This window comes from Jaculus jaculus, chromosome 8, assembly GCF_020740685.1.
Source record: "Jaculus jaculus isolate mJacJac1 chromosome 8, mJacJac1.mat.Y.cur, whole genome shotgun sequence".
Lineage (NCBI taxonomy): Eukaryota > Metazoa > Chordata > Mammalia > Rodentia > Dipodidae > Jaculus > Jaculus jaculus.
The window spans coordinates 99,899,015-99,970,816 of NC_059109.1; the positions used below are offsets into that span (position 1 = coordinate 99,899,015).

At 46.0% G+C, this 71,802-nt stretch overlaps 1 protein-coding gene across 2 annotated transcripts; it reads right to left on the minus strand.

Annotated features, from left to right (window-relative positions):
- Nucleotides 1-2,488: 2,488 nt before the first annotated feature.
- On the minus strand, nucleotides 2,489-43,202 carry Ovol2 (ovo like zinc finger 2). 2 transcript variants are annotated; one of them, XM_004668731.2, is made up of 4 exons: nucleotides 43,103-43,202; nucleotides 42,244-42,467; nucleotides 20,578-20,767; nucleotides 2,489-3,102 (listed from the first exon to the last, which is right to left on the minus strand). In XM_004668731.2, exons 1-4 carry the CDS (start codon nucleotides 43,200-43,202, stop codon nucleotides 2,786-2,788), a joined length of 831 nt encoding a protein of 276 aa, XP_004668788.1. In that variant the 3' UTR covers nucleotides 2,489-2,785. The 2 variants fall into 2 exon arrangements, with proteins under 2 accessions (XP_004668788.1, XP_045013474.1); XM_045157539.1 differs by lacking the exons at nucleotides 42,244-42,467; nucleotides 43,103-43,202 and adding an exon at nucleotides 21,711-21,761.
- Nucleotides 43,203-71,802: the final 28,600 nt, after the last annotated feature.

Sequence of the window (71,802 nt, forward strand, 5' to 3'; positions counted from 1 at the left end):
CCCCTCCTTTTTCTCAAGGTAGGGTCTCGCTCTAGCCCAGGCTAACCTGGAATTCACTATGTAGTCTCAAACTCACAGCGATCTTCCTACCACTGCCTTCTGAGTGCTGGGTTGTAAGGCGTGCTCCACCACGCCTGGCTGAAACAACCTTCTTTATAGCTGGGCATCTTTGTGACATTATGTGACTAACCACAACTACACTTGCCCAGTGTCCACCTTGATTTATTTTAGCTGAGGAACCACTTTCTTAGGGGTGTAGCAGACCTCATCCAATTCAGGAGCAGATGTACCTTGTGGCTCAGGCCTGAGCCTAAAGGGTACCAAACATCCCAGGGCAGTGATGGTTCAAGGTGGGCCCCAGGGCCAAATCTGCCCAAGATCTGATGGCCACCCAGGATCCACTTGAGCCTAAGACATGTTACCATGGTGAAAAGGAGACTCAAAGACAGAGTGGGTCACAGTGGTGGTGCGTATCTGTACACCCAGCTGCTTCAGAGACTTGGGCAGAAGGATCACAAGTTCGAGGCCAGCATGGACTACACAACAACGCCCCATCTCAATTTGCAAAACCGCAGAAAAGATGGACAGCAAGATGAGAACACCGTTCCTTAAGTAGACCGGGCCATCCCTGGAACCTTAAGCTTTTAGTCCCAGATCCAACAACTATGGGACTTCCCAAGGGAGGTTCTGAGCTCTTCCTGCTGCCTGCCGGTCATGGAAGGACCATGAAACCACTGCGGAAGTCATTTTCAACCGAGTTTCTCCCACTTCAAATAAGTTCTGCTTAACAAAAATCTGGCTCTAATGAGAACATTACCCACATGAAACGGGGCCCTGCCAGCCTTGCTCCCTGTCAGCAAGGTTCATCTTCTTGTCATCATCTACATAATGTAACTGGAGAGAAAGCTGGTCATCTGCCTGTGAGCCTCTGTGGCAAGAGTTGGGAGACGACAGACACACCATCAGCAATTTGTCTAGGGTGGCAGGGTGCAGCCCTTGAGCTGGCTGTCCCAGAGGGCTGCATCCTGTGCCACTGGTGTCCCAAATTCAGCCCGATACTGGCGATGCCCTGATCATGGCTGTCACAGCCTTATCACACCCTCTTAGAGCATCAGGTGAGGCAAGACAGACTCCTGTCAGCTCTACAGATGGCTGATGGCCTGCCATCCCTGGGCAGCCAGAGGCTAGAATCTCACCAAAGCCACTGATTCTTCTACCTACCTTTCTGTGCATGGTCCCAGTCAAATGTGAAGCTTGTCTCCAGGGCTCCTCAAAAAAGGTTTACATCCTTTCTTCCCTCCAAAAGAAAAGCAGTGATATGGAAGAGAAATATGAAAAATAAGATGTATAGATCTTGGCATAATGCCTGGCTCAGAGTGTAGAAGAAAGAAGGTGGAAGTTGAGGAGAGAGAAAAGGAAGATGGCAGGGAGGAAATAAGAAAATGTCCACATCATCCCCGGGTTTCTCTAGTGCAAGGGAGGCTCAGGCAGAGACAGGGGACAGGGACAGGGACAGGCAGCCAAAGGACAAGATGTAAGTAGCACTTCCCACTCAGTTCACCGAGCAGCACATGGACTGAATCAAAGCCTTTCTAAGCAGCTTCCCATGGGAGAGTCTGGGCCCCCCCTTTCCTCACAGAAGTATGATGGAGACCGCCTCATCTTCCCATGGGCCAGGTGACACCTCTGTCGCTGTGTGAGCCCTCCACCCCGACCTCTGGAACAGGACTCTGAGGTAAGCAGAGGGAGGGGGGCCATCCCGGTGGCTGCACTCAGCCTTGCTGCCGCCATGCCTCCCGCCGGCAGGTGCACTTCATGCCCAAGCAGGCTGCTCATGCTTCAGGGTTCGTCACATGCTTCACCCATGGCTTGCCTCAGGGAGAAGCAGAGCCCTCACCCACAAGTCCGAGCTGTGACAGCCAGGAGCCCTGCGAGAACCCTGGGGCCATGCAGAGACTGCGGGGAGAACTGGGGTGCTGTTACCTGAGGCGTGTTTGCACACCAGCTTGCGCTTCACTGCCGCTTTTCCTGCCAAGCCTTTGTTCTGCCCTACAGGGAGGGGGTGCTTCTGCAAGGCCGTGCCATGGACAGAGGCACTACCAACTTCCCCTCCCCCCAGTCGCCGAGCACAGTGGCACACAAGCCCTCAGCAGAACAGCTATAGCTCATCGTGCTTTTGGTCTTACTCTAGTCCAGGCTGATGTGGAACTTACTCTGCATTCCCAGGCCAGCCTCAACGCACAGTGATCCTCCTACCTCTGCCTCCCACGTGCTGGGCCTAAACGTATGCGCCACCACCCCGGGCTCTATTGTTTTTATTTTAAACACAGATTTCACATGGGTATTTCATTTATTAAAATAATTTCTGTAAACTCTCTCAGAAGAATATTCATTTTCCTTCCTTGAATACCATTTCAAGGCACCATATAATGATGGTCTCTTTATGAACACCCTTCTGTTTACATGTGAACATCATAGTTTATAAACAACAACAGCATACATACACACAAATAAACCAAATCCATATGGTGATATGGTGATCTCAGCCACCACAGTATGGAAAACTGACTTTGGTGAGTGCCACTGAGTTCAATAGGACAAATGGTATAGGGCCTGATGTGGCAGAACATTTGACAACCTTGGGACACATCCTACTGCTGATCTCACAAGGACAGAGGTGAAATGAACGCTTGTCATAATAATAGAGCCAGTGGAGTGGGACAGAGATGATGCCTGAGAACCAGAAATCCATGTAATGTGGCACTGATCTCCCTTTCCTTTCTCTTCACTTCTTCTCTTCTTCCTCACTCAGATTGCTATTTTCCTGCAGTGTGGACGTGAGTTTGCTTTGCAAAAGGGCCGCCAGCTTTTTAGATGTCTTTTTGAGAAATGTGCTGCCCGGATGGGCACTGTTCACATGCAGGTACAGGTCCTCCTGGGTGGGGCCCGTGTAGCCACAATCCTCACAGACGTAGAGCTTGTCGCGGCGCTGCTTGTAGGCATACTGCTGCTGCACCCCGTGGATCTTCTTCAGGTGGGACTCCAAGGAGCAGCGCTGGGTGAAGGCTTTGTTGCACACCTCACATTTGTAGGGACGAATACCTGCAAGGATGAGGGACAGACAGGTCAGCGGTCGGTCATGGCCATGCCACAGCCATTAAAGTTCACCATGACCAAGATTCAAGACAGTGTGAGGAAAATTACTACAGCAGGGCACAAAACGTCAAGGGATCATGAAATACACAAGCAAATGCAACGAACATGGACACCGACAAACAGACCCGCCACATGTCTCTGGGAGGAAGATACTGATTCTTCCCATTCAACCACCTTAGTGGTTTCCCCTTACGATGAGCAAAGATAAACCTTCTATTTTGTTTACTGTGGTTTTCCTGGGAATAGATCAAGACAAAGATCCCAGGATAAGTTTATTTGAGAGGCTATCCCAGGAAGCATGGGTTAAAAAATGAAGCAAGACAGTAAGTTACCACACCAGCCTCTGTAGTGGGCATCAGTGTCCAGTTCTGCTGGACACCTCAGGAGACAGTATAGAACACACAGCTGTGGGAACAAAACAAAGTAAGAACTATTGGTAGTGGGGTGGGATGTGGCTCAGTGGCAGAGCATTTGTCCAGCACTGATAAAAAGATACAGGGGAAGAGACACAAGGAAAAATCTACAATCACAAAATCATAGAAAGGTCTAATATATAGTCTGAGAGAGGTAACTGCCACAGGTGTGTAGAGCAGGAATGAGCCACACCAGATGGGCTGCCACCTAAAGCAATCTCCAAAGCCCTATAGATCCCTGGGCCTGGCTCACACATCCCAGGCACCAGATTCAGGGTAAAAGCCTACCTTTTTTGGGGGCGGGTTTCAAGGTAGGGTCTCACTCTAGCCCTAGGCTGATCTGGAATTAGTTCAGGGTGGCCTTGAACTCCTGGTGATCCTCCTATCTCTGCCTCCCTAGTGCTGGGATTAAAGCCTACTTTTTAGATTACCAAAAAAAAAAAAAAAAAAAAAAAAGACTACAAATGATGGCACCCATCTGTAACCCCAATTCTAGGCTACACAGCAGTATCTTGCCAGAGAAAAAGAGAAACTGGTTTAAATGTATGTAAAGCTACAGGGCTGGGGAGATGGCTCAGCAGTTAAAAGTACTTGCTTGCAAAGCTCGATGGCTAGGGTTCAATTCTCCAGCACTCCATCTGGAGTTCGTTTGCAATGGCAAGAGGCCTGGTGTGCTCATTTTCTCTCTTTGTGTTTGCAAGTCAATAAAAACATTTTTTAAAAAATAAGGGCTAACTGGTGCAACAGTGGCACATCTGTTATGGGGGAAACCAACCACCCTCTAATTGGACTGGAGGCCTGCTCCATGGGAGGGAATACATCCCTCATAGTGAAAACCTACAACAGGGGTAGTCATGAGCCCTAGGGGTGTAACGTCTGCTGCTATCTGGTTAAATGTACATATTATGCTCACCAGACTGCCCAGTAAGCACTTCTCTTAATGTTTATATCCATATATTAATGCTACTCTCACTTTTGGTTAGAGAAGCTTCTGTTTTCAGATGGCAATGACCTTGGGATGACTCAGCAGGCACCATGGTGCTGAGAAGTGACAGAGGAGTGCTCTGCACTGAGATATCTCAATCACACCTTTCATGGTTAAGGGTCCATTGCAGAAGATGTGGTGGAAAGAATGTAAGAGCCAAAAGAAGGGTAGGACTCCTTACAACGTGCTTCTCCAGACACAAAATGGCCTGGATATCCATGACCTCACAGTGCCTGACACTACCTACACAAGACCATCATAACAGGAAGAAAAGATCATGACATGAAAATAAAAGAAAGGACTTCCCGTTAAGATGGTGATGTAAGAACCATGCCAAAGCAGCCTAGGGGAGAAAAAGCCAAAAAAAAAAAAAAAAAAAAAAAACCCACAACAAACAGCAAAATACACACTTTTACTAAAAAGTGAGGTGCATAAGAAATTTTGGTGGCAGCAGAGAAGTAGGAGGGATCCAGGGGATCCAGAGCCCACACAGGCAGGCAGAAGTAGCTCCAGCAGCGGCACCAGGTCCCTGGGGCCACAGCTGCCAGACTCGGCTTGAGCTGCAGGAAAAGCCAGGAGGGGATTTTCCACTCACACTGGAGCTCTTTGCAAACTCAAGAAACGTGGAGAACCGCAGTGAACAACAGAGGAGCAGATCACACGGTAGATGATCATGTGGACCAGCGAGAGAACTAGAGCCACCACTGACGACAGCCTCTCCTCCTCCACTGCCAGTGCAAGTGCCAGCAAGCACCAGAGACCAGGGGAAGGGAGATCACAGCACCCAGCACCAGCGACCAGAGCAGCGATCCAACGATCAAGCCAGCCTACTTGAACCCACTGTACATCAAAGAGAGACCCAAGCAGTAATGCAGCATAATTGAAACCCAAATCATCCCAAAAGGTAACTGGGATTACACCAGGTCAGTACCTGCCTAATAAACCTGGTTATATAGGCCTGAATCTGGAAGTGCTAATTGTACCTTCCATATCAGGATAAATTATATGTTAAATCTGATGGATGGTCAGATTTGCCATTCTTAAATAAGCTATATTTTGGGCTTGTTATTTGTTGCTTCTTTTTTTTTTTTTTTTTTTAAATTTTTATTTATTTATTTATTTGAGAGCGACAGACACAGAGAGAAAGACAGATAGAGGGGGAGAAAGAGAATGGGCGCGCCAGGGCTTCCAGCCTCTGCAAACGAACTCCAGACGCATGCGCCCCCTTGCGCATCTGGCTAACGTGGGACCTGGGGAACCGAGCCTCGAACCGGGGTCCTTAGGCTTCACAGGCAAGCGCTTAACCGCTAAGCCATCTCTCCAGCCCTATTTGTTGCTTCTTGATTTATAGTGGCTTTGTTTCCTCTTCTGTTAAACATTAGGGAAGGGTCTCACTTGGTCACAAGCTGACTTGGAACCCTCAACAGACCAGAAATCTTAACCTCCTTGTTGTCAGGATTAAGGGCGTGGGTGGGGCACCACACACCCTAAGGGACAGTTAGAGGATCTGGTTGCCATAATACCTACTCTTGTATAATTACTCTGCTATTTTCATTGTTTAGTTAAATTTTAGAATCTGCCTGTATTTTATTCCACTCAGCCTACTTGAATACTCTCATAGCAGGCAAACCCAACACCTAGAGTCACTTTTGTAGATACTCTGAGAGTCTTGAGAGCCACACCTAGCGCCTTAAGCTACTACCGTGAAGATATATAACATCGGATTGATTGATACACCTAATAATACTGCAGCTAACTAGAAAATCCAAGTATTAAATTAATCCAAGATTCAAATATATATACATTATAACACAAAAAACACCCAAAATCAAGACAATATAAATCCACCAAAAAGTATTAATACATCAGAAATTACCTCCAGTGAGAACGAGTTAGAGGAAATGCCTGAGAAAGATTTCAAAAGAATAATTGTAAATATGTTCAAGGAAGTCAAAGAAGAAATGAAAGAGGAAACCAAAGGAATAAAAGAAGACACAGGACACCAATTTAATGAAACAAAGAGGTCAATACAAGACATAAATAAGGAAATAGAAATAATAAAGGCAAACCAGTCAGAATTACTAGCAATGAATAACACAGTTAATAAAATAAAAAACTCTAGAAAATCTCACAAGTAGAATGGATGAAGGAGAGGACAGAATATCTAAGCTAGAAGACCAGCTGGCAGATATAATACAGTCCAACAAAGAGAAAGACAAACTAATAGGAAGGTATGAATGGGAATTTCAAGATATTTGGGACACTATGACAAGATCAAACATAAGAATTCAGGGCATAGTAGAAGGAGAAGAATTTCACTGCAAAGGCATAGTAGGCATCTTCAACAAAATCATAGAAGAAAACTTCCCCCAAATTGGGAAAGAGGTGCCAATGCTGATACAGGAATCCTTTAGAACCCCAGCCAGACAAAACCTGGAAAGAACCTCTCCTCGTCATATTATAATCAAACTACCAAACACAAAAAATAAAAGAGAGACTGAATGAGAGGGGGAGGGGATATGATGGAGAATGGAGTTTCAAAGGGGAAGGTTGGGGGAGAGAGGGAATTACCATGGGATATTTTTTACAATTATGGAAGTTGTCAATAAAAAATAAAGAAAAAAAAACGTCTGGGCATGGTGGCGCACGCCTTTAATCCCAGCACTCAGAAGGCAGAGGCAGGAGGATCGGAGTGAGTTTGAGGCCACCCTGAAACTACAGATTAATTCCAGTTAGTCTGGACCAGAGTGAGACCCTACCTTGGAAAATAATAGTAATAATAATAATAATAATAATAATAATAATGGCTAGAGAGAGAGCTCAGCAGTTAAAGGCACTTGCTTGCAAAGCCTGATCCTCAGGTTCTATTCCCCAGTACCTGTGTAAAGCCAGATGCACAAAGTGATGAATGTGTTAGATGTTTGTTTTCAGAAACAGAAAGCCCTGGCACACCCATATTCTCTCTCTCTCTCTCCAATAAATAAATAAAAACAAAAGAAAAGCCAGACACAATGGGGCACAATGCCTGCATTAAGGAGTTCAAGGCCAGCCTGGACCACATGAGACTTTGCCTCAAATAAAACAAAACGACTGGAGAGATGGCTTAGCGATTAAGGCACTTACCTGGGAAGCCTTTCTGACTCCCCAGGACTCATGTAAACCAGATGCATAAGGTGGCGTATGGTTCTGGAGTTCATTTGCAGGGGCTGAGGCCCTGGTGTGCCCATTCTTTCTCTCTGCCTGCCTCCTTCTCTTTCCTTCTCAAATAAATAAAATCTTTTTTAGCCTCCCTTCCCCCCCTCACCAGTTCTTCCCTTTGTTCTGTCAACAGTTCCTTGTAATTGTTTGTGTTTTCTACAAAATTGTGTGTGTGTGTATAATTTTTTTTTCCTGAGGTAGGGTCTCGCTCTAGCCCAGGCTGACCTAGAATTCACTATGGATTCTCAGGGTGACCTTGAACTCACATCTATCCTCCTACCTCTGTCTCCCGAGTGCTGGGATTAAAAATATGCACCACCACGCCTGGCTGGGATTTTTTTGTTGTTTGTTTGTTTTTAAGATAAAAGATGTTTAATTGCTCTGGGAGTTGCAGGAGAGCTTTTAAAAGGAAAGCTGGCCCTGATGGCTCATACCTTTACTTCCAGCACTGCAGAGGCTGAGGTAGAACTGTCCTGAGTTATCTGAGTTCCAGGCCAGCCAGGGCTATAAAAAGTGAGATTCTTGGGCTGGAGAGATGGCTTAGCGGTTAAGCGCTTGCCTGTGAAGCCTAAGGACCCTGGTTCGAGGCTCGGTCCCCCAGGTCCCATGTTAGCCAGATGGACAAGGGGGCACACGTGTCTGGAGTTCATTTGCAGTGGCTGGAAGCCCTGGCACGCCCATTCTCTCTCTCTCCCTCTATCTGTCTTTCTCTCTGTGTCTGTCGCTCTCAAATAAATAAATAAAAAATGAACAAAAAAATATTAAAAAAAAAAAAAGTGAGATCCTGGCTCAAAAGCCAAAACATTCCAGTCCTAGAATTCCTGATTTGGGGTGGAACTGATAAATTCATACTTCTGTATTTTTTTGTTTGTTTGTTTTTCTGAAGTAGGATCTCACTATAGCCCAGCTGCCCTGGAATTCACTATGTAGTCTCAAGCTGGCCTAGAACTCTTGGCAATCCTCCTACCTCTGCTTCCCCAGTGCTGGGATTAAAGGCGGGCACCACTAAACCTGGTTTTGTTTGCTTTTTTGAGTTTCATGTAGCCCAAGCTAGCTTCAAACTCACTATGTAGCCAAGGATGATCATGAAATAAAAAATAACTTTCCCCTGCCCCATTCCACCACCTCAACAAATCACAGTCCACACCCAGAAACACAATTTCCTGTAACAGTCACATAAAAACACTGGCCTGAGGCACTAGCCTGGTGAGAGGTCACCCCAAAATTATCAAATAGTACACATGCCTAAATTAGCCTACACATTTTAGAGAAACTGACAAGGTTATGAAACTCCCAGATCATCCTCAATGAGAGGCACATAATTGGTACTAAGCATAAATAGATTTTGTTTTGTCTGTTTTGAGTCTCGCTATGTAACCCAGGCTGGCCTCAAACTCTCCATGCTCCTGAGGGCTAGGAGGATCACAGGTCGAAGCCATCACACCTGGTTTAGTGGTGAACCCCACTGGTCCTCAGGAAAGTAAGTCACATATGTGGTACAAGTATGTCTCTCTCAGGTAGATGTCTCTCTCAGGTAGATGCCTGCCTACGTTAGCCACCATATCTGTGTTGCACTGCAAACTGCTTTCCCAGGCTTCAAACCTACAGCTCACTAAAACAAATTCAGCGAGGCTAGTTGCCCCATCAGGAGTTACTAAAGCAGCCTGCTCTGCTCTAAGGCATCCAGACTGAAAAAACAGGATCTAGCACACGGACATCAGCTTGGATCAACAAACTCCTGCATTTACAGAAATGGTGTTTCTTTCCTTTAAATTTTATTTTTCCTTTTTTGGTTTTTTGAGGTAGGGTCTCACTCTAGCCCAGGCTGACCTGGAATTCACTATGTAGTCTCAGGGTGGCCTCGAGCTCACGGTGATCCTCCTACCTCTGCCTCCCAAGTGCTGGGATTAAAGGCGTGCGCCACCACGCCCAGCTTTTTATTTTTCAAATTAGCATATGTACAGATATTTTTCCTGCATCTGTCTTTCAAGTGCTGAGACTAATGCATGTAACACCAATGTCTGGCTTTTCAATAGTATCTACTAATTGTACAAAATAATGTTTCATTATTGATCACACCCACACACAGTAGCCTGTTTTTCTCCCCAGCTCCTTCCCTTTTTTGCTTAACATGATGATCGCTAGTTCCATTATTCTGCCAATGACAAGATTTCATTCTTTATGTCTAAACGATACTCCACTGTGTACACACCACAAGAAATGGATGTTTCTGGTCCTAGTCATAGAGTTTTCAACTCCCAGGGTAATCTTATTCTGCCCCTAGGAAACATTATCTCTGGGCTTCTGTCTTCTATGGGCAGAGCACCCAAGGCAGCAAGGAGGGGACAGGAACAGGAGAGTTAGACCCCGTGTCACTTGGACATGGAGAATGGAGCTGACTGTGAGGCTTTTTGCCCCTAGTTAAGTCTGGTTCTGAGGCTGAATGACTCACGACATTGACATGGTAAGAGACAGGCCTCTGAAAGGCCTTGGTATGCATTTCTAACTTATACACTGGCTCCCTTCCCCACTCTGCAAACTGGTGGTGTCACTTTGTCATGCCCAAGGCTCCTTGGTGTCCTGTCTCTTCCTGGAATGGGAATAAGCCCCTCTCCCTCCATTTTCCATACTTAATGGGACAAACGTGGACTTGGGCAGGAGGGACTTTTGCCAAGGCCCCCCAACATACCTCACCCATCTAAGTACTCATGAGCAAAAGTCAATCTTGTTCTGATCTAGAGCAAAGCCTGGGAACTAAAAAGCATCTGTGTGCCAGACCTCATTAACCTCCTGAGCAAAGTCCAAAGCCTCTGCGAGCCAGGCATCGCACATCTGCCACTCATTAACTCACTCAAGCCCGTGGTCAGATAGTTAACCTCTCCACAGCTCAGTTTTCTTGTCCATAAATTGAAGAGTATATGTCCTCAAATGGCTGCTGTGAGGATGAACTGAGGTATCTCACACACAGGACTGACAAATACTAAGTCCCCAGTGGGACATAATCTTAATGGTTACAATCCAGCACAACACAAGGGAAACATGCCATTCATAAATTGGCCAATGCAATTACCTTCACACTCTACGCTTTCTGTATTCGCGTGCACTTCTGTACACACACACACACACACACACACACAGAGAGAGAGAGAGAGAGAGAGAGAGAGAGGGAGGGAGGGAAAGATTTTTAAAATGTGGTCTTTGGCTGGCAGAGCTTTCTCTGTTTTGTTTTGTTCTGAGGTAGGGTCTCACTGTAGCCCCAGGCTGACCTGGAATTCACTATGCAGTCTCAGGGTGGTCTTGAACTCATGGCAATCCTCCTACCTCTGCTCCCGAGTGCACTACTACACCCGGCCTGTCTATCTTTTTGACTACTGTACTCTAGGCCTGTATTACCTACTTGAAAACATGTGTTTTCAACAAAGGATTTCAAGCTTGCTTGTTTTTAAAAATTCTCAATATCAATTCAAAGTTTGTACCACACATCTCCAAGAAAATTTATTGACAGGACTTTCTGCTTGCTTTCCTAGCTCTGGCCCAAGTGCACCTTCCTTGAAGTTCAGCAGGAAGCTTTCACAGCACTACCTGTGAGGTAGACACTGATGGCAGCCTCCTGGGTACAGAAGACCACAAAAAAAACCATAGCATTGGCCAGGTGTGGAGGCACACGCCTTTAACACCAGTACTTGAGAGGCCGAGATAGGAGGATCACTGCGTTTTGGCCAACCTGGGACTACATAGCAAAGTCCATATCAGCCTGGGCTAGAGCAAGACCCTACAGGGCAGGAGAGAGGAGAGCATTCCTACCCTCTGGCCCAGCAAGCCCATTTGTAGGACGTTCCACTACAGAAAGGCTGACACAGGTAAGCAAACAATATACAAAAGAACTCATGGCAGCATTGTCTGGGGGAGAAAAAGGCTAAAAATGGAAATAAGTATTACCTAGTGGTAGGGGAATTGGAAAAGGCTTGTACCCCCACATGGTGGAAATGTCATGGTTTCATATCAAGAAAGAAGCTGACAAACTCCTAGGAGAAGTGTGTCTACCAAGCAGACATGAAGTAAACACCAGCATACTTAGCCGTGTTCATACAATGTGCATCACAGACTTCTGGGAGAAAGAAATGGTGACGTGCTTTCAGGAGTTGGACTGGGGCTCAGCAAGTAGATCAGGCTTGCTTATGAAAATTATATTTTCAATTCTCTCCATATGTACATATTATCTTTTGGGCTAAAAAATAAGTTAAAATAAAAATAAAAGTGAAGACAGGCCATTTCCCAAGGAGGCAATTTCACCAAGCTGAGGAGGGGGCGCTATTCTTACTAAGCTGCTCCCCTTTTCCCCAATGCAGTCACTCTTTTAGGCTCCGAACAAGACCCATTGCTTGCTCTTCTTTAATCATGCTGGCATTTATTTGCCTTCTGGTTGCTCTCAGAGAAGCCCTCTCTCCATGGAAGATAAGGCAAGGGGGCTTCCAGTCCTGTGGGCCCCTCCCCACCCACTGACCTCAAATCTGAATTTCTCAGGCCTCAAAAGCCACCTTTACCCTAACCGAAGGTATGAGGTGTGTACACACATACATATACATACATACATATATATATGTGTGTATGTATATGTGTGTGTATGTATGTGTGTATGTATGTATGTATATATATATATATATATATACACACACACACACATACACACACACACACACACACACACACACACACACACACACTTTTTTACAATCACCCCTATGTAGTCCAGGATGATCTTAACCTTCTGATCCTCCTGTCTCCACCAGAGCACTGGGATTACAGGCACATACCACCACACCCAGTTTATAGAGTGCTGTGGACTGAACCCAGGAGAACATGCATGATGGGCACTACAACTGAGCTATACCCCCAGGCTTCTTGTTATTCCCCACACCCCCAATCTCAATTTTTTAGTGTTTTAAAAAATATTTTATTTATTTATTGGAGAAAGAGTGGGCGCACCAGGGCCTCTGGCCACTGCAAATAAACTCCAACCACATGCACCACCTAGTGCATCTGACTTACATGGCTACTGGGAAATCAAACCTGGGTCCTTAGGCTTCTCAGGCAAGCACCTTAACTGCTAAGCCATCTCTCCAGCCTGTTTTATTTTTTTTAGTTTTTTGAGACAATGCCTCACCCGGTAGCCTAGGCTACCCTTTTGAAAACCTCCTGCCTCAACCTCTGAGTACTAGGATTGCAGACATAAGCCATTAGGCCTTGTAAGGTGTGAGGTTGTCTCCCTGGGGCCATGCCTCCCTCCCAACACTGAGCTTAACCCCACTGTTACACTCTAGCTCAGGCTGACCTGGAATTCACTATGTAGTTTCAGGATGGCCTCAAACTCATGGCGATCCTCCTACCTCTGCCTCCCGAGTGCTGGTATTAAATGTGTGCTCTACCACATCTGGCCCTGTTACAAGCTTTTTAACCATTTATAGTAGCTTATGCTTTCTTTTCCATAGCTTCTTATGATATTTGACATCTTTCATAGAATAAGCACTTATTTTACAGATTTAAAAAAAACTTTCAGCCAGGCATGGTGGTGCACACCTTTAATCTTAGCACTCAGGAGGCTGAGGTAGGAGGACTGCTGTGAGTTCAAGGTCAACCTGGGCTAGAGCGAGACCCTACCTCAACCCCGCCCCCCCCCCAAATCTTTAGGGTTTGAGATACATGGCTCAGAGACTTAGGTTCTTGCTACAAAGCCTAGCAACCTGAGTTTGATTCCCCAGTACCAACACAAAGACACTTGCACAGGTGGTGCATGCATCTGGACTTTGTTTGCAGTGGCTGGACACACCAATTCTCTTTTATCTCTGGCTACCTCTCTCTGCTTAAATAGATAATTTTTTTAGAGAACTTTCGGGGTTGGAGAGATGGCTCAGCAGTTAAGGCGCTTGCCTGCAAAACCTAACTGCCTGGGTTCAATTCCCCAATACCCACGTAAAGCCAGATGCACAAAACGGCGCACGCATCTGGAGTTTAAGTGGCTAGAGGCCCTGGGGCTCCCTTTCCCTCTCACACTCTCCTTGCAAATAAATCAATTAAAAAATTTTTTTTTTAAAGAGCCAGGTGTGGTGGTGCATGCCTTTAATCCCAGCACTCAGGAGGTGGAGATAGGAGGACCACCGTGAGTTCCAGACCAACCTGAAACTACATAGTGAATTCCAAGTCGGCCTGGGCTACAGCAAGACCTTACCTCCTTGGGGGGGAAGATTCAGTAATTGAGTTTTAACACAGTGTGGTTGACAGACATACCGGGACAGTCAGAACACGTGGTGCTACTGGTGAGGGGACCACGCTGAGTGGGGAGGGCGTGCACACTTAGTGCAGAATCCAGCATGTGCAAGTGTGACAATTACTTTTCACGCTAACACAGATCTCCCCTCTCCCAAAAGCAAAGCATGTATGTTAACAGACAGCCATTCTTAGGAAGCACCCAGGTGGCTCAAGTTAAACATTCACATCCAAAAGAATATTCTACTAAAAAAAAAAGGTCCATAATGTTTCTGTCACTGTGAACTGAATATTCACTTTTTAAAGTTCCTCTGATACTTACGCCCCCTCTATTTTCACCTTAGATGGATCAATACACATAGAGGTTCTGGCATCTGTGATCAAGTCCCTACCACTGGAACAAAGCAGTGCCCTCTGTGAAGTAAGCTGGGCATGGTTCTGGCTCCCTCCAAGCTACTCTGTCCCTGGGCCAGTGCAGGGCCCAGCTGTCATGTGTGCTGGCAGCTAACAGCTCCTGGCTGTCTCCTCCAAGAAATGGCTTCCCCAGTGCCGAGAGGAGATCCAACCCCGGGTCATGCCTCACAGAAATGGGTACAGAGAAGTCTAAAACAGAGAAGCTAGGACAACACCGGGGTGACTGACATCTCTACTTCAAGGCTCTCTGGGATAGGGCTAACACTCATACCCCGGCCCAGCTCCTTCTCATCCTCCAACTCACTTCCTCCACTTTTAAGTCAAATTCCTTGCAAAAGTCCTCCCTCCATAAGGAGCTGTTTCCAGGGCACCAGACTCAAGATAATTTGGACTGAAAATAGCAAAGCAGCCACAAAAGTTTTTGTTGCTGATTTGTTATTGTCTGTTTTTTCTTTTTTTTTTTTCTTTCTTTCTTTTTTTTTTTTTCCCAGACAGTCTCACTGTGTAGGCCAGCCTCCTGGGGAACTCACTGTGGAGCTAGGGTTGGCCTTGAACTCAAAGTCCTTCTGCCTCCACCTCCCTACTGCTAGGGTTTCTGGTATTCATCAGCACACCCAGCTACTGATATATTTTCAGGAAAATGTATCATATTCACAAGATGTCAGTGAATTTTTTCTGTACTACTGTTTTTCTCTTTGAATCTTCAGAGGTCATTTGACCCACACCCCTTCCTCTATCATAGAGAGAGGAAGAGAGAGAACAAGCTCTGCCTGGTTTATTCTTTCCTTGATGAAGTCCTATCCAAATATGGAATCCTAATTCTTTATCCTTTCTTTTAGCTGTTTGACTATGAATGTAAGACATTTTCAGCTCTGGTTTCCTGGGATCTTTTTCAAGAAGTTTCCTTTGCATTGTCTCAGACGCCCTGCTCTGTGTCTGTCCCACAGCAGGTACAGGGGAGAAGGGAGAACGGTGGTGGAGGGTGGGGGGATGGAAGATTCACTTTGCTCTCCACCCCTTGACTTTGCCCTCTTCAATTCTGTGGATACCATTCTGCAATGTCGAGTCCCGGGGCTCCAAGCCAGTGTTTAAAATGCCATGGCAGAGGTAGGAGGATCGCAGTGGCAGAAGGCCTTGGTATGTCACATACCAGAGGTAGGAGGATTGCTGTGAGTTCGAGGCCAGCCTGGAGCTAAAATGAGTTCCAGGCCAGCCTGAGATAAAGTGAGGCCCTACCTCAAAAAAACAAGGCAGGGGTGGGGTGGTGGGAAGCCATGGTCTGGTCTGTTTGGACTATATGATAATATAACCCCGCATACAACTCAGACAGCTGTCTGCTGTATTTAAGTGTCTATATCATTGTTTCTGACCTAAGTATAACACTTAGAATAGTCAATAACAAAGGTGAGACTAAATTATTACCACATTGTGGGAAGGTCTTTTGGAGCCAATAATGTTGGGATACGTAAACTAAAAGAGTGAGTGAGAACCTTCAACTGTTTGTATTAATTATCCCTGTGGTGGTTTAATTCAGGTGTCCCCCATAAACTTAGGTGCTCTGAATGCTAGGTTCCCAGCTGATGGAGATTTGGGAATTAATGCCTCCTGGAGGGAGTGTACTGTTGGGCGGGCGTATGGGTATTACAGTCAGTTTCCCCTTGCCCGTGTTTGGCACACTCTCCTGCTGTTGTCCACCTGATGTTGGCCAGGGGGTGATGTACACTTCTGCTCATGCCATCGTTTACCCTGCCATTATGGAGCTTCCTCTTGAGTCTGTAAGCCAAAATAAACCTTTTTCCTAAAAGCTGCTCTTGGTCGGGTGATTTCTGCCAGCAATATGAACCTGATTGCAATAATCCCTATCAAAAATTTCAGATGAGCCAGGTGTCGTGGTACACCTTTAATCCCAGCACTCGGGAGACAGAGGTAGGAGGATTGCTATGAGCTCAAGGCCACCCTGAGACTCCATAGTTAATTCCAGGTCAGCCTGGGCCAGAGAGAGACCTACCTCAAAAAACTAAATTCAGATGACAATGGCAGGGGTAGCTGACCTCTTCCTCCAGTTCCTAGCACCATCACCTGCTAAGGTGTATATTAGCCCCTGGCTCCTCTTTCTGGCCTAGTATTCCTTGAAGGCACACCTCCATCAAAAAATAAATCATGACAGGGAAAATAGCCCTAGATCATTTCCCATTGCTATTTGTAGTCATTTTAAGAGCAAAAGCAAAGTTATCATTAAAAATGCTTCAATGAGCTGGGTGTGGTGGTGCACACCTTTAATCCCAGCACTTGGGAGGTAGAGGTAGGAGGATTGCCGTGAGTTTGAGGCCACCCTGAGACTCCATAATGAATTCCAGGTCAGCCTGGGCTAGAGTGAGACCCTACCTAGAAAAAAAAAAAGCTTCAGTGAAGCTGGGCATGCTGGCACATACCTTTAATCCCATCACTTGGGAGGCAAAGGTAGGATTGCCATGAGTTCGAGACCACTATGAGACTACATAGTTAATTCCAGGTCAGCCTGAGCCAGAGTGAGACCCAACTTCAAGGAAGAAAAAAAAGCTTCAATGACCGGGCACAGTGGTGCGGGCATGGTGATGTGCATGTTTAATCCCACTACTTGGGAGGCCGAGGTAGAAGAATCGCTGTGAGTTTGAGGTCAGCCTGAGACCACACAGTGAATTCCAGGTCAGCCTGGCCTACTACAGTGAGACCCTACTTAAAAAACAAAAGCTTTAACGGAGCTGGGTATGGTGGCACACACCTTTAATTCCAGCACTTGGGAGGCAGAGATAGGAGGATCACCATGAGTTTGAGGCCACCCTGAGATTACACAGTGAATTCCAGGTCAGCCTGGGCTACAGTGAAACCCTACTTTGAAAAATAACAACAACGACAAAAAGCTTCAATGGGGACTGGGCAGATGGCTCAGTGGTAAAACACTCGCTGAGCCAGCATCAGGACCTGACTTTGGATTCCCAGTGCTTACAAAATGACAGGTGTGGTGGCCCACGCCTGTGATCCCAGCTATAGGAGGAGGTGGAGAGGCAGGAGGATCCCCAGCTACCTAGGAGCTGAGAGTCCCTGGATGGAATTCCAAGCAAGGCAGGCTGGATGCCAACTGAGCAACACCCCAGCTTCCACACTCGCAGAAAGAGGCACCACCTTTAGAGGGTCCAAAGCAGGATCAAGCTCCAGGTGTTAACTTGCTCTTACTACCTTCCTCCTGGGATCCCTCCCAAATACAATGGACACAGCCACATCCATCCCTGTATTGGAGGCTGCTTCATGAAAATATGCCCCCTCAGGCCCTCTCTCCTGTCCAGGCACAGGAAGCTCACTTATCCTTCAAGGCCCAGCTGAAAGCCACTTCCATTATAACAATGAGCCATCCAGGGTACACCATTCACATACGCCACTTTGTTTTCCCCCTGGCTCTTGTTTCCCTTGTGACCCAGGCACAGGAAGGTGTTTGAGTCGTTTCTTCCTGTGGTCAGCCGAGACTCCTTGAGCTCACAGAAGGCCTCCACTCTAGCAACCCCTGCCAGTTGCAGCTTTTATTACCGGGTGCAATCCACGTCTACTAATACTGTGTGACAGTACTTTCAATGCAACTTTTTCCCAAAACCTCCCATCCACTTAGGTGGCTTACATTAAAAGCATCACTTCCATTTTAGCTTTGCTTCTAAAATTTTTCTTTAAATTTAAATAAAATTGTGGTGGGGGGGCATGCCAGGGTCTCTTGCCACTGCAAATGAATGCCAGATGCTTGTGCCACTTTTTGCATTTGATTTTACATGGGTATTGGGAAACTGAACCCACGCCGGCAGGCTTTGTAAGTAAGCACTGTCAAATGCTGAGCCATCTCACCAGTTTTAGAGATGGAGAATGAAGGTGAAGCCAGATGTGGCACACGCCTTTCATCCCAGCGCTCAGGAGGCAAAGGAAGGAGGATCGCTGTGAGTTTGAGGTCACCCTGACACCACATAGTGAATTCCAGGTCAGCCTGAGATAGAGTAAGACCCTACCTTAAAAAAAAAAAAAAAAAAAAGAATGAGGTAAAAAGGTAAGAAATTCAGACAGTCCTTTAAAGAAAAATTTTAGAAGCAAAGCAAAAATGGAAGTGATATTTCAATGGGGACTGGGCTGGGTTCAATTCCCCAGGACCCAAGTAAATAAATAAAATAAAACAATGATATTGGGTCTGGGGAAATGGCTCACAGATTGGAGGAGCTTGCTAAGGACTGGAGAGATGGCTTAGTGGTTAAGATGTTTGCTTGTAAAGCCAAAGGAACTGAGTTCAATTCCCCAGGACCCACGTTAGCCAGATGCATAAGGAGGCGCAAGCATGGTTAAGAACTAGAAAAGCAAATGCAGCACAGGTCACTTGTGGGTGGGAGGAGCTGGAAACCCACGTGAAGAGAGGTATGAACATTTTCCCATTCCTATAAACATGTCCAGGGACTCTTAAAATCTGAAGACTTGAGAGATCAGGTACCACACACAGTAAATTCTAGGAGATTGGTGGAGGGTGGGTGGTGGCCTAGACAGGAGTTAATGGGGTAGGATGGAACCTGTTTAAATAAGGACCCGATGGAATGGGAATTTGATGGCAAGAATCATAGCATGAGGGGCTTCACGTAAAAAGTCCCTCCATGATGAGGAGTCTAGAGATTTTCAAGCAGAGAAGTGACATCCTTAGGATTCTCTTCCAGGGCTCACTGGGGCAAAGGTGTGGACTCTGAGCCTTGAGTGGAGGAGCCTGGAGGCCAGATGTACCAAAGATAAAACTAATGAGGCTTGTGACCAACAGCGGAGCTGGGAGTAAGGGCAAAGGGCATCATTTATAGCATGGAGAAGGGGCCATCTCCAGTTCACACTGCTAATGTCAGGAAATGGGCCAGGAATGCGGCTCAGTGATGGAGAGCTTGCTTTAGTCTGGACAAGGCCCTGGGTTCCAGCCCCAGCATTAAAAAGAAAGAGGGGAGGAAGGAGAGAGAAAGGGAAGGGAGAAAGAGAGAAGGTCAGGAAACTGAGGAAGGCCAAAAGGATTCAGAAGCATATTTGGGTCAACTGTTATGATTTCCCAGGAGGAACATGCTAGAGTCAGGTTTGCTTCCCAAGAAAGAGGCAGAGCCAGGCAGTAGTATATACCTGTCATCCCAGCACTTGGAAGGCAGAGAGAGAGAGGATAGGGAGTTCAAAGACAACCTAGGGTATAAGGCAAGACTGCCTCAAAAAGAGAGAGAGGTATAGAATATTATCTATTTATTATTTATTTTGGTTCTTTGAGGAGGGTCTCTCTCTAGCTCAGGCTGACCTGGAATTCACTATGTATAGTCTCAGGGTGGCCTTGAACTCATGGTGATTCTCTTACCTCTGCCTCCTGAGTGCTGGGATTAAAGGTGTGCCACCACTCCCGGCTGAGGTACAGCAATAATGTAGCAAGTCCTCAGAACCCCCATTCTGCAGCCTGACCAATTCTCCAAAATACTCCTTCCTTCTAGTGATCTGCTTTGCACCTCACTTGAACCCATACACTGCCCTTGTCCTATGGGATAAAAACAGGTTATGAGAAGCTAGGGAAATGGCTCAGTAGTTAAAGACACTCTCCTGCAAAGCCTGCAGGCCTGAATTCAATTCTCTGGTTCCTATGTAAAGCCAGAAGAACAAAGTGGTGCATGCAATGTGTTTGCAATGGCAAGAGGTCCTGATGCATATATGCCTCTTATCCTCTCTATCTTCTCTCTCTCTCTCAAATCAAAATATTTAAAAAAAACAAACAGCCAGGCATGGTGGCACTCACCTTTAATCCCAGCACTTGGGAGGCATAAGTAGAGGATTGTTGTTGAGTTTGAGGCTAACCTGGGGCTACAGAGTGAGTTCCAGGTCAGTCTAGGGGGGCTAGAGTGAGACCTTGCCTCAAAACGAAACCGAGTAACAATAATAATAAACAAATAAAACTAGGTTATGTCAGAGGTATCTGGCCCGCAGAGTCATGGCATGGCTGGTAGGTGGCGGAGTCAAGAGGTGAACCCAGATGAGCTGCCCTCAAAAGCCTCATCTTGTATCCCTTTAGCAAATTAGATCCCGTCCCACACTTCCACCTTGGTCCTTGGGGCAAAGGGGCAGGAAGGGAGCAAGGCTCACCTGTGTGTGTGCGGACGTGCCTCTTCAGGTCGAAGGTGTCATTGAAACCCTTGCCGCAGAAGGTGCAAAGGTGCCTCTTGACTTGGCTGTGGCACTTGAGGTGACGGTTGAGCATGCGCTGCAGGCGGAAACCCTTGCCACACAGATCACAGCTGTGAATCACAGAGTCGCTGCATGTGCCTGTGGTGAACTGGGAGCAGAGAGAGGCTGTGAGGTACCAGAAGGCTTATTAGGGACCCAGTGCCTGGTCTCTCTAGGCCTGGCCTGGCTGGGCTTCTGCCCTCTCTAAATTCCAAGGGAGCTTAGCCTAGAGGAAGGCAATAGAACATCCAGCAGGAGCTTCTACTTCTCTCTCTCCTTCTCTTCTCACTGCAGTAGCAATCTTCTAGCTGTGCAGTCATGACCATGTGACCATCTACTGATGAAACAGAAATTTCCTTAAGGGAGACAAGTTCCCACGGCTACAGCCCCAGCAGCCACTGTGCTATGAAAAGGAAGCAAATGCTGAGGACAGAGAGCAGAAGGAAGGGGTCTAGGTTTTGCTGTCTATGGTACCCAGAGATGGCCACAGTCAACCCTTCCTCCCTCCATCAAAAGATGGAGCAGGGCTAGAGAGATGGCTTAACAGTTAAGGTGCTTGCCTACAAAACCAAAGAATCAAGGTTCGATTCCCCAGGACCCACGTAAGCCAGATGCACAAAGTGGTGCATGCAGCTGGAGTTTGGTCACAGCGGGTGGAGGCCCTGGCACACCCATTATCTTATTTTTGTCTCTTTCTGTCCCTCTCTCTCTCTAATAAACTAAAAAAATTCTTTAGAAAGATGGAACAGAGATATCTTAGTGGTTAAGGCACTTGCCTGTGAAGCCTAGGGACCTCGGTTCAACTCCCCAGGACCCACACAGGCCAGATGCACAAGGTGATGCACGCACCTGGAGTTCACTTGTAGTGAATAGAACCTTGGCACACACATTCTATTTTATTTGCACTCAGGAGGCAGAGGTAGGAGGATCACTGTGAGTTTGAGGGCAGCCTGAGACTACATAGTGAATTCCAAGTTAGCTTGGGGTACAGCAAGACCCAACCTCAAAAAAAAAAAAAAAAAAAAAAAACCACAAATAAACAATGAACTTACCCTCTCTCTACATGAAAAATACTAAGGAAAAAAAAAAAAAAGATGGAGCCATCCATTTCCTCTCCCTCTGAATCTGGGCAGACTCATGACCACCTGGACCAACAGACAGAAGCAATGGCAACATGTCACTTTCCTGTATTAGAAGAACTGACAGCTTCCATTTGCTTCCCTCAACCAGCTGCATTGGGGGAGAGCCAGAGGCCAGGTGGAGGGGCACTAAGGTACCAAATATGGATGAAGCCTCACTGGACCATCTGTCTCTAGCCTAACTCAGGATTACTGCCACCTGAGTTCCTGGCCCCAGCCAACAGCATCCAGAGAACTGCCTGGCTGGGCCAAGCCTTGAGTCTTGATCCCAAAATCATGAACAAGAAAAATGATCACTTGGGGAAGTGACTTGGGACAGTATCCCACAGCTTCATGCTCAGTGAGACCACAACCCAATTCCAGCCTTTGGATGCCACCTCCCTACACCCTCATCAAGTGTTCTCTCAGGCACATTTGCTGTCCCTGTGGAAAAAAAGCTGAACTGTGTGATGTGGCACACCAGATCTGGTGTGGTCAAAGGTGAGAAGATGGGTGCAAATGCCCTGCCGGAATACTACTTGTAAAACCTGTAAGGGCCAAGGGGTAGGTAGAGTCCTTGCCTAGCAATGTGAGATGCCTTCCTCCTCTAGAGCTACCAAAAAAGGAGAGAGGAGGAAGAAGTGAGACACAGGCACTGGCCCTTTAAGAGTTCAGTATAGTCATGCCTCCACATCCAGGGGCATTGGAGCCAGGATCCCCCACAGTTATTAAACTCAACAGATGCTCAGGACTCATATAAAATAACTGCACAGAAGGACCTGATAGATGGCTCTGTGGTTAAAGGCATTTGCTTACAAAGCCGGCCAGCCTGGGTCGATTCCCTAGCACCCATTAAAGTGAGAAGCAAAATGATTTTGTCTGTGATCCCAGCCTATGACAATGGGAGATGGAGCCAGGAGAAAAGGAAGCTTACAGGCCAGACTAATATATAACAGCAAGAGACTCTGCAGGAATAGACCCTTCCTCTGATCTCCGCATGCACCGTAGAATGTGTGCCCCACACACAGAAATAAAAGGTTAGGGCTGGAGAGATGGCTTAGCAGTTAAGGCATTTGCCTGCAAAGCCAAAGGATCCTGGTTCTATTCCCCAGGACCTACGTAAGTCAGATGCACAAGGGGGCAAATGCGGCTGAAATTTGTTTGCAGTGGCTGGAGGCCCTGGCACGCCCATTCCCTCCCCCGCCCCCGCCTCTCTCTCTCCCTCTGCCTCTTTCTCTCTCTCTCAAATATATTTTTTTAAATATATTTTTTATGGAGCTAAATAGAGCATTCTCAAAGGAAGAAATACAAATGGCATATAAGCATCTAAAAAAATGTTCTACGTCACTAGTCATCAGGGAAATGCAGATTAAAAGTACATTGAGATTCCATCTCACTCCTGTCAGATTGGCCACCATCATGAAAACAAATGATCATAAATGTTGGCGGGGATGTGGAAAAACAGGAACCCTTCTACACTGCTAGTGGGAATGCAATCTGGTCCAGACATTATGGAAAACAGTGTGGAGGTTCCTGAAACAGCTAAAGATTGATCAACCATATGATCCAGCTATAGCACTCCTAGGCATATCCGAAGAACTCATCTCATTTCCTTAGAAGTACGTGCTCAACCATGTTTATTGCTGCTCAATTTATAATAGCTGGGAAATGGAACCAGCCTAGCTGTCCCTCAACTGATGGATGAATGGATAATGTAGATGTGGCACATTTATACAATGGAGTTCTACTCAGCGGTAAAGAAAAATGAAGTTATGAAATTTGCAGAAAAATGGATGGACCTGGAAAGGATTATACTAAGTGAGGTAACCCAGGCCCAGAAAGCCAAGCGCCACATGTTCTCTCTCATATGTGGATCCTAGCTACAGATGATTGGGCTTCTGCGTGAGAAGGAAAATACTTAGTAGCAGAGGCCAGTAAGTTAACAAGAAGACATAACGGGAAGAGAAAGGAAGGGAGGAGGGTACTTAATAGGTTGATATTGTATATATGTAAGTACAATGATTGAGATGGGGAGGTAATATGATGGAAAATGGAATTTCAAAGGGGAAAGTGTCATGGGGGAAGGAGGGAATTACCATGGGATTTTTTTTATAATCATGGAAAATGTTAATAAAAATTTTTTAAAAATTTAAAAAGTTATTCAGGGGCTGGAGAGATGGCTCAGTGGTTAAGGTATTTGCTTGCATACCCAAAGGACTGAAGTTCAATTCCCCAGTATCCACATAACGGCAGATGCACAAGCTAACACATGCATCTAGAATTTGATTGCAGTGGCTGGAGGCCCTGGCATGCCCATCCGCCCCCTCTCTCTGCCTCCTTTTCTCTCTCAAATGAATAAATAACTTTTTTATTTTAGGAAGAGAGAGGCGGGGGGAATGGATGTGCCAGGGCCTCAGCCACTGAAATCAAACCGCAGATGCTTCGCCACCTAGTGGTCATGTGTGACCTTGTGTTTGCCTCACCTTTGTGCATCTGTCTTACATGGGATCTGGATAGTTGAATATGGATCCTTAGGCTTTGCAAGCAAACACCTTAACCACTAAGCTATCTTCTCCAGCCCTTAATTTTCTTTTTTTTTTACCTTTCCTACTTTTTATTTATTTTTTTTAATTTTTAATTTTCTATTAATATATTTTTTAGGGCTGGAGAGATGGCTTAGTGGTTAAGGTGTTTGCCTACAAAGCCAAAGGACCCTGGTTCAATTCCCCAGGACCCACGTAAGCCAAATGCACAAGGAGGCATATGCATCTAGAGTTCGTCTGCAGTGGCTGGAGGCCCTGGTGCATCCATTCTCTCTCTCACTCTACCTCTTTCTTTCTCTCAAAAAAAAAAAAAAAAATATATATATATATATATATATATATATATATATATATATACCTCAATAGCAGAGACTAGTAAGCTAGAAAGGAGATATAAAGGGAATAGAAAGGAAGGCAGAGGGGGACTTAATAGGATGATATTGTGTATATTTAAGTAGAAGAATAGATTAAAGGGGGTGAAAAGGCCTAAGTGAGGTCAGGGGAAGAGATTGAGTAAAGGAAAGGTGAAGGAAGGGCTAATCAAAATCTAAGAGGATATAAATAAATCATATGGAAACCTACTGTTTTGGACAGTGGAATACACAGAAGCCATAGATTGTTACTAGAAAAATTTCAGTGCCAGGGATGGGTACCTTCCAGTGAGTTGTTGGCCAGGGAGGTCCCTGATGCCACTAAAACATTACAGACCAGTGCTGAGGCCCTTGGTTTCCCACCAGGAAAAGATAATAAGACCCTATTGCTGAAGACTCCACATACTCAGGCTGCATGATCACTGAGAAATCCTGCTGGAGCTGAGCTGAAAACCTCCTCCATGTAGACCAGCTGACAGAAAGCTGGAAGAAGCCATTCTGCATGCAGTTCAATGGGAGAGAGAGAAAATACCAGTGAAGATACTCAACAGTGGACACTGAAGCTTTATATTTGGCCAAACATGCCAAATGAGCCAATGGGTGTATTAGTGGCACATCTGTCATGTTGGAAACCAACTGCCCTCAAATTGGACTGGAGGCCCACTCCATGTGAGGGAATACATCCCTGATACTGAAAACCTACAACAGGGTTAGTCATGATCCTTAGGGGTGTAATATCTGCTGCTATCTGGCTAAATGTACATACTATGCTCATCAAACTGCCCAGTAAACACTTCTCTTAATGTTCATACCCATATATTAATGCTACTCTTACCTTTTTGTTAGAGAACTTTCTTTTCAAATGGCAGTAACCTTGGGATGACTCAAAAGGCATCATGATGCTGAGAAGAAGTGACAGAGGAGTGCTTAGCACTGCAATATCTGTATCACACCTTCCAAGGCTCAGGGTCCATTGCAGAAGAGGTGACAGAAAGAATGTAAGAGCCAAAGGAAGGACAGGACTCCTTGCAATGTGCTCCTCCAGACACAAAATGGCCTGGATATCCATGACCTCACAGTGCCCGACACTACCTACACAAGACCTTCATAATAGGAGAAAAAGATGATGATATCAAAATAAAAGACTGATTGAGAGGGGGAAGGGATATGATGGAGAGTGGCGTTTCAAAGGGAAAAGTAGGGGAAGAGAGGAAATTACCATGGAATATTGTTTACAATCATGGAACAAATTAAAAATTAAAGTCAGGCATGGTGGCACATGCCTTTAATCCCAGCACTTGGGAGGCAGAGGTAGGAGGATCACCTTGAGTTCAAGGCCACCCTGAGAATACAGAGTGAATTCCAGGTCAGCCTGGACTAGAGGAGTAAAACCTTACCTCAAAAAACAAAAACAAAAAATTAAAAGTTAAAAGTTGTTCTCTTGGGCTGGAGAGATGACTTAGCAGTTAAAGCATTTGCGTGAAGAGTCAAAGAACCCTGGTTTGATTCCCCAGGACCCACATAAGCCAGATACACAAGAAGGTGCATGCACCTGGAGTTTGTTTGCAGTGGCTGGAGGCCCTGGCACTCCTCTTTCTCTCGAGTAAATAATTTTTAAAAGTTATTCTCTTAGTGCAGCAGGCAATGGGTCAATCTCCAAAATTTGCACAGAATTGGGTACACCTATATACATCCACTCATATACTTTCATTCATGTCTGTATGATTTAAATAGATGTTTATGGGGCTGGAGAGATGACTCAGCAGTTAAAGATGATTGTTTGCAAAGCCTGAAGGCCTGGGTTTATTCCCCAGAAAACACATAAAGCCAGATGCACAAACTGGTTCATGCATCTGGAATTTGTTTGCAGTGGAAAGAGGCCCTGGCATGCCCATACTTTCTCCTCTGCTTGCAAATAAGTAAATACTGAAAAAACAGATGTTTATGATACCTCATTTGAATATATATTCTATATGAATAGTTGATAGACTATATTGTTTAGGGAATAAGGACAAGAAAATGATCTGTTTGTCTAGTACAGATGTAATTTTTTTTTTTTGAAACAAGCCCAACAGACTGGCTTTTTTTTTTTTTTTTTTTTTTTTTTTAAATGAGAGAGTGAGCGCAAAAGCAAGAGTGTTAAGAAAGAATCGGAGCCGGGCGTGGTGGTGCATGCCTTTAATCCCAGCACTTGGGAGGCAGAGGTAGGAGGATCGCCATGAGTTCAAGGCCACCCTGAGACTACAGAGTTAATTCCAGGTCAGCCTGGACCAGAGTGAGACCTTACCTCAAAAAACCAAAAAAAAAAAAAGAAAGAATCGGCGTGCCAGGGCCTTCACCTACTGTAACTGAACTCCAGATAAGCATGCCACCTTGTGCTCAAGTGCAGCCTTGAGCTTGAGCTTGTGGGATCTAGGGAGTCAAACATGGGTCCTTAGGCTTCCTAGGCAAGTGCCTTAACGACTAAGCCATCTCTCCAGCCCAGATGTAATATATTTTTTAAATATCTTTATTTATTTGTAGGTAGAAAGAGAGATCGAGAGAGAGAATGGGTGCACCAGAGCCTCTAGCCTCTGCAACCGGACTCCAGATACATGGGCCACTGTGTGCATCTGTTTTATGTAGGTACTAGGGAATCAAATTCAGGCCATTCGGGTCTACAAGCAAGGGCCTTAATCACTACCCATCCCTTCAGCCTCATGATATAACGTTCATTATCTTTCCCCATGTCCTTTCAATCTTAAATGGCTCAAGTCCACAGATACAGAACCCTTGGATATGGAAGGACAAGTGTAGGTCACCTAACCGCATTGCAGAAAGCTTATTATCTACATGTTTCCTCAGAGTTCATGTGGTTTCCTCCACCCAAGGCCTGAGGACAGTCAGCACGTGTCCACTCATACTGCAGCCTCCCATCTCCCGTGACCTGAGCCTGGCCCAGGGCAGTATAGTCCTGGCTACCAGGGCAGCCGGGAGCAGGTAGCAGGATGTAGTGGGGCTGTAAGGAGGCAAAGATGTCAGAACAGGGTTTCCAGTTCACCTCTCCAGTTCACCCTCACTGGCTTAGCTTCACGTGTGAATTAGCTTTGAAGTGGCTGTTCTGTGACAAACCCTATGCTCATTCAGTCAGGAAAGATGGCTTTAAAAAAAATTATTTTTATTTATTTATTTATTTGACAAAGAGAGGGGGAGAATGGGTATGCCAGGGCCTCTAGCCACTGCAAACGAACTCCAGATGCATGTGCCCCCTTGTGCAGCTGATTACATGGATCCTGGGGAATTGAACCTGGGTCCTTTGGCTTTGCAGGCAAACACGTTAACTGCTAAGATGGCTTTTTTTTTTTTTTTTGCCATAGATGAGGAAAGGAGAGAATGGGAGAGACAAGTCAACAGGTCACTGATACATGACAAGCACAGGGTGCAATAGGCACCTGGAGAGGAACCTGCCCCGAAGTGGGGCACTGAGGAAGAGGGGGAAGACAAAGAAATGGCAAAGAATATTCTAGAAGGGTAGTGAGAAATGAGGGGCTCTCTATGGTTCAGTATAAGCAACTGGAACCTGGGAAAGTGATTAAGAAGCGTGGAGAAGGATGGCATCTGTTTCAGGGCGTATATACCTTGGGGACCCTACTGAAGCTGGGCTATAGTCAACCGGCAAGGGAGCACTGAAAGGCAACAGACATTTGCAGAGGTCAAATGTGTGGCCCAACCAGTGGTCGTGCTAGCCCCCAGCTGCCCACTCCAGCACTGCTGTTGCAGACTCCCTGCCTCCCCCGAGGGTGGTCTGGCCCTCAGCCGGAGGAAGTCCCAGGCGTGCGTGAGCAGGGCTTTCCTAGCACAAGGGCAGGTCATGACGTCGCTCCTTGGCCCACAGGCCCCATCCTGCTTGCTGCCTCCTCTGACAGGGATATGGAAAGAGTAAAATGAGGCTGGCAAAGTACTCTGAACTTCTAAAGGCCATGTCTACACAAGGCAAGAGACAATGAGGAGGCCAGTGGAATAGAACAAAAACAACTGACTCTTACATTAATTTCAATTAAGAGCCAATTTCAGTTAAGGCTGGGGGAGATGACTCTGATCAGTAAGTGCTTGCCATTCAAGTGGGAATAATTGAGTTCAACCCCTAATACCCATGTAACTCCTGGGTGTGGTCACATGTGCCTGTAATCCCAGGACTCAGATGGTAGAGAGGAGTTCTACAAGGCAAGCTGGCTAGCTAGACTAACTAAACTGCTAAGATTTGGGTTCAAGCGAGAGACCCTGTTTCAGCAAGTTGAAAGAAGACATCCAGCATCAACCTCTGACTTCCACGTGCATGTACACACGCACACCTGCATACATACACCTTTTTTTGTTTGTTTTGTTGGTTGTTTTTGGTTTTTCGAGGTAGGGTTTCACTATAGTCGAGGCTGACCTGGAATTAACTCTGTAGTCTCAGGGTGGCCTCGAACTCGTGGTGATCCTCCTTATCTCTGCCTCTCGAATGCTGGGATTTGGCTCCCTAGTTTTTTTTAAAAAGTCAAAAGAAAAAAAAAAAGCCAGGTGTGGTGGCACACGCCTTTAATCCCAGCACTTGGGAGGCAGAGGTAGGAGGATCACTGGGAGTTCAAGGCCAGCCTGAGACTACAGAGTGAAATCCAGGTAAGCCTGAGCTAGGGGGAAACTTTACCTCAAAACACAAAACTAGCAAAAAGAAACAATTGAAAAACTAAACAAAACAAAAAACTGCCCATCAATAAATGGACCATTGAAATGAACAAAAGTTAACAGATGTTTTTTAAAAAAAAACTTTTATTTACTTGAGAGAGAGAGAGATAAAGAGGCAGGGAGAGAGAAAGGGCACACCAGGACCTCCACTACTGCAAATAAACTCCAGACGCATGTGCCAGAGTGCTGAACAGGTATTTTTACGTCCAACCAACACCCTTAGCTATCAACAAATTAAAACTAAAATTTCAATTTACCATAGTCAGAATGGCTTATTACCAGGAAAACTAATGAAAATGAATGCTGGTGAGGGTGTGGGAAGAGGAGAACTCTCATTCCCTGTTGGGACTGTACATCTGGCACAGCCACTATGAAAAAAATCAATGTGTTGGTTCCTCAAAAAGCTAAAAATTGTTCAAGGCTACCTTGAGACTACATAACAACAACAAAAAAATTTAACTATCATATGACCTCACACAGTGTGGCATTGTGGTGAGCATAGCTGCTTCCATAACACTACTCCTGGGCATATACCCCAAAGGCTTTATATCCTACAACAGAGATGCTTGCACACCCATTTTCACTGCAGATCTATTTAGTATTTAGAATAGCTAGGAAATAGAATCAACCTAGGTGACCATTAACTGATGACTAGATAATGAAACGTGGTACATATACACAATGGAGTTTTACTCAGCTGTAGAGAAAAATGAAATAAGTAATAATTAATAATAATAAACTAGCTAGAAGTGGTGGTGCATGCTTTTAATCCCAGCACTCCAGAGGCCAAGGTAGGAAGATCAGATCACTGTGAGTTTGAGGCCAGCTCGAGACAACATAGTAAATTAAATTCTAGGTCATCCTGGGCTAGAGGGAGACCCTACTTCCAAAGAGGGAGGAAGGGAAGTGAGGGAAGGGAGGGAAGGGAGAGAAGGGAAGAAGGAAGGAAGGAAGGAAGGAAGGAAGGAAGGGAGGGAGGGAGGGAGGGAGGGAGGGAGGGAGGGAGGGAGGGAGGGAAGGAGGGAGGGAGGAAGGGAGGAAAGAGGGAAGAAAGGAGGCTGGAAAGACGGCTTAGCTGTTAAGGCACTTGCCTGCAAAACCTAAGGACCCAGGTTTGAATCCCCAGTACCCATGTAAGCCAGATGCACACGGTGGCACATGCATCTGGAGTTTGTTTGTAATGACTAGAGGACCTTGTGTGCCCATTCTCTGTCTCTTTCTCCCCAATAAAGAGAAATGGAAGGAAGGAAGGAAGGAAGGAAGGAAGGAAGGAAGGAAGGAAGGAAGGAAGGAAGGAAGGAAGGAAGGAAGGAGAGAAGGGAGATGAAGTTATGAAATTTCTAAAAAAAAGGATGAAATTAGGAAAAAAAAATGCCAAGCAGTAGGTAACCCACACCCAGAAAGTCAAAAATCACATGCTTTCTGTCATATGCAGATCCTAATTTCTAATGTTTGGATACAAATCAGTAAGAAGAACGTGGGTTTGATCCTCAGTATAGCAAAGATGTCTATTAAATGCTAAGATCACAGATTAAACCTGAACTCATTTAGTTTTAATTGGTTGGTTAGTTGTTTCAATGTTTTCAAGACAGGGTCTCAGGTAGCCCAGGCTGGCCTTGAACTCCTGATCCTTCTGCCTCCACTTACCAAATTCTGAGATTACAGGTAATGACCCCATGGCCATTGCTTTGATAAATTCCTATTTTTAAAGTACTCTTGGATGGCACAAGAAGAGATCAGTGACACACAGAGAATGCCAGGTCAGTCAGCCCATCACCTGACCAAGATAAGCAACACCTTTTTTGCTTGTTTATTTTTATTTATTTATTTATTTGAGAGCGACAGACAGAGAAAGAGGCAGATAGAGAGAGAATGGGCACGCCAGGGCCTCCAGCCACTGCAAATGAACTACAGATGCATGCACCATCTTGTACATCTGGCTTACGTGGCAATCGAGCCTCGAACTGGGGTCCCTACACTTCACAGGTAAGTGCTTAACCTCTTAAGCTATCTCTTCAACCCCAAGCAACACTTTCTGAAAAAAAGGAGAAACTAGGAATGGGGAGGTTCCAAGGTAACTTTTCCTCTGGTTTCCTTACAGCAAAAATAGAAATTCCCCAAGTCTCCTTTAGCAAAGGCAAATTTCCCCTTTCTCCACCTTTGTACACATCTCCATTTCACATCAAGGAAAACGGAGTCACCACAAAGGGGCTCATCCAGAGGTGCCTCTAATCCAGAAGAGCCATCTGCACACTTAAAGACCAATCTAGCCACAGACAGCAAATTATATTCAACACCTTAGTGCTGTTGAAGGAAGATGTAAGGTAAGTGGCAAAAGATCCCAGTTGGCAAAGCCAGCTTCAGCTGGACTGTTTCCCTTCTTAGAAGCAAAGGTCTAGCTCAGGCTGACCTCGAACTCACAGCGATCCTCCTACCTCGGCCTCTCAAGTGCTGGGATTAAAGGCGAGTGCTACCACGCCCGACTTGCAGTTACCATCTTTGTTGTTGGGACAGAATACCTGACCAGAAGCAGATGATGGGAAGAAAGGGTTTATGTCATCAGCTATAGTTCTGAGGGGATATTGCATCATGGTGGGAAAGCATAAAAAACAAGAGCAGATAGCTGAGCGTCACATCTTGTCATTTTGGCTGGGAAGAAGCAACAAGCAGGAGCTAGCTATACACACCCAGTGGGGCTGCAAGGCCTGTCCCCAGTGACACACCTCCTCCAAAAAGGCTCCATCTCCCAAAGGCCATGGAACATCATGCCAGGCATCAGATGTGTCATGTCGTCTGTGCCATGCAGCCTGAAAGCATGGCAGGTCTGCCCTGGGGGCGCAGCTCCATGGTAAGAGCACATGCAAAGGCCTTGCTTGGTTCCATCCCTAGCTCCAAAATGAATAAATAACAATAACTGCAAAGCTAGTGCTCTGGAGGGGCTGGAGAGATGGCTTAGCGGTTAAGCGCTTCCCTGTGAAGCCTAAGGACCCCAGTTTGAGGCTTGATTCCCCAAGACCCACATAAGCCAGATGCACAAGGGGGCGCACGCGTCTGGAGTTCGTTTACAGTGGCTGGAAGCCCTGGCACACCCATTCTCTCTATCTATCTGCCTCTTTCTCTCTCTGTTGCTCTCAAATAAATAAACAAATAAAAATGAACAAAAAAAAATTTTTTAAGCTAGTGTTCTGGAGAAAATGTGATGGTTTTATTATTCTATATTTATTTTTACTGTATAAGCAACCCCAGATGTAGTAGGTAAAACAATCTGTACTAGATCTTCTATTTCTTTTTTAAGAAGTGCCTTTTATTATTTTTTTAAATTTTTATTAGCATTTTCCATGATTATAAAAAAAATCCTATGTTAATTCCCACCCCCCCCCCCGCACACACACTTTCCCCTTTGAAATTCCATTCTCCATCATATTACCTCTCCATCACAATATTATTTTATTTTTGAGAGACAGAAAGAAAGAGGCAGAAAGAGAGAATGGGCATGCCAGGGCCTTTCAGCCACTGTGAAGGAGCTCCAGACACGTGTGCCCCTCGTGTGCACGTGCAACAGTGCACGCTTGCATCACTGCATCTGGCTGTATGGGACCTGGATATTGGAATATCTGTTCTTAGGCTTTGCTAAGAACCCCTAAGCCTTTTTCCCAGCCCTGGCTCTTCTATTTCTGTGTAATGTCTGGGCTTTCTGGCCAGTTCTTTCCAGGATCCTGGACATTACATTACAGCCACATGGCAGCCAGGACTGGAGTCTTTCTGGGCCCTCATGGAGCTGGGTGTCCAAGCCTGTCCCTGCCAGCCTGGGAGGGAGCAGATGACTGACCTGCCCCTGCTCTTCCCTTTTCCAGTTGCTTCCAGGTAGGGGCTCCCTCTGCAGTCCCAGGCTGGCCTCAGACTCACAGCGATCCTCCTACCTCTGCCTCCCAAGTGCTGGGATTAAAGGCCTCTTTTTTCTTTTTGAGGGAGGGTCTCCCTGGTGATTTGAATGTAAAATATCCCCATAGACTTGTCTGTGATTAAACACCTCATATTTAATCCCCTGATGGTGGAGCCTAGTAAATCCTCCTTATTGTTAGAGCAGTTCCAAAAATGTTATGTTCCTCAATTTGCTTTTGAATTTTGCTCTTTCTGATGGAAGAAAAAGAAAACTCAACTGGCTGAGGTAGGAGGACTGCCCTGAGTTCAAGGCCAGCCTGGAGCTACAAAGTAAGTTCCAGGTCAGGCTAGCTAGAGTGAGACCCTACCTCAAAACAAAACAAAAACAAAAAAAAAAAGTGAGCCCTCAGCATGAGCCCCAAGCCCCTGGTTCTCTACTAGCTGATAGGCCACCAGTACTCTCTCCTCTCTCCCCAGCAGTGAAATCTGACCCCAGCCAGTGTGAAAATAAGGGCCCTGAACCACCACAGGGTCAGTATTCGTGTGTTTTGATACACCTAAGAGCAGTGAGTGTCCTTAACCACTGGGTATGATCCCAGACCTGCTGGAGTGGTATTTACCCCCTGCTACCTTCTGGAAATGCCTCATAGTCTCACCCTGAATCCCAAATTAATACTTTGCAAAAGGCTTATTAATGAAGTGGAGAGACTACCACAGAGGGTGGGAAATGACATCAGTCTGGAAATTAATTCAGGCCAAGGGAGATGGAGAATGGATGAGCAAGTCACCAAGCCCGGACTTGGCGCTTCTCTGCAGGATCTCAGCTTTCATTAAAAAAAAAAAAAAAAAAAAAAAAAAAGGCAAATTCTCCAAAAGTTCTAAAAAGCAGGCCTCTACAGTAAAAACAAATCAGTCATTGTTATGAGGGCAACTAAAATGTCAGCAGCGTCCAGAGAAGCAGGGACCTGAGCTGGCTTTAAGACCAACTCCAAGGCTGGCCAAGGGCTGGAGAGATAGATCAGCAGTTAAGCTGCAAAGCCTGATGGCCCAGGTTTGATTCCCCCAGTACCCACGTAAAGCCAGATGCACAAAGTGGTGCATACACCTGGAGTTTTTTGCAGTGGCAAGAGGTCCTAGCACAACCATGTTCTCTCTCTCTCCTTGCAAATATATATATATGCATACATATGTATGTATGTATGTATGTATGTATATGGGCTGCAGAGATGGCTTAGCGATTAAAGTAGTTGCTTGCAAAGCCTAAGGACCCAGGTTAGATTCCCCAATGCCCACATAAAGCCAGATGCACAAGGTGGTGCACACATCTGAAGTTTGTTTGCAGTGGCTAGAGGCACTGGTGCACATGTGCTCGCTCTCTCTCTCTCAAATAAATAAATAAATAAAATACATATTTTAAAAAAATGTTACAAGGAGCTAGAAGGTATCTCAGTGGCACATGCCTGCCCATAGTATAATCCTAGCACTGAAATATATAAATACATAAATAAATAAGGTACAACCTGTCAGCTATGCATAGGACTGTTGTCTTCCTCCCCACTGCATTCTGACTGTGTTCTATGGGCCAGACACTATTAACTGCTAGGAATACAAGCCCAGCAGAAAGTGTTCCCTGGCTTTGGTTTTACTGGAGAAGGGACATGGAGTCCACAACATGAAGACAGCTGGGACCCCAGACTGGGAAGAACACTCTCCCTCCCTGCATGTGCCCACTGCTCCAGATAAAAAGTAACCAACTAAGGGGAGCAGCTGAGACAATGACTGGAGGCAGGGAAAGGAGACAGGGACTGGAGGGCAGCAGTGAAGAGACCGAGCGCGTGCTGGGAGGGCAGAGCTGTATAAATATGTAAGTCTTAAAGAGGAGCCTGGCTGGCCAAATGTAAAGGAAGGTCAGCAAGTTTCAATGGGACAGAGAGGAGGGACATTTGGTTCTGTCTACACACAACTTCAGATCCCTTCTAAGATTCAAATTTAATACTACTTAAATCCATGATTCAAAATAATACTAAGAGGGATGCAGGGGGGAGGGATGGCTCAGCTGTTAAAGGCACTTCCTTGCAGAGCCTAACAGCCAGGATCCATGTAAAAGCCAGATGCACCAAGTGGCACATGTGTCTGGAGTTTGTAAGAGCCCCTGGTGTAGCCACACTCATTCTCCCTCTCAAATAAATATATTTTGAAAGCAGCCAGGAATGGTGTCACACACCTTTATTTCCAGCACTCAGGAGGCACAGGTAGGAGGATCACCATGAGTTTGAGGCCACCCTCAGAATACATAGTGAATTCCAGGTCAGCCTGAGCTAGAGAGAGACCCTACTTCAAAATAAATAAATAAATAAATAAATAGTAGGGGTTGAAGAGATGCTTAGCAGGTGAGACATTTGCCTGCAAAGCCAAAGGATCCTGTTTTGATTCTCCAGGACCCATGTAAGCCATATGCACAAGGGGGCACATGCATCTGTAGTTTGCTTATAGTGGCTGGAGGCCCTAGAGTGCCCATTCTCTTCCTCTCTCTCTGCTTCTTTCTCTCTCTCAAATAAACAAATAGATAAAACATTTTCTTAAAAATTATAAACAATCATTTAAGAAAAACAATATTGGGCTGGAGAGATGGCTCAGCAGTTAAGGCGCTTGCTTGCAAAGCGTAATGACCAGCGTTCGGTTCCCCAGTACCTGCACAGAGAAAGATGCATAAAGTAGTGCATGAATCTGGAGTTTGTTTGAAGCAGCTGGCGGCCCTGGCATGCCCATTCTCTCTTTCTTTCCCCTTGCAAATAAATAAATTAAATAGTTTTTTTTTAATAATACTAAGATATAATTATCTGGAAAGACAGCACAAGTAAAGTGCTTATCACACAAGCACGGTGACCTAAGTTTTGATCCCCAGAACCCACAATGAATGCTGTGCATCCTGGCTCACACACGGCATAGGGGAGGCAGAGGCAAGAATCTCGGGGCTCTCTGGCTCACTAGTGAAACAAGTCAGTGAACTCTAGATTCAGGGAGACTGTCTCAAAAGTGGGAACAGCCGGGAGAAATGGTGCAAGCCTTTAATTCCCACACTTTGGAGGCAGAGAGAAAGAGAGAGGTAGGAGGACTACCCTGAGTTCAAGGACATCCTGAGACTACATAATGAATTCCAGGTCAGCCTAAGCTATAGGGAGACCCTATCTTGGGGAAAAAAAAAAACAAGAGTGCTTGAGGAAGACGCCATCTACCTCTGGCCTCCTTCACAAGTGCATGCACACCTTAACACACAAACAGGTAACCAATATCAAAATGTCCTTTCAAAACCCAGCACTGAGCCGGGCGTGGTGGCGCACGCCTTTAATCCCAGCACTCGGGAGGCAGAGGTAGGAGGATCGCCGTGAGTTCAAGGCCACCCTGAGACTACAGAGTTAATTCCAGGTCAGCCTGGACCAGAGTGAGACCCTACCTCAAAAAACCAAAAAAAAAAAAAAAAAAAAAAAAAAAAACCAGCACTGTGTATACTGTATCTATGCTAATAAAAAGAGAAATATCTAATTAGCATCGCTGGAGAATTTATCAATCGATTATCTTCATTTATAAAGTTTTCTGTTGTTAGCTTTTGTTAGTTCATTTGCATTTTGGCTTTCTAAAACAAGGTCTGAAATTTAGGGCCCTATGTCTCAGCACCCCTGGTACTGGGATTAGAGGCGTGGAGTGCCTCACTATGCCCAGCAGTAATCAAGAATGTTTCTGCTGTTCCTAAATAAAACTGTCCCAATGAAAGCAAACTTATGAGGAAAAGTGTCTCTCTACAAAATGTTGCCAGCTCTGGGGGGTCAGTGGCAGAGCACCGTGCCTAGTGCACGAGCACGGCCCTGGGCTCAAGGCCTAGCAACCAAGAGAAGAGAGAGAAAAGGAGAGAGGGAAGGCAACAAATATGTCAGCTAACAGAAGACCAGCACTGGAATATCAGTTTTGCAATACCTAGTAATCCAAAGGATTTAGGCCCTCCGCATCAGCAGCTCCTAACATTACAGTAAGAGATAACCAAGCATTGAGTATGTTGATGGAATGGCCCCCACCCCCCAGGACACACATGGTAGCCAAAATAACTGTGATTAAGTACGGAGAGCAAGCTGTCCCTACAGCTTCTCCACAATGACGGGAAAATGCTACATTCTCCTGTCCAAATCAGCTGCCACTAGCCACATATGGCTACTGAGCACTTGAAGCGTGGCTACTGCACTAAGGAGCTTTACTGAGAATCCTGCTGGGCTTAAAAAGGCACGTGTGACAAGGCTACCCCTGATGGACTGGGCAGCCGAACCTCTAACTCCAAAGCAAACACAAAGACTGAAAAATGCTGGTGATGAGGAATTCAGCAAAATCCATATTGCTGGGGTCGCTACAAAACAAATGACCCTCTTTTCTCCAAAATAAAAAGTACATAAGAAATGATGAAAAAAATGTACAAGTTAAAAGCAACCAAAAGACATGTCAAGCACAGTGTGTGGACATTGTGTGAATCTGATTAAGCAAACTAGAAGGGGAAAGTAGGAATGTACAAGATATTTAACAATGGTGAATGCCTAATTTATGTGGGTGTGATCAAGACACATTCTGAACTACTTATAATTGAAATACAGTCAGACATTGCTTCATGACTGAGATGTTCTGAGAACTGCCCCGTTAGGCAATTTCACCATTGCATGAAACATCATAGTGTGTTTATACAACCTCATCTAGCTAAGACGTCATCAAGCATAATAATGTATTAGACCAAGTGGCGTGTGGTTATGTGGTACATGACTGTGGTATGATACCTGAGACCTGTTTTAAAGTCTGGCCTTAGATAATGGCTACTGGGACTAGGTGATAGTTACTACCATTCTGTCTTTGAAACTCTCCATAATTAAAAGTGGTAAAGGAAGGGCTGGAGAGATGGCTTAGCGATTAAGCGCTTGCCTGCGAAGCCTAATGACTCTGGTTCGAGGCTCGATTCCCCAGGACCCACGTTAGCCAGATTCACAAGGAGGCGCATGTATCTGGAGTTCGTTTGCAGTGGCTGGAAGCCCTGGCACACCCATTCTCTCTCCCTCTCTTAAGTTAAAAAAAAAAAAAAAAAGAACAAAATAAATTTTTAAAAAAAATGGTTAAGGGGAAAAGTGCATACATCTCTGACCATTGGAAGACTTCCACTTAGGGAGCCACGAGAAAGGGGAAATCCTTGAGGGACACCAAAGAAGAGACCAGAATAGGATGAGGTAAGAAAATAAAAAAATAAAATAAAACTTGCACTTAGGTCCTGCCAGCCACACGGTTAAGGCGCTTGCCTGCGAAGCCTAAGGATCCAAATTCGATTCTCCAGGTCCCACATTAGCCAGATGCACAAGGTGGTATACGTGTCTAGAGTTCATTTGCAGTGGCTGGAGGCCCTGGCGCACCCATTCTCACTCTCTCAATCTCTTTCTCCATCTCAAGTAAATAAAGAATGAACAGCAGTAACCTAAGAGTTCATTCCAGACTGTGGTCCAGGGTTGATAACCATTTTTAGGGTTTCTCTCCCTCATAGGTGAAGATATACAAATGGGTCCCCAGATGTATGTATTTCCCCACCATCACTTGTTTTGCAAACTAGAGAATCCTCAGTATTAAACAGTTATTTCACAACATACCCAGAGGCCCCTAGTCAAAAGGCAGACAGGCCAGGATGGACGACATTTCTCAACCTGCCTCCAGGCCTTCTTCTTTCCAGATCCACTCACCATCAACATAGTCAGGTTGGCAAATCTGAGATCCCCAATTGCAGGCAGCATAATGCTGGGCAATAAGAAAACCTGCTGTCAGGCTGGAGAGATGGCTCAGCAGTTAAGACACTTGCCAGCAAAGCCTAACTAACCAGGTTCAGTTCTTCAGTTCCGACGTAAAGCCAGATGCACAGCTAGAGGCCCTGGTAGCCATTCATTCTCTATCTCTCCTTGCAGATGATTGATAGGTAGACAGACAGACAGACAGACAGACAGACAGAAAAGAAAATCTGCTCTATGTCACTGTGAGTTGACTTCCTGTAGGGTAGTTTCAGTATCACAAAAAGTGTTAACCATTCTGCCTTCATTCTTTTATTTGCCAGGTTTTTTTGTTTTTGTTTTTTTTTTTGTTTTGTTTTGTTTTTAACTTACCAGTTCACAGTTTAGTGAACTGAGAGAGGCTTTGAGGAGCAAAGGTATCACGGACCCTAAGGAGGATTTCCTTCTCAAAAGCCTTCCAACACTGCTCTCCTCTGCCCACTAAGGCTTCTTGGCTTGGCTCTTTGACCATCTCATCCCGACCAGGCTCCATGCTGTCAGCTCTGCCCTGACTCACACTGTTCCTATCCTTTACCCACTATAGCTTTGAATCCTTTTCTTACACTTTAAGATCAGCCTACACCACCCTAAGGGTCAGTCACCCCCATTTTCACAGCCTTCAAATCTACCAAGTTAACAGGTGCTTCTGGTGTGCCACTCTGAGAGCTACTATCTCATTTCCCCACCAACTCCACAACATCCCCGTTATTGTTACTGGCACACCCTTTGCTCATCTATCCACACAACTGCACTAGGAAGCTACTCCATTTGTTGTTGTTGTTGTTATTGTTTGTTTTTCAAGGCAGGGTCTCACTCTAGCTCAGGCTGACCTGGAATTCACTAGTATTCTCAGGGTGGTCGCTAACTCACAGTTATCCTCCTACCTCTGCCATGGGGATTAAAGGCGTGGGTCAGCATGCCCGGCTGCTAGCTCCATTTTTTCTATCAGCAAACAGACCCTCAACAACTTGGTCAAGGTCACATGGCTGATAAGAGTGGACCCAGCCTGAGCTTAGATGCTTAAATGCTACCTCTAAAGGGCTCTGGAAGGAGCACTAGAGCAGTAGCATTTTCGTCCCCAACAGCCTTGCACATGCTCCGTATGCCGCATGTAGATGATTCCTATCCATGCAGGGGAGACCTTCTCCTGCTACATGGAAACTCAGTCTTGAAGGCAGTGCACAGGGCTGAGGATGCAGCTAGGTGACTAAGTGCTCAGCACAGGGCTAGGCTTTACTCTCTAATCACCAAAAATAAAAATAAAAATATTAAAGAAAAAAAGCGATAGGGAGCTGGAAAGATGGCTTAGTGGCTAAGGTGTTAACCTGCAAAGCCTAAGGAACCCAGGTTCGATTCCCCACAGCCCATGTAAGCCAGATGCACATGGTGGAACACGCATCTGGAGTTCTTTTGCAATGGCTGGAGGCCTGCCCATTCTCTCTCAAATAAGTAAATAAAAACAAAATATTTTAGGGAAAAAAAAGCAATGGGCCATGAATGGACGTCATCCTCGAGAGCGGAACGCATTCATTCTATTTCAGACAAAAAAAACTTTAAATTTTTGGAGAACTTCTGAACCAAACGACGTGCCAAGAGGTGGACAATTGAGTCAGTCATTTGAAAACTGCCAATACAAGGATTGGTAACTCCCAACTGGCCTCCATTTTGAGGTAGAGGTAGAAAGAAGGAACCTGAAGGCGGCCAAAGAACAAAAACTCAGAAGCGCGGCGAGCAGGCCGCCGGTTAACGGTCAGAGAGCAAACTTGCTGGAGCCCCTCCCCCAACACAGGAACAACTGTCTCACAAACTCGCTTATTTGCTCCCTTAATCCAGGGTTCTAATGGTGCTGTTTGCCTAGGGCAGGAAAGAGAGCCAACAAACAACGACAACAACAAAAAAAATGTTGGATTAAGTGACCGGACCTCCAAACCAATTTCTCTAAAGGATGGGGGGTCGGGAGGAGACCGAGGGGGCAAGCTAGCCACTGCGGCTCCCAAACAACACTGCAATTGTCTCTCTAGCTTGGTGATAAAAATGCAAGTGGGGCACTATGTATAATTTCCCAAAGGGCACAGCACCAGCCTCAGGCAAGCTCTTCCCTCCCACTTAACCCCGCCTGGCCCAGAGCCTCAGGCCAACTCAGAACCTCAACTCGGGAACAGCTAAACAGCCGGCTAGGAAGGCGGATCCCGGCTCTCCAGCCTCAAATCCCAATTCATAACCAAATGCGCCCTAGCCCTCCCCGCAGCCAAGGCCCGGAAAAGTAACGGCTGCAGACTCTCAACCCCCACGAAGGTTTGGCTTCTCCCCTCCCCCAGCAGTCTAGGGGCCTGGGCGTCAGGCATCCTAAATGCCCTGGGATTATTTATCCAAGGTGGCACCACAGCCCACCAGAACACCACACCCCAGCTGGCTGTGAGTGGGTGGAACGGGATTCCTAAATCCTGGAGGTAGCGGACAGGTGGTAGTGGAACCCCCACCCCCCAAGAAAGCGCTGACGGTAATCTCAGGAAGGTAACTCCAGCTCGACCAGAGGGTACAGACACTCCAATCCACTGGGTTAGGGACGCTAAAATTAGCAAACTAAAAAAAGACCTGCAGGTGAGCCCTTTTATCCATTTTTTTAATACTTGAAGATTTCAGAGAAAAGGCGAATTTCAAGTGCCCGTCACGAGACGCCCGTCTAACAGGCACTCCATGTTAAAGCAGCGGCGGTTGCAAAGGCCCAGAGCGTGCCGAGCCGTCGCCACCGTCCCAGAACCCAAGGATGCAAAACTCTCCAGGCCACCAGGCGCAAGGGACAGCGTCCCCAGGGGGTGTCATTTCCGAGGTCCCGGGTCCCTCTTTTTCCACTGGGATCTCAGAGCCTCGCGCGCAGAATGGGCATCGAAACGGAGGTGGCGGAGCAGGAGCCACTCCCGGCGTCAGGCGGGGCCACCACCCAGGGGACCCGGGCCGGGGAGTCCTGGCTGCCGCCCAGAGGCAGGTGCAGGAGCGGCCGGCGGGATCGCGGCGCCGAGGCTCGGGTGCGCGGGCGGGCGGGCGGGCGAGGCAGGGAGGGGCGCCGGCCCCGGGAGCCCGACGCCAGGGCGTGGTGCAGGTGGCGGCGGGGGCAGAATCGACACCCTACCTTGATTTTCGACCTGGCTACCGGGCGCTGCTTCGCTGCCAGGTGTCCATCTGGGCCCTCGGCGTCGCGGAGCTCGGGGGTTTGGCGCTCGGGGGCGCCCGGGGACGAACCGCTCTCGGCGCCTGCGGGCTCCCCGGCGCTGCTGCTGCTGCCGCCACCGCTGCTGCTGCCGCCGTCGCTGCGACAGTCCTCCGGGGGTTCGCGGAGCAGACAGCCCAGGCCCACTGCGGAGGGAAGGAGGGGCCGCGCCCCGACACACACTCACCCGCGGCGTCACGCCCGGGCGCCCGCGGCAGTTTGACCTGCGGGCGGTGCTGCCGCCGCCCCGCCCCGGACCCCGGGCACCTCGCCAAGTGGGCAACGGCGCAGGGGGGGATAGATAACCCAGCCCCGATGGGGGGATCGACCCCTTTAACTAACTTTGGGGAGCAATGGGCGCCCGGCGCCCACGAGGAATTGGAGAAGATCCCCTTTGGCGCGCCTTCGGAGGCCGTGGGTGACCCATCTCACTCCAGAAGGGTTGGGGTACCTTCACACCCTCCCAGAGGATGTAGGGGACAAGGTCGCCCCCGCCCAGTATCTCCCAACCCTCGTCCCAGACCACCGCGGCCCGCGCTGCAGCCAACGGTCCCGCCGCCGGGCAATTAGAGGCTCTGGCTAGGGGGGAAGGGAGCGCAGGACGCCCCAGGTTTTCCCAGCTAGGGTCCCCCTTATCTCTCGGCTGGAAGACCCCCCCCAACACACACGGAAGACGGGGATGGGTGTGGGAGTCCGACCCCGGAGCCCAGGGACCCCGGCCACCCTGCCCCCCACCCCGGGGCCCCGCGCCCAGGCCCGGCCCGGCCCCCGCGCGCCTCACCTGGGATGTAGGTATCTGCCCTTTTCTCATCCGGGAGCTCATCCCAACTGCGGACCGAGACTCCCGGGCTCCTCCTCTTCACCAGGAAGACTTTGGGCATGGTGTGTGGGGGGGTCCCCCTCTCTCCTGACTGCGGGCCCCCTCCTCCCGGCGGCTCCCTGCTAGGGGCGGCGGAGGCGGCTGGTCCCCGGCGTGCAGAGCCCACCTTCCCGCCTCGCCGGCCCTCGCCCTCCACCCCCCGCCGCGGCGCGGTCCCGGCCTCTTCCCCCGCACACTCCCGGCGACTCGCAGCCTCCGGGGATCCGCGACACCTAGGTCTTAAATCGCGGGTGAGACCACGCCGGGGAAAAAGTTTCATAAGGTGGAATAGAAAAGGCACCAGGAAACTTGGGAGTGAGCATGCGCCCTGCAACATAACGGTGTCAACAAGCTCGCTACCTGTCCGACCGGTTCCGGCGGCCGGGGCTGCCTGTTCCAGCCCTTCCAAGGCATGAATGTTTGCAAAAGAATTTAACGTCTGATTCTTAACCCCCTCTCCTTTTTTTTTTAAGACTTTTTTTTTTTTTTCAAATGAACCCTCGTTTCATTCCCCCATCTCGTGCATCTTTGGACGAACTCTTTAAAGGAAATCCCATGCGCTTCCCCAGACACCCCTTCGGACGAGTTGGGGCCCCCCACCGCCGAAATGAATTTGTCTCCAACAAGCCAGAAATTGTGAAGATTCCCCTGGACCTGTGGCTCATTCTCATTCATTGCTTGAAATCTCGGTGGTCGGAAGTGGGAGGCTCCTTGGTTAATGGGGGAATCTGGGGACTCAAGTTCCCCGGTCACAACACCCCCGAGTAATAAATATAAAAATCCAGCATCTTTAGAGCACGTTATTTTACTGATCTGTGCCATAGCAGCTTAAAAATGGGGGAGGGCTGGTGCTCTACTGAGTAGCTCCTCCCCAAGACCTTGTGCACCCCAGGGGGTCCCTGCACCCCAAATAAACTCACAATATAGACAAAAGCCAAGTGCATGTTATGCAAAGGCAGCATCAAAGCGAGTCTCCAGTCCTGGTCCCATTCTAGCCTCCCCTAAACTGGATCCCCAAATTCTGAAGCTGGCAACGGCCTCTCTGGGGAGTAACTGAAGACGGGTGTAACAGCTCGCCTCCCATATCTGGGGGGGTTTCTTTCCTGTCTACCTTCATTCGTGGAGGGAGGAGGGAGGTGGGCTAGTAAAGATGTTAAGTTTCTAAGGAGAGCCGTGCTCACTTTGGGGGCCGCTCTACCCCTCGCTCTGCCCGGTTCCAGGGCGACCCGCGCAGCCATCGTGGTGGTCGCCAGGCTCCAGGGGGTCATCAGACGGGTGAAGCGGCGAGGGGGGATTCCGGGGAGCGTCCGGCCAGGCTTGGGGGGGGTCCCTGGCATCCGCAGCTCACCCAACCGCCAGCCTCACCTGCCTGTAACCCGACGCTGCGCGCCCAGCCCACGCGGCCCGGGAATCTACACAACGGTTTTCCCGGTCTCCTTCCGCCTTAGGGTGGCCTTTGGGGACACAGCCGCCTGGTAACGGATTTCTGGCCGGGCTGGCGGATTCTCCAGGAGCGTGGAGAGGGGGCGCAGCCCCGCCCCGGCAGTGTGGGGGGTCAAGGAGGGAGGGCGCACCCAGGCCACTGACCCGTCCGCAAGGATTCACCCTGTCTGGACCCTGAACTTCAGGTTTTCTGGCAGAACACCCACCCAAGAATGAAAAAAAAAAAAAAAAGACTTTGATCCCGAAGGAGAGGAGGAAGACATGTCCCTAGCGGAACAAGAAAGAGAGAGAGGCTTCTTGGCCAGGAAGCTGGTGGCGCAGTTTCTGGACAACTCTACCCAAGTATTTTTATCTCCAACAAACTGAGATTTGCTAGAAAGAAGCGTGGTTGAATGAAAGAGTAAAAATAAAGTAAAACTATGAAACCACAGAATTATCCTCCATCTTTAAGCATCTTCTAAAACTTCATTCAAAATTCATCTTACACAAGACTCAGTCAATCCCATGAATAAAGCTCTCCCCCCTTCCTTTTCTTTTACAGGATTTCAAATCAATGAATGCCTGGATCATTTTGTCTATTCCTATTATTTGGAAAGATAGTAGGCCAGTGGGGTATCCAAAACCTCAAAAGGCACTACAAACTTTAGAGGCCTGAGATTGAAGAATAACAGATAATTACCATTGTTGGATGCACACCTATAATATTTACCAGGTGTTTGTTCCGAAGAAAGGAACTCTTGAGTTTTCATTCTCTCCTTTCTTAAATAAAACTTGATAGGTGCTAATCAATATTATTAGCATATAAAGGACCAACCTTTGTCTTCATTGCAGCCTTAAGAATAGTATGCAAAATGAGCCCACTTCTTTAAAAACATCAGGCTTGAAGTTGAAAGAGACAAGAGACGTGATAATGGTCCACACCCTACCCAATATTAGGGGTGAGAGTCCAGCTTTCCTGGACTCTTCCTAGGGCTGGGAAGCTCACTGTCAAACGGCCACTGATTGTCTCTCCTCTCCTTAGACAACAATGATATTGCAAATGTTTTCTTTCTACTTTGTGGAAATCTGCTTCTTGGTGATTCCATCCATTCCACCTTCATTCTCTGGGGGGCCGGGGGAAGGGGTTGGTAGGGGGGAAACGAAGAAATGGGGGGAGGGGACCTGGCTGACTCCTGACCCTGTCCCAATAGTTAGTCATATTTTTAAGCCTTCTTTTCTTCAGTATTGTAGTCAGGTTGAAAATAAACTGGTACAGACCTGCTCAGTGGTATACTTACAGCATTCATTCATAAGAAATTAGAATGTTGGGGAAATGGTCCTAATTGTTTTTGTTTTTTCGAGGTAGGATCTTGCTCTAGCCCAGGCCAACCTGGATTTCACTGCCTAGTCTCAAGCTGGCCTTGAACTCAAAGCAATCAATCCTCTTACCTCCCCAGTGCTGAAATTAAAAGATAGCAACACTACACCGGGTTCATTGTTATTGATGTACAGTACAGAATCTAACAATAGATCGGGGCTGGGGAAATGGCTTACTGCCTAAGGCGTTTGCCTGCAAAGCTAAAGGACCCAGGTTCTATTCCCAGGGCCCATGTAAACCAGATACACAAGGTGGCGCATGTGTCTGGAGTTCTTTTGCAGTGGCTGGAGGTCCTGGCACACTCATTCTCTTTCTCAAATAAATAAATATAAATAAAAACATTAAAAAAAATAGATTAAGCTGAGTATGGTGGCGCACGCCTTTAATCCCAGCTCTCAGGAGGCAGACGTAGGAGGATTGCCATGAGTTCCAGGCCACCCTGAGACTACATAGTGAATTCCAGGTCAGCCTGGGCTAGAGTGAAACCCTACTTTGAAAAACCAAAAAACAAACAAACAAAAAAATAGATCAGGGCCCTGGTGTGCCTACATTATCTCTAGCTCTCTCTTTAGCAAATACATAAAAATCGTTTTGAAAATCTTTTTATTTATTTGCAATCAGAGAGAAAAGAGAGATAGAGAATGGGCATGTCAGGGCCTCCATCTGCTGCAAATGAACTCCAGATGCATGTGCCACTATACATCTAGCTTTACATGGGTCCTGCAGAATTGAACTCAGGTTATTAGGGTTTTTAAAATTTATTTATTTATTTATTTATTTGAGAGTGACGGGGGGGGGGGGAGGGAGGCAGGCAGAGAGCGAGAGAGAGAATGGACGCGCCAGGGCTTCTAGCCACTGCAAACAAACTCCAGACGTGTGTGCCCCCTTGTGCATCTGGCTAACGTGGGTCCTGGGGAACCGAGCCTCGAACTGGGGTCATTAGGCTTCACAGGCAAGCGCTTAACTGCTAAGCCATCTCTCCAGCCCAAGGTTATTAGGTTTTGCAGGCAAACACCCTACCCAGTGAGCCAGCTGTCCAGCTCCTAAAAAATATCTTTTAAAAAGAAAAACAGGCTGAAGAGATGGCTTAGCAGTTAAAAGCATTTACATGAAAAGCCTCATGGCCGAGTTTCATTCCCCAGTACCCACAGAAAGCCAGTTGCACAAAATAGCACATGCATCTGGAGTTTGTTTACAGTGGCGAGCAGCCATGGCATGCTCATACTTCTCTCTCCTCCCTCCTCCCCCCCCCATCTGCTTGCAAATAAATAAGAAATAAAGAAGAAGGGCTGGAGAGATGGCTTAGCGGTTAAGGCATTTGCCTGCAAAGCCAAAGGACCTTGGTTCAATTCCCCAGAACCCACGTAAGCCAGATGCACAAGGTGCTACATGCATCTGGAGTTCCTTTGCAGTGGCTGGAGGCCCTGACACACCCATTCTCTCTCTCTCTCTCTCTCTGTCTCTCTCTCAAAACAATAAAAAAATAAAGTAAAAAAAAGAGATTTGTATTTTTTAAAAAAAGGAAATGACAAGTTCACCTATAGATTTTGTTAAAATTTTATATATATATTATTTTTCTTTATTTATTTGAGAGAAATAGGCAGGGAGAGAGAGAGAGAGAGAGAGAGAGAGAGAGAGAATGGGTGTGTCAGGGCCTCCAGCCACTGCAAAGGAACTCCAGATGCATGTAGCACCTTGTGCATCTGGCTTACATGGGGCCTGGTGAATTGAGCCTGGGTCCTTTGGCTTAGCAGGCAAGCACCTTAAACACTAAGCCATCTCTCCAGCCTGATTTTGTTAAATTTTCATTTATTTCTTTATTTTGGAGTACTGGGTTGCAAACCCAGGTCATCATGTATGCCAGACAAATGATCTACTGCTGAGCTATATACCCCAGTCTTCATCTGTAGAATTAATACAATTCTAAAAACACTTGGGGTAGTGAGGGCTTTTGTGGGATGTGACAAACATGTGATAAAAGTTCTATGAAAGCAAGCTGGTGGCACAAACTGTAATCCCAGCATTAGAGTCAGGAAAATTACTACAAGTTTGATGTGAGCCTGTACTATATAGGGAGCGTCAGAGCAGCCAGGACTACCTACTTAAAATCTTATCTTAAAAATAAAATAAGGGGCTGGAGAGATGGCTTAGCGGTTAAGGCATTTGCCTGAAAAGCCAAAGGACCAGGGCCCATGTAAACCAAAAGGTGGCGCATGTCTCTGGAGTTTGTTTGCAGTGGCTGGAGGCCCTGGTGTGCCCATTCTCTGTCTCTCTCTCTCTGTCTGTGTCTGCCTTTTTCCGTCTCTTGCTTTCTCAAATAAATAAATTAAAATTAAAAAAAAATCTTTAAAAGTAAAACAAGGGGGCCGGGTGAGGTGGTGCACGTCTTTAATCCCAGCACTTGGGAGGCAGAGGTAGGAGGATCACCATGAGTTCAAGGCCACCCTGAGATTACATAGTGAATTCCAAGACTGCTTGGGCCAGAGTGAGACACTACCTCGAAAAACCAAAAAAATAAAATATAAAAACAAAATAAGGAGGGCTGGAGAGATGGCTTTGCGGTTAATGTGCTGGCCCACAAAGCCAAAGGACCCAGGTTCGATTCCACAAGCAAGATGGCACATGTGTCTGGAGCTCATGTGTGGTGGCTAGAGGCCCCAGTGCACTCATTCTCTCCCTCCCTCTCTCTCTCTCTCTCTCTCTCTCTCTCTCTCTCTCTCTCCCTCTCTCTCTCTCCTTGGTTTTTCAGGCTGACCTGGAAATTTACTATGTAATCACATGATGCCCTCAAACTCACTGTAATCCTCCTACCTCAGCCTCCGGAGAGCTGGGACTAGAGGCGTGTGCTACGCCACCTGCACCCCCCTCTCAAATAAATAAATTAAAAAAATAAGCCAGGAATGGTGGCACATGCCTTTACTCTCAGCACCTGGGAGGCAGAAGTAAGATGATCACTGAATTCGAGGCCACCCTGAGACTATATAGTGAATTACAGGTCAGCCTTGACTAGAGCAAGAATCTACCTCGAATCCCCCCCAAAATAAATAATAAATAAAATAAAAGCAGGAGAGATGGCTCAGCAGTTAAGGCACTTGCCTGCAAAGCTGGAAGACCAGTACCTCTGTAAAGCCAGGTACACAAGATGGTGCATGTGTCTGGATTTGTTTGCAGAGGCTAGAGGCCCTAATGAGCCTATTTGCTCTCACTCTCCCCCCTCCCTTTTCTTTTTTCTCTCAAACATATAAATAAATAATTTAAAATATTTTTAAAAATAAATAAATAGCCGGGCATAGTGGGCCCACGCCTTTAATTCTAGCACTCGGGAGGAAGACGTAGGACGATCACCATGAGTTCGAGGCCACCCAGAGACTACATTGTGAATTCCAGGTCAGCGTGGGCTAGAGAGACCCTATCTCGAAAAACCAAAACAAAACCCACAACAGCAAAAAGAATAAAATAAATAATAAATCTATGAGAGAAAAGGCAAAGCATTCCTGAGGAAGGCATAGGTGTATTGATATATGAGTCAGTTACCAATGGAAGTCAAACTGGCATGGCACCTAATGTTCCATGCCCTTCATTAGGAACCCAACAAGGGGCAAAGCACATCCCTCCTGCACTCAAAGGGAACCAGCAGCCCCTCCCACACCCCAGCCAGGATGTACCCCTCGATGACCCTTTGGCCGCAGGGCTAGTCAGTTGCAAACACTGGAGCTTCTCAAGATTTCAGCTGTGCTCAGCCCAGCCTGGGAGGGCCAGGAAAGGAAGCCTGTCTGAGGAAGACACCTGGTGGTTTCACTTGTTCTCAGGCATCTATTCCCTCATCTTTCAGGAACTCCAGGCTCATTTTCATGGGAAATTGCTTCTTCCCACTCTCAACCCTGCGGTTCTAGACAGGCTGGCTCCACCCCTCCTGGAGTAGGTGTGCCTCTCACCCAGCTAATTAGAGCCTTCTGTCGGCTTGGCCACAGTGACTGCTTCAGTGGTGGCAGGCATGAGACCCGAAGAGAAGCAGATCTGAAGACCATTAGTTTGCCTGCAAAGCCTGAGGACCCAGGTTCCACTCCTCAGTACCCACATAAACCAAAGTGGTACATGCATCTGGAGTTTGTTTGCAGTGGCTAGAGGCCCTGGCATGCCTAATCTCAATCTCACTCTCTCAAATAAATAAAATATTTATTTATTTATTTATTTATTTATTTGAGAGCGAGAGACACAGAGAGAAAGACAGATAGAGGGAGAGAGAGAGAATGTGCGCGCCAGGGCTTCCAGCCTCTGCAAACGAACTCCAGACGCGTTCGCCCCCTTGTGCATCTGGCTAACGTGGGACCTGGGGAACCGAGCCTCGAACCGGGGTCCTTAGGCTTCACCGGCAAGTGCTTAACCACTAAGCCATCTCTCCAGCCCAAATAAAATACTTTTAAAAAATATTTCTGTTGGGTTGGTGACATGGCTTAGTGGTTAAGGCATTTGCCTGTGAAGCCTAAGGATCCATGTTCAACTCTCCAGATCCCAGGTAAGCTGGATATACAAAGGTGAGGCAAGCGCCAAGTCACACATGCCCACTAGGTGGTGCAAGTGTCTGGAGGTTGATTTCAGTGGCTGAGGACCTGGTGCACTCATTTTCTCTATATATGTCTCTCTCTCTAAAATAAAAAATAGTTTTAAAATTAAAATAAGTTTCTATCAAAAGGTTTCCTCTCCTAGTTAACTCATCATTGCTTTCAGCCTCCTTTCTAGGGTATGCCTGCGTGAGGGCTATGCACTGGGCTGATGTAAATGTTAACATGGACGCTAATGACAAAGTTCTCCTTTGCTTCAGAAGAAAATCTTCATTCCATGCTAATCTGTCCTTAGCACCTTTCTTCTCTCTCTGTGTGTGTCTCTCTTTCCATGGTAGGGTTTCACTCTAGCCCAGGCTGACCTGGAATTCACTATATAGTTGTAGGCTGGCCTTGAGCTTACAGTGACGATCCTACCTTTGCCTCCTCAGTGCTGGGACTAAGGGTGTGCACCACCACACCCTGGCTTCCTTAGCACCTTTTAAATTCTCATTCAGGAGCAATCCAACCTTGGACTTTAGTCCAGTAGCAGGTGAGCAATGGATATCTGACTCAAACTTAGTGACAGGATTTTGTTGGTCTCTACATACGTATTTGTATCTTTCCCTCGGTTAGGACAAGTGATGTTGGCTGGACATTTCCAGGTCAGCGTGGGCTAGAGAGACCCTACCTCGAAAAACCAAAACAAAACCAACAACAGCAAAAAGAATAAAATAATAATAAATCATGTAGTTAATGAGTTGACGTACAAGTGAAGTATTATGTAGGAATACGTATTATTCTAGGTTGACTAAGAAATAGATGCTGCCGGTCATGTTGGCACATGCCTTTAATTCTGGCCCTCGGGAGGCTGAGGTAGGAGGATTGCTATGAGTTTGAGGCCAGCATGAAACTACATAGTGAATTCGAGGTCAGCTTGGGCTAAACTGAGACCTTATTTGCGGGTAAAAAAAAAAAAAAGAACCAGATGTCAAGAACAGATTAAACATGCAAGAGCTATTTAAGAGACAATGTAGGGGGCTGGAGAGATGGCTTAGCAGTTAAGTGCTTGCCTGTGAAGCCTCGGGACCCCAGTTCAAGGCTCAATTCCCCAGGACGTACATTAGCCAGATGCACAAGGGGGCGCATGCGTCTGGAGTTCGTCTGCAGTGGCTGGAGGCCCTGGTGCGCCCATTCTCTCTATCTGCCTCTTTCTGTCTGTCTCTTGCTCTCAAATAAATAAATAAATAAATAAATAAATAAACAAAAAAAATTTTAAAAAAAGAGAGAGAGAATGTAGGGCCGGAGAGGTGGCTTAGTGGTTAAGGCCCTTGCCTGCAAAGCCTAAGGACCCAAGTTTGATTCCCCAGAACCCACTTAAGCCAGATGCACAAGATGGCGCATGCATCTAGAGTTTGTTTGCTATGGTACACCCATGTTATTTCTTTTTCTATCTTCCTCCTTTTTTAAAGAGAGAGAATGTGCCAGATGTGGTGGTGCACGCCTTTAAACCCAGCACTCAAGAGGCAGAGGTAGGAGGATTGCCATGAGTTCAAGGTCACCCTGAGACTACATAGTGAATTCCAGGTCAGCCTGAGCTAGAGTGAGACCCTACCTCAAAAAACAAAAACAAAAACAAAAAATCAATAAAAATGAAAAAGAGAGTCGGGCGCAGTGCCGCACGCCTTTAATCCCAGCACTCAGGAGGCAGAGGTAGGAGGATCGCTGTGAATTCGAGGCCACCCTGAGACTCCATAGTGAATTCCAGGTCAGCCTGGGCTAGAATGAGACCCTACCTTGAAAAAAAAACAATGAAAAAGAGAGAATGTAGACTGGGGAGATGGCTCAGAGTTTAGAAGCACTTGTTTCAGGCCTTGGTTTGAATCCCCAGTACCCAAGTATAGCCAGACACATAGGGTGGTGATACATCTGGAGTTCATTTGTAGCAGCAGGAGGCCCTGATGTGCCCATTAACACCTCCCCTCTTGCAAATAAACAATGAATAAAAAATTTAAAAAAGACAGTGAATGTAAGCAAAGTTGAGATGCAGCCAGGAGAAGTTTGGACAACTGTCAAACTGGGACCCAGCAGAGTGGGAAGGAAGCATGGGAGATTAGATGGAAGCACCTCGCTGCAGGACCATTCTCAGCAGGTTGGTCAGGGCCGTCAGGAAGCCCTCAGTCAGTCCTCAGTCAGTTGCTCATCAGGAGTGCCATGATGGAACTTGAGGCCACCCAAAGGTCCATGTGTTAAAGGCTTGTTCCCCAGACTACAGCATCACTGAGAGGATGTGTGTTTGTGTGTGTGGGGGGGGGGGTGGCTACTGCAAGTAACTGGAAGGTTGTGGAGGGTGATATTTCTCCCCTGGGGAGAAAGGAACATATGTCTTCACCCAGATAGGGCACAGAAGACAGATCCCAGCAGTTCAGTGGACAGCCTAGAGCACACTACCACTTTCAAGTAGCCTAAGGAGACAGTCTCCTTTCTAAGTGGCTATTTTCCCTTATATAGCCTTAGAGTGGGGTCTTACAACCCTGTCTCAGGTTTGTTAACTTCTTGGGTCTCAGGAACTTCCTTGCAGCCCTACCCCCCACCAGGAAGGAATGTTTCAGTTTCTAATTAACATAACATTGGGAAGCAGTTGTGTAAACTTTAAGTTTCAGGTCTGGACTTTCTGAATCAGAGCCTCCTTCCTGGCTTCAGGAGAGGATATTTCAATTCCTAGGAATCTGCTCCATAACAAAGGTCTTTGAGGACATGCCTGTGGAGGAGACTGGGACCTCACTTCTCCCTGTACTTCTCTCCCTGCTTTCTGGCTGCATGATGTGAGCAGCTCCTATGCCACACAGTGCTGCCCTGATGTGCCATGCTGCTACAGGCTCACAGCAACAGGGCCAAACAGCCATGGGTTGAAACCTCTGAACTATGAGCCAAAACGAACCTTTACTCAGTATTTATTTATTTGAGAGAAAGAAAGAGACACAGAGAGAGAAAGTGAGAATACACCAGGGCCTCTAGCTGCTGCAAACAAACTCCAGATACATATACCACCTTGTGCATCTGGCTTACGTCCTGGGGAATCAAACCTGGGTCCTTTGGCTTTTCAGGCAAGTGCCTTAATCACTGAGCCATCTCTCCAGCCCCCAAGTGTCTGTTGTTTTAAGCCACCAAGGTTGCGATAGTTTGTTATAATAGCTACAGAAACCAATACACCATCACCTCTTGCTCCTTTTCTGTCTCTCCTTTTATTTATTATTTTATTTTAGAGAGAGGGAGTGAGAGAGACAGAGAGAGAAAGAGAATTAGTGCATAAGGGCTTCAGCCACTGCAATTGAACTTGTGCCACCTAGTGGGCATGTACGACCTTGCACTTACCTCACCTTTGTGCGTCTGGCTTACATGGGATCTGGAAAGTTGACCATGGGTTCTTAGGCTTTTTAGGCAAGTGCTTAAACCACTAAGCCATCTCTCTAGCCCTGTCTCTCCTTTTGCTTCTTCTTTTCTTTCACGTTTTCTTCTCTTTGTTTTCCCTGTGATCATATTCCATATTTTCCCTGTAATTCTCCTTAGTAAGCCTGCAAAAGTAACATTACTTGATAATAATGAATGTCCTCTTTTTCTTTTGAGACTGACCCTAAGTGGCTCTCCCTCACTTTTTTTTTTTTTTGGTTTTTCAAGGTAGGGTCTCATTGTAGCCCAGGCTAACCTGGAATTCACTATGTAGTCACTTTTTATTATCATTTTATTTTGTTTTTTGGTTTTTCGAGGTAGGATCTTACTCTAGCACAAGCTGACTTGGAATTCACTATGTAGTCCCAGACTGGCCTCAAACTCACAGCAATCCTCCTGAGTACTGGGATTAAAGGCGTGTGCCCTCACTTCTGGCTCTCATTTTTAAAAAATTTATTGTTTTACTAACAACTTATAGACAATAACCGATGGTAATTCCCTCCATCCCCCTAAAAAAAGTTTCGCCTTTGAAACTCCACCTTCCATAATACTCATCCCTCCTCTCAGTCTCTCTTTTATTTTGATGTCATCATCTTTTCCTCCTATTATGATGGTCGTGTGTAAGTAATGTCAGGCAGTGAAAGGTCATGGATATTCAGGACATTTTGTGTCTGGAGGAACATGTTGTAAGGAGTTTTGGCTCTTACATTCTTTCTGCCACCTCTTCCACAATGGACCCTGAGCCTTGGAAGGTATAATAGAGATATTTCAGTGCTGAGCACTCCTCTGTCACTTCTCAGCACTATGGTGCCTTCTGAGTCATCCCAAGACCACCATCATCTGAAAAGAAAAGCTTCTCTAACCAAAAGTGAAAGTAGCATTAATATGAGCGTGAACATTAAGAGAAGTGCTTACCAGGCAGTTTGGTAAACATAGTATGTATATTTAGCCAGACATTACACCCCTAGGGCTCATGACTACCCCTGATGTAGGTTCTCTTTATCAGACATGTATTCCCTCTTGTGGAGCGGGCCTCCAGACCAATTAGAGAGCCATTGGTTTCCCCCATAACAGACATACCACTATTGTACCTGTTGGCTCACCTGGCCTGGCTGGCCCAATTTTAGGCTTGCACTGTCCACTATTGAGTAGCACCACTGGTGAGCTGTCACTTAAAAAAATTTTTTTTTGCTTATTTATTTATTTGCAAGGAGAGGTGGAAAGAGAGAGAGACTGAGTGTACCAGGTTCAACTGGCCTGGAGTTTGTTTAGCCACTAAGCCATCCCTCCAACCCTCCCTTTACTTTGGTTGTTGTTGTTGTTTGTTGTTTTTTGAAGTAGGGTCTCACTCTGGTCCAGGCTGACCTGGAATTAACTATGTTGTCTTAAAGTGGCCTCGAACTCTCTGTGATCCTCCTACCTCTGCTTCCCCAGTGCTGGGATTAAAGGAGTGAGCCACCATGCCAGGTTTCATTTTTTTTTGTATTTTTTCAATTTTTAATTAACATTTTCCATGTTTATAAAAAAATATCCCATGGTAGTACACCCCCCGCTTTCCCCTTTGAAATTCCATTCTCCATCATATTACCTCCCCATCTCAATCATTGTACTTACATATATACAATACCAACCTATTAAGTACCCTCCTCCCTTCCTTTCTCTTCCCTTTATGTCTCATTTTTAACTTACTGGCCTCTGCTAGTAAGTATTTTCATTCCCACGCAGAAGCCCAATCATCTGTAGCTAGGATCCACATAGAGAGAACATGTGGCGCTTGGCTTTCTGGGCCTGGGTTACCTCACTGAGTATAATCCTTTCCAGGTCCATCCATTTTTCAGCAAATTTCATAACTTCATTTTTCTTTAATGCTGAGTAGAACTCCATTGTATAAATGTGCCACATCTTCATTATCCACTCATCAGTTGAGGGACATCTAGGCTGGTTCCATTTCCCAGCTATTATAAATTGAGCAGCAATAAACATGGTTGAGCACGTACTTCTAAGAAAATGAGATGAGTCCTTCGGATATATGCCTAGGAGTGCTATAGCTGGGTCATATGGTAGATCAATCTCTAGCTGTTTTAGGAACGTCCACACTGATTTCCACAATGGCTGGACCAGATTGCATTCCCACCAGCAGTGTAGAAGGGTTCCTCTTTTTCAACATTTATGATCTTTTATTTTTTGATTAACAACTTCCATGATTATAAAAAATATCCCATGGTAGTACCTTCCCTCTCCCCCCGACACTTTCCCCTTTGAAACTCCATTCTCCATCATACCCCCTCCCCATCTTAATCAGTCTCTCTTTTATTTTGATGTCATGATCTTTTCCTCCTATTATGATGGTCTTGTGTAGGTAGTGTCATGCATTATGAGGTCATGGATATCCAGGCCATTTTGTGTCTGGGGGGAGCATGTTGTAAGAAGTTCTACCTTTCCTTTGGCTCTTACAGTCTTTCCACCACCTCTTCCTCGATAGAACCTGAGCCTTGGGAGGTGTGATAGAGATATTGCAGTGCTGAGCACTCCTGCCACTTCTTTCTAGCACCATGATGTCTTCTGAGTCATCCCAAGATCACTGCCATCTGAAAAGAGAAGATTCTGTATCAAAAGTGAGAGTGGCATTAATATAAGACTATGAACATTAAGAGAAGTACTTACTGGGCAGTTTGATAAGCATAGTATATACATTTAGCCAGACAGCAGCAGACGTCACACCCCTAGGGCTCATGACTACCCCTTTCACTTTTTTTTTAATGGTGAATACCTGCTACCCCAAACTCCTCCAAACTTATAACTCCATGTCCAAATATTTTTCCCCAATCTCCATCAGGTGACTACCCAAAGGTAGACAACTGTCAGTTCCTAGCCTGAGAGGCTCCTAGTCTAGGAGTGAGAAGTATACATTGGAAAGCTAGGCTTGCTGGGACAGGCATGTAAGCCCAGCACTGGGGAGTCTGAGGCAGAGGATCAGCAGGTCAAGACTATCTGGGATACCCAGGGAGATACTTCGACAACCTCTATCCTACCCCTCCCCAAAAGAAAATACATTAGAAAATGTCTTAGTTGCCTAAAAGCCTGTGCTGGGCACTGTTGGGCACAGGCAATAGCTCATTCTATTTTAGAGTGAAAGGCGAGGAAGTTTCCATCAAAGTGGTGATGTCTGAATCCTGACATCCCAGTCCTCAAAGGTCACCTTCACTCAAACTATTGTGAATCTGCTATGAGCCAAGTACTGAGAGATGTGTTACATGTGTAAACGTGGCTGCTAGAATGCGGCAGAGTGTTTTGACCTGTTAAATATCTATGCGTCATTGTCTTAACATCAAAGCTTTAATTTTGTTCGTCATACTAATTTAGCCAGTGCAGTTTTCTCTTTCCCACCTTTCCTTTCAGTGAGTCTTGCTGTGTCACATTGTTCACCAAGTGAGTCACACAGAACTTCTCAGATACAATATATGGAGGTGTGGCAGCCACTTAGTGGCAATGAGGACGTTAGCATGATGATGAGAGTCCACATGTCAGAGTTGGTAGAGCAGAAAGAAAGAGCCTCGGTGGGGCTGGAGAGGTGGCTTAGCAGTTAAAGGCACTTGCTTGAACAAACCTCAGAGCCCGGGTTTGACTCCCCAGTACCCATGTAAATCCAGATGCATTAAGTGGTACATATGTCAGGAGTTGCTCTGCAGAGGCAGGAAGCCCTGGCACATCCATACTCACTCTCTGTATGCATCTTTATCTCTGTCTCTCTCAAGTCAATAAATAATTTTTTTAATATTTTATTTTTAAGCCAAGTGTGGCGACGCACACCTTTAATCCCAGGACTTGGGAGGTGGAAGTAGGAGGATTGCCATGAGTTCAAGGTCATCCTGAGACTACATAGTAAATTCCAGGTCAGCCTGGGCTAGAGTGAGACCCTACCTTGAACCACGACCCCCCCCCCAAATGATTTACTTATTAGAGAGAGAGAGATAAAGAGAGAGAATGGGCATGCTAGGGTCTCTGGCACTACAAACGAACTCCAGACACATGTGTCACCATGTGCATCTGGCTTACATCGGTTCTGGGGAGTGGAACCTGGGTCCTTAGGCTTTGCAGGCAAGTACATTAACCACTAAGCCATCTCTCCAGTCATTTTTTTTTTTTAAAGAGCCTTGGCTTTTGAGAGTATGCTTGAGCCTTTGAAACAGGACATAGAACTGTTTGATTTTATGGAGGGCATGGAGAAAAGTGCTGTCAATTTTTCTAGCCAGTGCTGCTCTTGAAACAATCAGTACCTAACACACTAGTATCTTGACAAAGCCTGTTCTAGTTGATAATGGAGAGAGAAAACAAAAAGGATGTATACATTCTCCCCCCACCCAACACCCATGTAGGGTTTTACTCTAGCTCAGGCTGACCTGGAATTCACTATGTAGTCTCAGGGTGGCCTCAAAGTCATGGTGATCCTCCTACCTCTGCCTCTGTGGGATTAAAGGTGTGTGCCACCACACCCAATTTACATTCTTTTGGGGGGGGGGAGGGAAAAGAGAATGGGTGTGCCAGGGCCTTCAGCTGCTGTGAACAAACTCCAGATGCAAGCACCCCCTTGTGTCCATGTGTGACCTTGCGCTCTTGTATCATTGTGCATCTGGCTTACATGAGACCTGGAGATTCAGCCATGAGTTCTTAGGCTTCGCAGGCAAGTGCCTTAACCACTAAGCCATCTCTCCCAGACCTATATTCTCTCTCTTTTTTTTTTATTTCCTGAGGCAGAGTCTTATTCTAGCCCAGGCTGCCTGGAACTCACCCTGTAACCCTAGGATGCCCTTGAACTCACAGCAATTCTACTTCTGCCTCCTGAGTGCTGTGCCACCACATCCAGCTTAAGAATGTATACATTTTATATACACATAAAGAGAATATATTATATAATGAATATATTATGGGCTGAGGAGATGGGTCAGTGGTTAAAGGGGCTTGCTTGCAAAGATCTGCAGCCTGGGTTCCATTTCTCATCACTGATGTAAATCCAGATGCAAAGAATGGTGCAAGCATCTGGTGTTTGTTTTCAGTGGCAAGAGACCCTGGTGCCCCCCCCCCATGCCCATACCTACACACACACATGCAAATCAACAAATAAAATATTAAAAATATATTACTTACGTAGTAGAGAGAGAAACACATATATTTTTTTTTTTCAGTTTCCAGAAAGATTTAACTGTTTACCAGTTAAAATTACACATGGCCTGGTGAGGTGGCACATGCCATTAATCCCAGCACCTGGGAGGCTGAGGTAGGAAGATCACTATGAGTTCAAGGCCACCCTGAGAATACAGAATGAATTCCAGGTAAACCTAGGCTAGAGTAAGACCCTACCTCAAAAAACAAACAAACAAAAAATTACACATGTAACTTATTTTACACATACTTATCAGGAACACTTACCATTTCACTCTTTTCCTTAAGGATATAGGATTTCATCTTGCATCAATTATGTAGACAGATCAAAAATAAATTTAGGCAGTCATAGTAACTTATGGCTTTCATCCCAGCACTTGAGAGGCCAATGCAGGAGAATCATGAGTTCAAGACCACTTTGGGCTATATAGCAAGTTCAAGACCAAACATACTGAGACCCTTTCTCAAAAAAAAAAAGAAAGAAAAAAAGCCAAAGGCCGGGAGTGGTGGCCCTCACCTTTAATCCCAGCACTTTGGAAGCAGAGGTAGGAAGATTGCCATGAGTTCGAGGCCACCCTGAGACTACATCGTGAATACCAAGTCAGCCTGAGCTAGAGTGAGACCTTACCTTGACAAACCAAAAAAACAAAAAAGAGCCAAAGGCTGGGGAAGTAACACAATTGTACAGTGCTTGCCTACTAGTTGCCTACTAGCCTACCATAGGTTTCAACTCTGCAATTCCTCCTCCCCTCCCAAAAGGAATTGTCATGTCCCTTTCAGTACTGCAGAGCTGCTGTTGCTTAATGCAAGCACCTGCAGCTCAAGTCAGTCACAGAGCACATATTTCTTTTGCTTCAAGTTACTGAGAAATATGTATGAGCTAGAAACATCTCCATCATCTGTGTTCTAGAAACGTCCCATGACATCAAAACAAGACAGAGGCCAGGCGCGGTGGTGCACACCTTTAATTTCAGAACTTGGGAGGCAGAGGTAGGAGGATGGCCTTGAGTTCAAGGCCACCTGAGACTATATAGTGAATTCCAGGTCAGACTGGTCCAAAAAGAGACAGAATTTTTGTAATAGAGCCTAAGGTTGATTTCACAGGTGAATGACATTGGGATTTCCTTCCCTTCCTTGTCTCTTCCTAGTCTCCTTCCTTTGTAGTTGTATTAGTTACTCTTGGGTCACTGTGATCAGAATACCTGACAGAACAAACTAAGAGAGGAAGGACTTGTTTGGAGTCCAGTTTCAGAAGCTGTAGTCCATAGTCCTTGCTTCCTCTGATTCCAGACCAGTGATAATGAAGAGCATCATGGAGGCAGAAGCATGTTAAGGGGAAGACTGTTCATGTTATGGTGGACAGGAAGTAGAGTGTGAACCAGGAAGAAGCCAGGGACGAGTGACAGCCAAGTTTCTGGGACAACTTTCACCAGTTGAATATGATGGGAGGGTTGTTGTATGGATTCTAACTGCAAAAGATCAGGACTGTCTACTTCCTGTCACTATGGGAAAGAGAGAGATGTCTAAGCAGCTCTAGCTGTTTTGCTATTCTCATCTAGGGCCAGGCAGGTAAGCGAGGTGGAGCCAAGCCTTTGGCACCATCTAACACTTCATGGTATCTGTGGTAGGCCTGTGGCAGATGCCTAGCTGAGACCATCAATCCCAGAGCCAGAACAGAGAATAATAGCTTTTGAAACCCTTAATTTTGGGTGGACTGTTACATAATAGTAGATACTCAGGACAGGTGACAGTTTTGGGCACCATTTAAGAGCGGGGGACAATGGAGGCTTAGAGAGGTTCACCAGGTTATTAAGAAACTTTTCTCAGAGCTGGAACAAAATACATGATAAAATAAACTTAAGGAAAGGTTTGTTTTATTTTATTTTAATTTTTTCAATATTTTTATTTTTATTTATTTATTTGAGAGAGAGAAAGAGAGAGGAAGAGAGAGAGAGAGTGGATGCACCAGGGCATCCAGCCACTGCAAATGAACTCTGGACACATGCACCATCTTGTGCATCTGGCTTAGGTGGGTCCTGGGGAATCAAACCTGGGTCCTTTGGCTTTGCAGGCAAGCGCCTTAACTGCTAAGCCATCTCTCCAGCCTGAAGGGGTTGTGTTAGCCCACAGTTTGAGCGTACAGTCCATTGTGGTGGGGAAGGCATGGGAGCAGGAGACTGAAGTCACATTACACCCACAGTCAAGAAGAGAGATAAGTGCTGGTGCTGATGTCACATTTTCCTTTAAATTTTTGTTTATTTATTTATTTGAGACAGAGAGAGTGAGTATGGATGCACTAGGCCATCCTGGCACTGCAAATGAAGTCAAGTTGCATACACCACTTTGTGCATCTTTATAGCTTTATGGGTGTACTGGGGAATCAAACCTGGTCCATCAGCTTTTGCAAGCAAGTCCCTTTAGCTGCTGAGCTATCTCTCCAGTCCACTTTTTCCTTTTTTTTTTTTTTTTCAAGGTAGGGTATCATGCTAGTTCAGGCTGACCTGTAACTCACTATGTAGTCTCAGGGTGGCCTCGAACTCATGGCGATCCTCCTACCTCTGCCTCCCGAGTGCTGGGATTAAAGGCATGCACCACCATGCCTGGCTCACTTTTTTTTTTTTTTTAATACAGTCCAGAATATGGTGCTATCCATATTCAGGTTGGGTCTTCTTCATGTAACCCTTTCTGGAAACACCTCATAGACACTCCTAGAGATGTGTTTCCATGGTAATTCTAAACCTTATCAAGATGATAATCAAAATTAACATCACTGACGGTAAGACCACCAACTTATAAAAAGTGCTTATAGGCTGGAGACATGACATAGCAGTTAAAGTATTTGCCTGCAAAGCCTAAGGACCCAGGTTTCAACTCCCCAGAACCCACCTAAGCCAGATGCACATGGTGGCGCATTTGTCTATAGTTCATTTGCAGTGCTAGAGACCCTGGCATGCCCATTCTCTTCCTCCTCACTCCACTCTCCTTCTCAAATAAATAAATAAACAACTTTAAAAAAGAAAAACTGCTCATAGACGGGTGTGCTGGTGCATGCCTTTAATCCCAGCACAGAGGCGGAGGTAGGAGGATTGCCATGAGTTCAAGGCCACCCTGATACTACATAGTGAATTCTAGGTCAGCCTGGACTACAGCGAAACCCTACCTTGAAAACCAACAAAACAAAACAAAACCTTGAACTCAATTGGGTTTGGTGGTGAATGCTTTTAATCCCAGTGCTCCAGAGGCAGAGGTAGGAGGAGCGCCATGATTTCGAGGCCACCCTGAGACTATGTAAGCTAGAGCAAGACCCTACGCTCAAAACACAGAATCAAAAAAATTTAAGATGTTAGGAATAAGCTATGTGGAAATATACTTCTTCACCAGCTAATAATATATATGTTAAAAAGAGAAGAGTTTGGGCAGAAGTATTTTGTGGGGGTGGTTAATGGTGTGCCTAGAAGCCTTAAATTGCTACTAGAAAAATTTCAGTGCTAGGGATGGGATACCTTCTAAGTGAGTTGTTAGCCAGAAAGGCCTCTTATGCCCACAAAATATTATAGACTATTTATTGCCAAGGCTGGTTGTGCAGAACTAGAGGGTAAGACCCTGTTGCTGAAGACTCCACATGCTTGAGTCGCAGGTCACTGAGGAGTCAAGCTGAGCTGAGCTGAAGTCTCCTTCCTGCCGATGAGCTGACAGGATGTGGAAAGAGCTATGCAGCCTGTTGAGGGAGAAAAGTCATCAGATGTCCTAACCAGCAGTGGACCCTGTAAGCTTTATGGCTGGTCAGCCAGGCCAAATGTGCCAATTGGGGCAATGGTGGCATGTCTGTTTTAGGGGAAACTAACTGCTTTCTGGTTGGACTTGAGGGCCACTCCATGGGAAAGAATCCATGTTTGATACTGAAAACTCAATCAAAAGCCTATGGCAATAAAAAAAGGGGGGGGGGGCTCGAGAGATGGCTTAATGGCTAGATGCTTGCATGTGAAGTCTAAGGACCTGGGTTCAAGGCTCGATTCCCCAAGACCCACATAAGCCAGATGTACAAGGTGGTGCACACGTCTGGAGTTTGTTTGCAGTGGCTGGAGGCCCTGGAACGCCCATTCTCTCTATCTGCCTCTTTCTCTGTTGCTCTCAAATAAATAATAATAATAAAAAGCCTAGGGCTGGGGAGGTCATAAACCCTAGGGGGGGAGCTACTACTGTTGTCTGGCTAAATGGATAAATTATGCCCACTAAACTGCCCTCTAAACTCTTATTTGTCTACACATATAATTAATGTTACTCCCATTTTGGGTTAGAGAAGCTCCTTTTTTTTCAGATGGTGGTAGTCACTGATAAGACTCAAAAATGGCCGAGGTGTGGAGAAGGGACAGCAGAATATTCAGGACTGAGGCATCTCTGTCACATACTCCAAGGTCCAGGGGCCATTGGAAAGGAAGTGGGAGAACGAATGTAAGAGCCAAAGGAAGGGGAGGAGTGCTTTGTAATACTGTCTTGCAGACACAAAGTGGTCATGGTATTCATGACCCACAGTGGCTGACACTGCTTACACAAGACCAGCATAATAGGAGGAAGAAAGTGATGACATCAAAATAGAAGAGAGACTAGCAGGAAAGAAGGGATCCAGTGGTGAGATTTTGGAGAGGAGAAAGGGGGACTGAAGAGGATTATGGTCATGGCATATTGCCTATATTTATGGAAGTTGTCAAAGAATTAAAAAAGAAGCTGGGCATGGTGGCTCACACCTTTAATCCCAGCACTTGGGAGGCAGAGGTAGGAGGATCGCCATGAGTTCAAGGCCACCCTGAGACTCCATAGTGAATTCCAGGTCAGACTGGGCTAGAGTGAGACCCTACCTCGAAAACCAAAAAAAAAAAAAAAAAAAAAGAATTAAAAAAGAACTTAAGCCAGGCATGGTGGCACATGCTTTTAATTCCAGCACTCAGGAGGCAGAGATAGGAGGAACGCTGTGAGTTTGAGGCCACCCTGAGACTACAGAGTGAATTCCAGGTTAGCCTGGGCTAGAGTGAGACCCTACTTTGAAAACCCAAAATAAATAAATAAAATTAAAAAAATACTTAAAATATCCTTTTGGATGCCAGGGAGGATACCCATGCTTATAATCTCAGCTCTCAGGAGGCAGAAGGAGGAGGATCATTTGTTCAAGGTCAGCTTGGGCTCCATAGGGAGACCTTGCCTTAAAAAAAAATATCCTAGAGATGGGGAGATGGCTTAGCGGTTAAGGCACTTGCCTACAAAGCCAAAGTACCCAGGTATGATTCCCCAGGACCCACATAAGCCAGATGTATAAGGTGGCACACACATCTGGAGTTAATTTGCAGTGTGCCCATTCTCTCTCTCTCTCTTTCTAATAAATAAATATAAATAAAATGTATCTTGGGGATGGAGAGATGGCTTAGTGATTAAGGTGTTTACCTGCGAAGTCTAAGGGCCCATGTTTTATCTCTCTCCAGATCCCACTTAAACGATGCACAAAGGTGATGCAAATGCAAGGTTGCACATGCACACTAGGTGGCGCAAGCGTCTGGAATTTGATTTCAGTGGCTGAGGTCCTGACACTCCAATTCCTTCTCCCCTTAGCATGTGCTGTCTTTAAAAAATATATAACCTAGTCAGGCGTGGTGGCACATGCCTTTAATCCTATTTGCTGTGGCAAGATGCCCTGGCATTTTAATTCCCTCTCTGTCTCTCATTCTATATACTTTCTCTCCCTCCCTCCCTCCCTCCCTCCCTCCCTCCCTCCCTCCCTCCCTCCCTCCCTCCCTCCCTCCCTCCTTCCTTCTCTCTCTCTCTCTCTCTCTCTCTCCCTCTGTAGCTGAGGATTACCTTGAATTTCTGTTCCTCCTGTCTGCATTTCCCCAGTGCTGAGATTTCAGGCATGTGCCATCACACCTGGTTTTATGTGGTTCTGGGAATCAAACTCGGGCCTCCGAGCATGCTAAGTAGGCCCTGTACCCACCGAGCCACAACCCCAGCCTATCTCATTCTTGCCTCCCCATCACACTGGGCCCAGCTTCACTGGCCTCCTACTCCTCCAACACTTTGCGTTTCTTCTTACCCCTGTTTTCCATGGTCTCCTTGCTGCTCCTCTTGTCATCCTGCAACTCGTAGCTCAGACGTCCTTTCCCAACAGAGTTCTCGCTGCTCTTCTGGAGGAACGTTAGGCTACAAGCATGGCATGAAAGGGAAGTGGGCCAGGCATGGTGGCGTACGCCTTTAATCCCAGCACTTGGGAAACCAAAGTAGGAGAAGCACTGTGAGTTCGAGGCCAGCCTGAGACTATATATAGTGAATTCCAGGTCAGCCTGGGCTAGAGTGAGACCCTACCTTGAAAAACAACAACAAAAAAAAAAAAAGAAAGAAAACAGAGATAGCAACCACCATGGTGACCTGCCTCTGACTTCGCTGACCTCCACAGAAAGGACACGAGAGGAGGTGAAGACTAGATGGGCATGACCCACGAGTCCTTTTCCTTCCTCAGAGGGAAAGAACCACACAGATTTTCTGGAGAAGCTGTGTGGGGACGGAGCTTCTTGCATGAACTATGTCCTGAGGCAGCCTCTCTCTTTAAATCTAGAGCCCACTGAATGGTTGTGTTTTTTTAAACTTTATTATTTATTTATTTATTTGAGAGAAAGAGGTAGAGAGAGGGAGAGAGAGAATGGGTGCGCCAGGGCCTCCAGCCACTGAAAAGAACTCCAGACGCATGCGCCCCTTGTGCATCTGGGTCCCGGGGAACTGAACAGAGGTCCTTTGGCTTTGCAGGCAAACTCCTTAACCGCTAAGCCATCTGTCCAGCCACAACGGTTGCATTTTTTCTGCCCACAAAGTAGATAGCTAGGAGGAACATCCCTCCTCTATGCCCTGGCTATTGGCTTTGGCTAGGGAGGATTCCATACTCCAATTTCAGAGGTGCTCCAATCATCCAGGCCTGGCACATGTCCTCAGACCCAGCGGTTGGCATAGGGTTACTGTGATCCCTGACAGTTAAACTCATGACTTCTTTCTTTCTTTTTCTTTTTTAAATATTGTATTTTTATTTATTTATTTGAGAGAGAGAGATACAGAAATAGGCAGGTAGAGAGAGAGAGAGAGAGAGAGAGAGAGAGAGAGAGAGACAGGGCCTCCAGCTACTGCAAATGAACTCTAGACATATGCACCCCCTTGTGCATCTGGCTTACGAGGGTCCTGAGGAGTCAAACCTGGGTCCTTTGGCTTTGCAGGCAAGCACCTTAACCACTAAGCAATCTCTCCAGCCTCTTTTTTAAAACTTATTTATATATTTATTTATTATTCAAAGTTTTTTTGTTTATTTTTATTTATTTATTTGAGAGTGACAGACAGACACAGAGAGAAAGAGGCAGAGAGAGAGAGCGAGGATGGGTGCATCAGGGCCTCCAGCCGTTACAAACAAATTCCAGAAGCATGTGTCACCTTGTGCATCTGGCTTATATGGGTCCTGGGGAGTTGAGCCTCGAACCAGGATCCTTAGGCTTCACAGGCAAGTGCATAACCGCTAAGCCATCTCTCCAGCCCTATTTTATTTATTTATTTATGCATGACAGAGAAACAGAGAGATAAAGAGAGAATGGGCACACTTGGGCCTCTAGCCACTGCAAATAAACACCAGATGTATGTGTCACCTTGTGCATGTGGCTTTATGTGGGTTCTGGGGAATCAAACTCAGGTCTTTAGGTTTTACAGGTAAGTACCTTAACCAATGAGCCTTCTCTCCAGCCCTATTAAGTACTTTATTCATTAATTTATTTATGAGAGAAACTTGTTATTATTAAATTTATATATTTATAAGAAGAGAGAGAAAGAATGGGCACATGAAGGCCTCTAGCCACTGTAAATGAGCTCCAGATGCCACATTGTACATCTGGCCTTATGTGAGTTCTTCGGAATTGAACCCTGGTTGTTAGGCTTTGCAGGCAAGCACCTTAACCTCTGAGCCATCTCTCCAGCCCAAGCTTATAACTTTTTTTTTTTTTTTTAGTTTTTTGAGGTAGGGTCTCTAGTCCAGGCTGACCTAGAATTCACTATGTAGTCTCAGGGTGGCCTCGACTCTTGGCGATCCTCCTGCCTCTGCCTCCCAAGTGCTGGGATTAAAGGCGTGTGCCACCATGCCTGGCTAAGCTTATGACTTTTTATAGAACTAATGGTAAATGGGAATTTTCTTTCAGCCGGGGTGAATAAGCTAGTAGAATGTAAGCCTGAATCTATTGTTGATTATTTTTACCTCTAAGTAGAAAAAAATTCAACTTAACTACTGAAAATAAAGCCAACTTAGATGCAAGCCAACTTCCTCTCCTTCACAGTGACTCAGGTACCCAGGATACATGTATTTGGTGTCTCTGCCCTAACTAGAAGCTCAGAATTCTTTGTTTCTAAAATATTGGATAGATGGCTCAGTGGGTATGAGTGCTTACTATAGAAGCATGAGGTTTTAATTTGATACCCTGTACCCATGGAAACAGTGCTGAGAACAGGAGGATCACTAGGGCTCCCTGGTCAGAGCACTAGGTTCAGTGAGAGACTCTGTCTCAGGGAAAGGACATAGAAAGCAATAAAAGAGGACACCCAACACCGTCCCTCTGGCCTCTATACACGTGTGCATGGCACACATGAATCTGCACACACATGCATATACCATATGCATACACCGCAGTACTACATACAGCAAAATAAAATAAAACAACTTAAAAATAATTTAAAAAATACTGGGTGTGGTGGCACACGCCTTTAATCCCAGCACTTGGGAGGCAGAGGTAGGAGGATTGCCATTAGTTCGAGACCACCCTGAGACTACATAGTGAATTCCAGGTCAGCCTGGGCTAGAGTGAGACTCTACCTTGAAAAACCAAAATAAATAAATAAATTACACACACACACACACACATTGCTTCTAGCCAGAAGAACAATAGAATTTGGGCTTTCTATTCACATTTTGAAATGTCCAACTTAGGGCTGGGGAGATGGTTAAGCCATTAAAGGGGCTTGCTTATGCAAAGTCTGCCAGCCCAGATTCAGTTCCTTAGTGCCCACATAAAGGCTAATGCACAAAGTGGAGCACGTACCTAGAGTTCATTTGCAGTTCCAAGAGGCCCTGGTGTGCCCATGTTCATTTTCTCTCTTCTCTCTTTCTTTCACCCTCTCTGTATGCAAACAAATAAATAAACAATATTTAAAATGCCCAACTTAGAAGTGTTATATAGTCTTCTCATACGTTATTGTAAAGAATTAGGGCTGGAAGCCTGGCTTAACGGTTAAGGCATTTGCCTACAAAGCCAAAGGACCCAAGTTTGGTTCCCCAGAACCCACTTTAGCCAGATGCACAAGGGAGCACACGTGTCTGGAGTTTGTCTGCAGTGGCTGGAGGCCCTGGTGTGCTCATTCTCTCTCTTTCTCTGTTAAATAAATAAAAATAAGATATTAAAAAAAAGAGTTAGGGCTGGAGAAATGACTTGGTGGTTAAAGGACCTTGCTAGTAAAGACTGGTGGCCTGGGTTCAAATCCCCAGTACCCATGTAAATCCAGATGCACAGAGTGGCACATGTGTCTGGAGTTTGTTTGCAGTGGCAGGAGGCCTGGGTGTGCCCATACTCTCTCTCTCTCTCTCTCTCTCTCTCTCTCTCTCCCTCTCTCTCTCTGATTGCAAATAAATAAACACAGATAACTAAAAAATTTAAAAATTAATTAGTTACTGGACACATGAATACAAGAAAGGTCTAGCTATGTAGGCCTGTATGGCCTGGCACTCACTATGTAGACCAGGCTGACTTTTGAAGCTACGTCCCTGCCTCCTTTTCAAGTTTTGGAATTATAGGCACATGCACCATGCCCAGCGTCTTTCTAAATAGTTCTCTAGTCACTTCCACACATTGTGTTGTGACATATTCAGTATGCTGAATTTTAATTTCTTTTTTTTTCTTTTCTGTTTTTTTTTTTTTTTTCAAGTTAGGGTCTCACTCTAGCCCAGGCTGACCTGGAATTCTCTATGTAGTCTCAGGGTGGCCTCAAACTCAGCGATCCTCCTACCTCTGCCTCTCGAGTGCTGGGATTAAAGGCGTGCGCCACCACACCCACCTCTGAATTTTAATTTCTTTTGTGAACTTTTCTTTGGATCATATTTATGTATGTTTCCAAATATTTGGAGATTTTAAAAAATGATCTTTTTATGTAGCATTGCCTTAGGCTTAAAGCTTAAATGACTCACTTTAGTTCTGTCTTTTCCTACACATATGCTGGCAACAAATTCTGTTTTTGATTTGTAGAAACATCTTTATTTTACCTGCATTTGTATACAAATGTGCGTACTGAAAATAAAATAGCTTGAGGCTATTTTCCTTTTAGCTTAAACATGCCATTCCAATAACTTATGGGTCCCATCACCTCTCTTAAAAAGTAAGCTGTTTGTCTTACTGTTGCTTCATTAATGGTAAAGTGTCTTTTTGATTTTTCTGGCTGGTTTTTAAGATTTTAAGATTAAAGGGAAGAAGATGGAAGAGAGGAGTGGATGGGAGGGCAGTTAATCAAAATTTAAGATGTTATGAGAAAGCCATATGGAAACCTAGTAAAAGCAGAGAGTTTGAGCAGAAAAATCCTGGGAAAATAGACAGATAATGGTATGCTCAGGAGCCATAGATTGTTATTAGAAAAACTTCAGTGGCAGGGTTAGGATAGCTTCTCTTAAGTTGTTGCCTGGGGAGGTTCCAAAACAGTACAGGCTATGGGCTGGAGAGATGGCTTAGTGGTTAAGGAACATGCCTGCGAAGTCTAAGGACCCAGGTTCTATTCTGTAGGTCCCATGTAACTCAGATGTACATGGTGGCACATGTATCTGGAGTTTGTTTTCAGGCCTTGGCATGCCCATTCTCACTCACTATCTCTCTCTCCCTCTCTCTGTCTCTAATAAATAAATAAATCTTTTTTTTTTTTAAGTTGACAAAAGTTAAAAAAAATTACAGGCTACTGTCAAGGGTTTCTGTTGCCCACCAGAACTAGATGATGAGACTCTGTTACTGAAGACTCCACATGCTTGGGCTGCAGGTCACTGAGAAATCAAGCTGGAGCTGAGCAGGAGACCTCCTCCCTGTCTACCAGCTGTCAGGATAATGGAAAGACCAATGCAGCCTGTTGGGGGAGGAATGTCATCAATGGTGTTAACCAGCAGTGGATGCTGCAAGCTTAACAGCTGGCCAGCCAGACCAAATGTAACAGCTGCTGAAATGGTAGCATGTCTGTTATGGGGAAAACCAACTGCTCTCTAATTGGATTTGAGGCCTATTCCATGGGAGGGAATTCCTGCCTGGTACTGAAAACCTAGTCAAAAGCTTAGGGCATCGGGTTGGAGAGATGGCTTAGCGGTTAAGGCGCTTGCCTGCGAAGCCAAAGGACCCAGGTTTGACTCCCCAGGACCCATGTTAGCCAGATGCACAAGGGGGCGCATGCATCAAGAGTTCTTTTTCAGTGGCTGGAGGCCCTGGCACACCAACTCTCTCTCTCTCTACTTGCCTATTTCTGTATCTCTCTCTCTCAAATAAATAAATAAAAATAAAATATTTTTTTAAAAAGCTTATGGCATCATACCCCCCAAAATAGCCTACAGTGAGACCCTACCTAGAAATCCCCACAAAAAAATGCAGCTTAAAGCTGGGTTGTGGTGGCACATACCTTTAATCCAAGCACTTGGGAGGATCATGGAAAGTTTGAGGCCACCCTGAGACTACCTAGTGAATTTCAGGTCAGCATAGGCTAGAGTGTGACCCTACCTCAAAAATCAAAACAAACAAAAAAAATGGAGTTTTGAATTTTTCACTATGTGCTGAAGAGATGGCTCAGCAGTTAAGGTGCTTGCCTGCAAAGCCAAAGGGCCCAGGTTCGATTTCCCCAGGACCCATGTAGGTGTCTGGAGTTCTTTTGCAGCAGCTGGATGCCCTGGGGTGCCCATTCTCTCTGTGTCTGTCTTTCTCTCTACCTACATCTCTCTCTAAAAAAGAAATAAAAAGCAAAACAAAACAAAAAAAGGAGTTTAAAAAATTTTTCACAATGGGGCTAGAGAGATGGCTTAGTAGTTAAGGCACTTGCCTGCAAAGCCAAAGGCCCAGGTTTGATTCCCCAGGACTCACATAAGTCAGAACCATAAGGTGGTACATGCTTCTGGAGTTCATTTGCAACAACTGAAGGCCCTAAAGCACCTATTCTCTCCCTCCCTCTCTTTCTCTCTACCCACGTCTCTCTCCCTGCCTCTTCCGATCTTTCTCTCTCAAATAAAGTAAAATAAATGTTTTAAAATTTTTTCATCATGGGCTGAAGACATGGCTCATCAGTTAAGACACTTGCTTGCAAAGTCTAAGGACCCACGTTTGATTCCCTAGAACCCATGTAAAACCAGATGCACAAGGTGGTACATGCATCTGGAGTTCATTTGCAGTGGCTAGAAGCCCTGGTGCGCTCATTTGTACTCTCTCTGTCTGCCTCTTTCTCTTATTCTCTCCAAAATAAGTAAAATATTTTAAAGAATTCATTGTCCCACTTTTTAAACATTCCACCCCCCTCTCTCTTGTTTTTTTTTTTTTTTTTGTGGTAGGGTCTCTAGCCCAGGCTGACCTAGAATTCACTATGTAGTCTCATGTTGGCTTCAAACT

Bases quoted from the DNA above. Each gene is read 5' to 3' on its own strand.
- Ovol2 (XM_004668731.2), bottom strand. From the start codon at position 43,202: ATGCCCAAAGTCTTCCTGGTGAAGAGGAGGAGCCCGGGAGTCTCGGTC. The intron at 42,468-43,102 runs GTGAGGCGCGCG...TTCCCTCCGCAG, and splicing joins GGCAGATACCTACATCCCAG to TGGGCCTGGGCTGTCTGCTC. The intron at 3,103-20,577 runs GTGAGCCTTGCT...TCATCCTTGCAG, and splicing joins GCACGTCCGCACACACACAG to GTATTCGTCCCTACAAATGT.